We start from the raw sequence: 69,398 nt of genomic DNA, 5'->3' as shown, positions 1-69,398 counted from the left end.
CCTCCTTCTGTCTCCTGGGTCAGCTGGCTCTACTGCCCTTGGGTGAAGGGATTGCAGTTTGCAGACTTGCTTTCTAACAACTATTGCAAATAGCCAAGGAGCACCACACACATGTGGCCCCACTGCATCCTGGCCTTGGAAAGGCCAGTATCTCCTTCCTCTGGGTCATGATCACAATGCCAAAGAGTAGGCATCCAGAGGCAGAGTTATAGCCCAGGGAGTGGAGACACCCATGCTAATGGCATACTACTTGAGTGAGAAGGAAATCAATGAGAAGCAGCAACACTCACAAAAGACAATTCCATTGGAGAGGAATAGAATACTGTGGGTGAAACATGAGTCAGGGTTCTAATCCTAGCTTACCCTTAAATTGCTCCACCTCTCTGAATCTCAATGTGTTTATCAGTAAAATAGGAATAATAATGCTTACTTTACTGGTTTGTTTTAAAGCTTAACTAGGCTGGGTATGGTGGCTCATATGTGTAATCCCAGCATTTTGGGAGTTCAAAGCAGGAGGATTTGCTTGAGGCCAGGAGTTCAAGATCAGCCTGGGCAACATAGAGAGACCACTTCTCTATAAAAAATAAAATAAAAAATTGGCTGGCCATGGTGGCACAAGCCTGTAGACCAAGGTACTCGGGAGGCTGAGGCAGGAGGATCGCTTGAGACAAGGAGTTTGAGACTTCAGTGAGCCACGATCACACCACTGCACTCCAGCCTGGGTGACAGAGTGAGACCCTGTCATAAACAAATAAATCAATAAATCATCTTAACTAACACTATCGTAGCAGAGATTGCTAACCCTCCCATGTCCACTCTACACTTCTTCTGTAATATTAGAATTTTTATTGGGCACATGGGCCACCCATTCAAAGACCTAATTTCTCGGCCAGGCATGGTGCTTCCTGCCTGTAATCCCAGCACTTTGGGAGGACTAGATGGGCAGATCACCTGAGGTCAGGAGTTCAAGACCAGCCTGACCAACATGGTGAAAGCCCATCTCTACCAAAAATACAAGTATTAGCCAGTCATGGTGGGCACCTGAAATCCCAGCTACTCAGGAGGCTGAGTCAGGAGAATGACTTGAATCCAGGAGGCAGAGGTTGCAGTGAGCTGAGTTCACGCCACCACACTCCAACCTGGGCGACAGAGAGACTCTGTCTCAAAAAAATAAAATATAAAATAAAATAACAACCTCATTTCCCAGCCTCCCTTCCAACTAAGATGGCTGCATGGGCCGGGCGCGGTGGCTCAAGCCTGTAATCCCAGCACTTTGGGAGGCCGAGGCGGGTGGATCACGAGGTCTAGAGATCGAGACCATCCTGGTCAACAAGGTGAAACCCCGTCTCTACTAAAAATACAAAAAGTTAGCTGGGCATGGTGGCGCGTGCCTGTAATCCCAGCTACTCAGGAGGCTGAGGCAGGAGAATTGCCTGAGCCCAGGAGGCGGAGGTTGCGGTGAGCCGAGATCGCGCCATTGCACTCCAGCCTGGGTAACAAGAGTGAAACTCCGTCTCAAAAAAAAAAAAAAAAAAAAAAAAAAAAAAAAAAAAAAAAAGATGGCTGCATGATTAGGTTTTTGCAAATGTGATGTGAGTAGAAGAAATGCATGTAAGTTCTTGGTTATGCCCTTAAAAGCAAAGGGGCCTAGCTTGTGTGCTAATACAACCACAAATCCAAGTTGTCAATAAACAGTAACCTTAATGTAGGCATTAGCTCCATTTTATAGACGCAGGGCAGACTGTATAAGTGGCTAAGCAGTGTCGTCTTGACGTGGATTCAAATCATGACAATCACTAAGCCACTCCTACCTCTTTGGGACATTGGACAACTCACTCTACCTCTCTCAGCCTAGTTCCCTCATCTGTTAATAGGAGCAATAATTCTAACTTCATAGGTTCGTTTCTGTATTGCTTTCCAAAACCTACTTCTTCTTTCAAGGTCCATCTCAAATCATGCCTCCATTTCCTGACTTTCTAAAGGTCACTTCAAAAATAGTGCAAATCCGAAAATGCATCATTAAGAACTTGGACTGAGATGCAGATAGGCTTGACCAAGTTCTAAACAATGGAATTTAGACAAAAGTGCAACATCTGCAAATGTCCTTATAAAGGAAGTAGAGGAGACATGTCCTTCTCCTTCAGTTGTTCCTTTAAGCTGCTGGAATGAAATCTCATAGTTGGAGCTCAGCAGCCGTTTGGGCCATTAAATATTGTTGGAAATGTAGGTCACATATGGCAGAACACAAAGACAGAAGGAGCCTGGATCCCTGACACTGTGCAGCCACGATATCAGCTCTGAGCTGCCAACCTCCGGACTTATTCTATGAGAGAAAAAATAAACTTCATTTGCATAAGTTACCATTATTCTAGAATTTTCTTTTTCTTTTTCTTTTTTCTTTTCTTTTTTTCTTGAGACAGAGTCTTGCTCTGTCACCAGGCTTGAGTGCAGTGGTACAATCTCAACTCACTGCAATCTCCACCTCCTGGGTTCAAGTGATTCTCCTGCCTCAGCCTCCCAAGTAGCTGGGACTACAAGTGTGCACCACCATGCCCAGCTTATTTTTATATATATTTTTTTCTTTTTTGGAGATGGAGTTTCGCTCTTATTATCCAGGCTGGAGTGCAATGGCGCGATCTCGGCTCACCGCAACCTCCGCCTCCTGGGTTCAGGCAATTCTCCTGCCTCAGCCTCCTGAGTAGCTGGGATTACAGGCATGTGCCACCATGCCCAGCTAATTTTTTGCATTTTTAGTAGAGACGGGGTTTCACCATGTTGACCAGGATGGTCTCAATCTCTTGACCTCGTCATCAACCTGCCTCGGCCTCCCAAAGTGCTGGGATTACAGGCTTGAGCCACCGCGTTATTTTTGTATTTTTAGTAGAGACAGGGTTTCACCATGTTGGCCAGGATAATGTTGATCTCTTGACCTTGTGATCCTCCTGCCTTGGCCTCCTGAAGTGCTGGGATTACAGGTGTGAGCCACCATGCCCAGCTTAGTCTAGAATTTTCTATTATTTAGTTATTCCCAACTAGCATTTGTGCGTTTCTTTTATTTTTATTTTATTTATTTATTTTAGACAGAGTTTCGCTTTTGTTCCCCAGGCTGGAGTGCAATGGGCAATCTCAGCTCACCGCAACATTCCCCTCCCGGGTTCAAGGGATTCTCCTGTCTCAGCCTCCCGAGTAGCTGGGATTACAGGCATGTGCCACCATGCCTGGCTAATTTTGTATTGTTAGTAGAGACAGGGTTTCTCCATGTTGGTCAGGCTGGTCTCAAACTCCTGACGTCAGGTTATCCACCCACTCAGCCTCCCAAAGTGCTAGGATTACAGGGGTGAGCCACTGCAGCTGACCTGTAAGTTTCTTTTCTAAGACAGGGTTTCTCTCAATCTGTTGCCCAGGCTAGAGTGCAGTGTAGTGATCCTAGCTCACTGCACTCACTGCAGCCTCAACCTCCTGGGCTCCAGCAATCCTCCCACCTCAGCCTCTCTAATAGTTGGGACTAAAGGTGGTGGCCCATCATGGCTGGTCAATTGTTTTGTTCTTTTTGGTATAGATGGAGGGGTTTCACCATGTTGCCCAGGCTGGTCTACAAACTCCCAGACTCAAGTGATCTGCCTGCCTCAGCATCTCAAAATGCTAAGATAACAGGCATGAGCCACCATGCTGAGCCAAGCTTCTTAACAATTCAAAAATCAAAAATCAGCTGCCGTTTGCTAAGTGCTTATAGAGCACTGAGCAATTGTGTTGCCTTTTACTTTTTTTTTTTTTTTTTTTTTTTTTAACAGGGTCTCACTCTGTTACCCATGCTGGAGTATAATGGCGGGATCACAGCTCACTGCAGCCTCAACCTCCCAGGCTCAAGTGATCCTCCCACCTCAGCCTCCAAAGTAGCAGGGACTATAGGTGTATGCCACCATACCTGGCTAATTTTTTAAAATTTTCTGTAGAGATGAAGTCTTACTATGTTACCCAGGATGGTCTCAAACTCATGGGCTTAAGCGATCCTCCCTCCTTGGCATCCCAAAGTGCTGGGCTTAATAGCATGAGTCACTTCACTTGGCCAATTGCGCGTTGTCTTCATAGCAATCGTCTGTGAAGACAGAGAGTAATACATGGCCCACTTATCAAAGACCTCATAGATGCTTCTGAGACAAATCCCTTCACCTCTCTGAGCCTCAGTTACCTCCTTTGTAAAGTGAGGATAATTGTGCCTAAGCCAAAGATGGCAAACTGGTTGGCCAGGCCCATTCTGCACACATTTGTCTGTCCTGTTATTTTTAACTGGAATGAGCCAAGCATATATATATTTTAGATGGTGTCTTGCTCTGTTGCCAGGCTGGAGTACACTGGTGCAATCTCGGCTCATTGCAATCTCCACCTCTTGGGTTAAAGCGATTCCCCTGAGTACCTGGGACTACAGGAGTGCACCACCATGCCTGGCTGATTTTTTGTATTTTAGTAGAGACGAGGTTTCACTATATTGGCCAGGATGGTCTCCGTCTCCTAACCTCATGATCTGCCCCCCTCAGCCTCCCAAAGTGCTGGGATGCTGCGCCCAAGCCAGGCATGTTCTAAGCAGTTTACACGATAGTGACTTGGAGAACAGGTAAAAGTGGTCAGATTGGGGATATATTTTGGAAGAACTGCCATCAGGATTTGCCAAAAGAGTGGATGTCAGGTTTGAGGGAAGAAAAGGAGATAGAAATGCTAAAGAGGAATACAGGTGGAAGCCAGTACACTAAAGACAGAAGAACATAAAGAGAGAAGAGGCCTCACAAAAGACACTCCGGACCCTCACATCTAGAGCTCAGTGAGCCACTGAGCTCAGGCCTTATTCCAGGCAGCCAAACGCTGGATTTCCAATCTTTCTTAGAAGAGCAGACATCTGGCAACGCTGGGCCTGTGTCTCTCTTGACAATAATCTGCCAGAAATGAATAAAGCCTGCCCTCTTCACATGGCCTCAGTGCCCATCTGGACTGCTTTCCTTGTAGGGTACATGCCTGGCTCCTGTAGCTCCTGATTTAATAATCTCTGCAAAATTTGACCTGGAAAAGATGAAACTGATTGAAAGGATCCCCCTACACATACCAGCGAAATCTTACAATAGAAGATACAATTAGTAAAATTGGCCATGGAGCCAAAACCTAATCCACAAGTCAAACCTTTTCAAAATACAAACAGATGCCTTTAAAGTCAGACACAAAACAAAAATGCTCAAAATACGTTGATTATTTGAGAGTTCCTGATAAGTGCAGTAAGACAAGAAAACGTGTAAGATCTGAAAAAAGAGACAACACCTTCATTATTCACAGACAACATATGACTGGCGACATAAAAAAGTAAAGAGATTCCAAAAACTACTGAAAATTTTTTAAAGCTTCAGCTTTGTTGCTAGATATGGGGTCAGTACACAAAATCCAATCATGTTCCCTCTAAACAACACCCACAAACAATACGTAACTTCTAATTTACAATAATTGCATTTATAACAGCAGTCAAACCATGGGGTAACTTGGAATAAATCCCCAAAAGTATGTCAGACCTTTATGGAGAAAACTGTAATATTCTACTAAAATTAATAAAATAAGACCTAAATAAGTGAGAAATCAAGTGGAGTCACTGATGGAAAGATTCGGTGTTATAAAGTGGTAATTCTGCACAAATGCAATGCAACTCCAATTAAGATTTCATGGTTTCATGGAACTTAGTAGGCAGGTTGTGAAATTTATATGGAGGATCCAAATATAGCTGAGACTATCTTAAGATGAAAAAGAGAAGAATGTTTCCATAAAAAAAAGAAACTGGCCAGCCGCAGTGGCTTATGCCTGTAATCCCAGCACTTTGGGAGGCTGAGGCGGGTGGATCACCTGAGGTCGGGAGTTGGAGATGAGCCTGACCAACATGGAGAAACCCCATCTCTACTTAAAAAAAAAAAAAGAAAGAAAGAAAGAAAGAAAAAATATTAGCCGGGAGTGGTGGTGCATGCCTGTAATCCCAGCTACTAGGGAGGCTGCGGCAAAAGAATCGCTTGAACCCAAGAGGCAGAGGTTGCAGTGAACCGAGATCATGCCACTGTACTCCAGCTTGGGCAACAAGAGTAAAACTCTGTCTCAAAAATAAATAAATAAATAATAAAAAGGAGAGAGAGAGAGAGACAAATTGGAGTTCGGGTTTCTCGCTGGAAATGGGAAAATCCGCCCACAGTCCGTTCTGGGGAAAGGGAAAGCTAAGTTTTAATTTGTTATTGTGTTTGCTTTTTCAACATAAACGGTACAAAGAGGAAAACAACAAAATGGGAGAGATGTCCCTCACTTCTGGAGAGGAATAATCAGCTATAGTTGACTAGCAGTTGCCCCTTCAGACAGAATATTCAATCTCCAGCTCACCCAATATATCTTCTGCTTAAGGTACCTGCCTGACCCTTGCAGATATTTGATTATGTGATAGTTACCCTGGAGTGAGGGCTTAAGGTAAGAGGAATGGAAGAGATTGTTTAACATACATACATTGTTTGGTTTTGTAAATATTCACCTCATGGTGAAACTAGACCAGACAAGCAGAAAGAATAATAGAGAGAAATATGTGAATCTAAGACTTTGATGCTTCTGGTAATGGCAAGGTTCCCAGTATGATCATGGGAATGCGTGGCTGAGAAGGGATGAAGGAAGGGGTGTCTGTCTGAGGATATAAAGTGAGAGGACTGGAAGGTGCAAATGGCACAAGAGTCAGGGATGATGGCTCCCCTGAGACCAATACCAGGAGTTGGGGTGAAGGGAATCTGCCTGCTAACAAGGTTTCCTAGAGTCCGATGCACTGTTCTTGATCCACAGAGTCAGAAATAAAGTGGTTAAAGAAATATAAGCTACCAGGCCGGGTATGGTGGCTCATGCCTGTAATCCCAGCACTTTGGGAGACCAAGGCGGGCAGATCAGGAGGTCAAGAAATCGAGACCATCCTGGCCAACATAGTGCAACCCCGTCTCTACTAAAAATGCAAAAATTAGCTGGGCGTGGTGGCACGCGCCTGTAGTCCCAGCTACTGGAAAGGCTGAGGCAGGAGAATCATTTGAACCTGAGGCGGAGGTTGCAGTGAGCTGCGATGGCGCCATTGCACACCAGTCTGGTGACAGAGCGAGACTCCATCTCAAGAAAAAAGAAAAATAAAGAAAGAAATATAAGCTACCTATACTTGTTAACTCCGCCAAGTGATTTAATTCCTGCCTCCTTACCTGTAAAATGGGCATAATAACAGCATCGTTTTTGGAAGATTCCATGTAATAAAGTCTAAAATGTGCTTAACACAGTACTGGGAACTTAAGAAGCACTCACACTCCATCCTAAGCACGACGGGAGGGCTTCTCAAAATAAAAATAAAAATAATGCAATATGACTTAGTTGGAAATGTATTAAAAAATAAAGACCGATGAAGGGATCAAGGTGCAGTGTGACAGAGCAAAATTTTAATGATAAAAAGTTAATGGTAAAATGTTCACTGCTAAACTTTCAACTTCTCTGCTTGAAAATGTTCATAATCCGACGTCAAAAAAAAAAAAAAAAAAAATGCATGGCAGTCCGTTCTGGGGAAAGGGAAAGCTAAGTTTTAATTTGTTATTGTGTTTGCTTTTTCAACATAAACGGTGCAAAGAGGAAAACAGGAAAATGGGAGCGATGTCCCTGAACTCCGTCCCGCCTGCGGGCTGCGGGCCGTTGGTAAAGCTGCTCGCATGAAATCATCGAGCACCACTTGCGAAATGCCAAATCCTCGAGAGCGAGGCCGAGGCTGCCAAACTCGCGCCGCGGAAGGGGAAGCCTCCGGGCTCCCCGTCCCGCCGCGGGCGGGGGTGGGGCTGGAGCGAGCGCTGGCGGAGGAGGGTCAGCCGTTACCAGGGGGCGCAGAGCCCGCGCTGGCCAATGTGAGCAGCAAGTGAATACCTTTGAGGGGGTGGCGGGGAAGAGGAGCGTCGAATTTCAAAAAAAAAAAAAGGAAGGAAGAAAAAGAAAGGCCAAACCCCCACAGCCCCGGCGGGCGGGCGCGCGCGATGGGCGCCCTTTGGCTGCGGGAGCGAGTGGAGAATGCTGGGAAGGAGGTAAAATGGCCACCGGCGGCGGCGCGGAGGAAGAGAGGAAACGGGGGCGGCCGCAACTCCTGCCCCCCGCGCGGCCCGCGGCCCGGGGTGAGGAGGCCGACGGCGGCCGCGAGAAGATGGGCTGGGCCCAGGTGGTGAAGAATCTAGCCGAGAAGAAAGGCGAGTTCCGCGAGCCGCGGCCACCGCGGCGGGAGGAGGAAAGCGGCGGCAGCGGGGGCGGCGGGCTCGGCGGCAACGCGGGCCTGGCGACGCCGGACCTCGGCGACTTCCCCCCGGCCGGCCGCGGGGACCCAAAGGGCCGCCGGAGAGATCCGGCCGGCGAGGCGGCGGACCCCCGCAAGAAGAAGGGCGCTGCGGAGGCGGGCAGGAGGAAGAAGGCGGAGGCGGTGGCGGCGGCGGCGGCGGCGGCCATGGCGACCCCAGCCAGGCCCGGCGAGGCCGAGGACGCCGTCGAGCGGCCCCTCCAGGACGAGCCGGCGGCGGCGGGCCCGGGCAAGGGTCGCTTCCTCGTCCGCATCTGTTTCCAGGGAGACGAGGGTGCCTGCCCGACCCGGGACTTCGTGGTGGGAGCGCTTATCCTGCGCTCCATCGGCATGGACCCGAGCGACATCTACGCGGTCATCCAGATCCCGGGCAGCCGCGAATTCGACGTGAGTTTCCGCTCAGCGGAGAAGTTGGCCCTGTTCCTACGCATCTACGAGGAGAAGCGCGAGCAGGAGGACTGCTGGGAGAACTTTGTGGTGCTGGGGCGGAGTAAGTCCAGCTTGAAAACGCTCTTCATTCTTTTCCGGAACGAGACTGTGGACGTGGAGGACATTGTGACCTGGCTTAAGCGCCACTGCGACGTTCTGGCCGTGCCGGTGAAAGTGACCGACAGGTTTGGCATCTGGACCGGGGAGTACAAGTGCGAGATCGAGCTGCGCCAGGGGGAGGGCGGGGTCAGGCACCTGCCAGGGGCCTTCTTCCTGGGGGCAGAGAGGGGCTACAGCTGGTACAAGGGGCAGCCCAAGACATGCTTTAAATGTGGTTCCCGGACCCACATGAGCGGCAACTGCACGCAGGACAGGTGTTTCAGGTGCGGGGAGGAGGGGCACCTGAGCCCTTACTGCCGGAAGGGCATCGTGTGCAACCTCTGTGGCAAGCGAGGACACGCCTTTGCCCAGTGTCCCAAAGCAGTTCACAATTCCATGGCAGCTCAGCTAACCGGCGTGGCCGGGCACTAAGCACTCTCCTGCCTGCCAGGGTGAACACACAGCCAGCTTACCCCTCTTAAGTGCCAAAACTTTTTTTTAAACCATTTTTTATCGTTTTTGAAGGAGACCTTTTTAAAACCTACAAGAGACATCTCTCTATGCCTTCTTAAACCGAGTTTACTCCATTTCGGCCTGTTCTGAATTGGTGACTCTGTCATCAATAACGACTGCGGAGAACTGTAGCGTGCAGATGTGTTGCCCCTCCCTTTTTAAAATTTTATTTTCGTTTTGGTTTTGTTTCTCGTACTTTTTCTCCCTGCCTCCCCCCTCCCCCATAACTTGTCTTCCCCTGGATTTTTCACCTTTTGGGCTGCCTTGCTCATCTTTATGCCCCAGCACTAGGTACGGGGCCCACCACGTGGTAGGCACTCCATCAGTGTTGAATTGAAAACATTGTTGACTGTGGCTTCTATCAGAGTGTCTACCTTTTGCAGCTCTTCCCCTCCCTCATTTAATTTGCTGCTTTTAATCTACGTGGTCTGAGAATTTGTGAAACCAGTGTTGTTAGAAGTGTATATAATATGAATCAATAAGCTCTGAATGGTGGCCAAGGGCCTCTCTTATGGCATAAATATGCATGGACTTCAAGACAGCTCTTTTGGTGGCTGAAGCCTTTTTTCATAGAACATGGAATCTAGAATATTCCTGCTGGAAAGAACCTGAGAGTTGGTGTAGACCAGTTCCCTGGTTTTCCAGAGGATGAAACAGGCCCAAACAGGTTAAATGACTGGGTCAAAATCACCTAGCTGTCTGGTGCCAGAGCCAGCCTATAATAGAGTCCCCTGACCCCAAGCCCGGTGCTCATTCCACTACCTCTCACACTTCACAACAATTTCCTCAACACTTGAGGGCCCAGAAAGTCTGATCTCTCCAGAAGGATGAGCCCAGAGGAATGCTGAGAAATCATCTGGAGGAGGGAGCAGAAAGAAGGTTTTAAGGAGGGGCTGTTGAATACTTGGGATATACAGAATGGACCAAGGAACAAACTCCAGGGTACATTCGTTGCTCTCTGGGGCACCACTTCTGGATTAAAGTGTGCCAGGTCCTTTGGAGGCCCTCCCCTTCCCCATTCATTGCCACCAGTGAGAAATGGGGGCTGCCCCTGTGTAAAGAAACCTACCAAAGGTTTACATTTGCACCTTAGCCTCAATAGCTAGGAACCCTAGAGAAGCAGCTAGCTGGAGCTCATCCGCAACTCCTGACCCTCAGGAGAAAGATGGATTTGAACCCAAAATTCTGAGTGAGCTGTTAACTCTAAAATGTACTTGGGAGATCGGCCAAGCGAGAGGTCAACTAAGTGTTATCAAGTAGAAAAGACAGTACACTGCTTTTCTTTTGGTGTTTGCTTTTCCTTTGCTATATGTTTTGCTATATCCTCGTGGCTTAGAATGTAAAATTGATTGTTAAAAGTTTTGTTCTGAATAAATATTTATCTTTTGTATTGCTAACACTGGTGCGCTATATCCTTTCAAAGTGTTAGATGCAGAGGTACCCAGATCCAGGCCGTAGTTCAGTCCCACTTCCCTACACTCCATTTGTTTACCCTGCTAATTACTTTTCCCACCCCTGCAGGCAACACTTAGCACCTACACTGTTGAGCCAGTCCCTTTGCATCACAATCACTTAGCACACTGTCAAAACGGGCTTAAAGTCCTAATGGTGCTCCAAGAAATCAGAATCACTGTTAGAGGAAGTGAAACATTTTAGTTAATTATCCTCAAGCAATTTTGATGGGCAACCAGGTTTGAGACCACCGTTTAAAGGAGTCTAAGATGTCCAAGCTGAACTCTGCCCTCAGGGAGATTACAGACCTGTGGGAAAGAGGGAGGTGGTATGCTGGCCTCCTCTTGTTTCTGTTATTGTAAGCGCCTTGGATGGGATGCAGTGTTCTTGGGTTCTAGAAAAATGCCATTTCTTTCAGCTGTTGAGGAAGAGAGAAAGGGTTAGGGGGGCGGTCCAGGGAGCTGACTTATTTCTCCAAGCTAGCCCCATGGAGACTGGGCCTGCAGGCAGAATAGGGTCAAGGTCTCGACTTTGGGTCCAGTAACCTGCAGACCCCAGACTCAACCCTCTGAAGGATTTTCCAGCTGGAGATGTTAGAATGATCTGATCCTAAGAGTTAACGTTCCCGGAATACTGACTCTCTGACTCAGTGATTTGAGAATATTTCCAGAGCCGATCTGCAGTTGGCACCTGGTAGGCTGTTGGGAATCCTGTCTTTCAGAGCCAGTTCAGCCCCTCGCCTTGACTCCCAAAGCAAGCAGACCCTCTCCTTTCCCTCCCCGCCATCCCTCTTTCTCTTCTTTGCTAGCAGTTTCCCTCCCTCTCACAGAGCTGGAGGCCAGGGGCCAGGAGAAAGCCTGCATTCACCATGTTCTCCACCCGTTCCTCAAAGCAGGCACTGTGCCAAGGAGCCTCGTGGAAAGAACCTTCCCTCTCCTGGCCCCATCCCCGGACTCTCCAGGAGAGAGCAGAGGAAGAAACTGTTTCCCTGCCCAGCCCCCACAGGATCTGCTTCAAGGCCTCCTGCCTGGCGGTTCAGGGACAGCCAAGGGTTGGAGCTGAACAAACCTCCCACAGCTTCCTTTCCTGATCAAGCAGCCCTCAAATTACAATTCTTCACTGTTTATGGGCTCCTGGAAAGTGTGCAGAGATGCCCAGGCTGAGGATGGTTGACTAGAGGACACTGATTCATTTAACTTCAACAAATACTGAGGGCATCAGAGCTGGGCCCCATGCAAGGCCCTCTGCGTAGACTGCCTTGAACAAAACAGTGCACTTGCAATGGAAGGTACAGATAAGTAACAGCAGACAACGTTTACAATCTATTTAACTATATATATATATATATATATATTTTTTTTTTTTTTTTTTGAGACAGTCTCATTCTGTTGTTGGAGTGCAGTAGTGTGATCCCAGGTTCAAGTGATTCTCTTGCCTCAGCCTCCCGAGTAGCTGTGATTACAGGCACCTGCCACCGTACCCAGCTAATTTTTGTATTTTTTTTTTTTTTTTAGCAGAGACAGGGTTTCGCCATTTTGGCTAGGCTGGTCTTGAACTCCTGACCTCAGGTGATCCACTCGCCTCAACCTCTCAAAGTGCTGGGATTACAGGCTTGAGCCACCATGCCCAGCCAACATTTGTCCTGTATAGAATTGTCTGAAGTCAAGATTTCCCTAGAAGAGAAAATTCTGATGGGCAGCATCAGTCAACTAAAACTTCCAAGATGAGTAAGAACCAGGCTAAGAGCAAAGAGACACCCCAGCAGCAGAAATAACAAATGTAGAGACTCGGAGGCCAGAGAGCACACAGCGTGTGTTCGGGCTGGCCGAAAGTCAGGGGAAGATGTGGTTGGGGGGAAACGCCAAGAAAAGGCGTCACAGGCTTACCAACCATATTTAAGAACGTGGATTTTGTCTTCAGAGCCTCCAATTTGGCCTCCTCCATTCCATTCATTCAACACCTGCCTGTTAAGCACCTCTTTAGGGGCCTTTTCTAAGCAATGGAACACAGCATTGAGCAAGATAATCAGGTCCCTGGGGCTCAGATTCTAGAGCTACACAAGTACGTAATTACAGACAGTGCTGATGCATCAGAAGAAACATACGGGTGAGATCCCTGTTTAACAAGGAAGGCTGATCCAGTCTTAAGGGTCAGGGATGACTTCCCAGAGAAAATGTCTGAACTGAGATGGAAAGGGCCTATAAGGGAGTTCATCTAGAGATATGGGGCTGGGGGTTAAGGGATGGCAAGTAAGACAACCCTATAGTGGGAGGAGGCATGGCCACGTCGAAAGACTAAATGAGATCCAGCCTATCAGTCTGAGTTTAGAAACAGAAACGATTCTGGCTATTGAAGAAAATGGTGGTCCCTAGGCTGAGTATTAGGAATGACTCCCAGAACACCATAGAACTGACCTGCCAGGGGACTTACTACCTCTCACAGTCAGAAAGACAGAAGCCAGGAGGCCACCACTGGAAAGGCTGAGCACGAGGACACAGTGGAGAAGCTACCACCCAAAGACAGGATCCTGGAATCAGAAAGTCATTGCCAATGCCACTGGCAAGACAGTGAAACGCCAAGTCCTTTCCCTGCCTTTCACAGCCAGGGAGTGTGCGCTACTGTGTCCGCAACCATGTTTACAAGTTAAAACAGCCCAAACCATCTGGCTTACTGACTGCTGCCTCCCTTCTGTCTTTTATGCAAATACACCTAAGTGCTAGAGCCCTAGCTGCAAGGGAGTTAGGAGATGTTTTAGCTTTCTAGCATCTGTAGCATAGGAAGGCACATAGAATGAGGACGGGTATTGTTTTTCAAAAGACTCTCCAGCACAACAAATGTGACTGCTATGCAGAGAATGGGAGGAGATGATGTGATAAGATATGGCTAGAGATCTTGGGGGCATCTGGTAGGCCATACTAAAATGTAGATCTAAGAACGATAAGCCATTGAAGGACTTGTAAGCAAGAGCGTAACATGTTTAGGGTGATGTTTTACAAATATCATTCAGGATAGTTGGTGGGGACTGGGTTAGAGGAGAGCCCAAGTGGAAATACAGTATAGTTGACCCAGGTGAGAGATGAGGACATCTTAGGCACGGGAGGCGGAGACAGACGGAAAGAAACAGCAGGGTAAAGAGATCTTTTGGGGTTTAAGTCAACAAGATTTGGAACGATATTTGACATGGGCTGGGAGAAGGTTAAGTACCAAGGATGATGCCCAGGTTTCTAGCTTCTGCAATTGGATGGATCAGGCGTCCCCAAACTACGGGCCCGCGCCACATGCGGCCCCCTGAGGCCATGTATCCGGCCCCCCGCCGCACTTCAGGAAGGGGCACCTCTTTCATTGGTGGTCAGTGAGAGGAGCACAGTATGTGGCGGTCCTCCAACGGTCTGAGGGACAGTGAACTGGCCCCTGTGTAAAAAGTCTGGGGACGCCTGGGATGGATGGTGGGGCTTTCCCCTGAGCTGCGAAACAGAGGGGAAAATCCAAGTTTAGGCTGAAGGACTTGAATTTGATTTTTGGATGTACTGAGTTTAAGGTCTCCATAGAGAATATCTAAGAGGAGATGTGGAGTAGGCGGTTGGATACACACAGATCTTACATCCCTAGGAGAATTCTGGCCTTGAGAAATAAACAGAGGACTTGTATAGCAGTGGCTTTCAAACTGTTTCACCACATCCCACAGTAAGATATATATTTTACATTGCAGCCATCATACATATACATGTGTGTATTTATATCTAAATCTGAAACAAGCTTCCTCAAACAATATTTGCCCTGTGCAATGATGTACCTTGACATTTTCTATTCTATTGCTTCATCCTTGTGTCAATGCTTATATGACCCATTAAACTGATTTCACGCTCTCCTAATGCATCAAGAGAGAAAGCAGAAGGAAAGATTAGACCAATTGAGATTGTGCCTTGAGCAACGCTGACATAGAAAAGGAGATGGTGAAAAACTAATAAGGGAGAGCCAGAAGGGGAAAAGCAAAACAAAAACGTGTGGAGACATAAACCGAGGGAGGACATTTCAGGTGGGAGGGGTTTACAACTGTGTTGAGGGCTGCAAGGGATCAAGTAAAATCGGCTCTAAGAAATGTCAATTGAGGCCAGGTACGGTGGCTCACGTCTGTAATCCCAGCACTTTGGGAGGCCAAGGCAGGCAGATCACAAGGTCAGAGTTCGAGACCAGCCTGGCTAATATGGTGAAACCCCGCCTCTACTAAAAATAGAAAAGTGAGCTGTGTATGGTGGTGGGTGCCTGTAGTCCCAGCTACTCGGGAGGCTGAGGCAGAAGAATCGCTTGAACCGGGGAGGCGGAGGTTGCAGTGAGCCGAGATTGCGCCACTGCACTCCAGCCTGGGTGACAAGAGTGAGACTCTGCCTCAAAAAGAAAAAAAGAAAAAGAAAGAAAGAAAGAAATGTCAGTTGAGATTGGAACTGTGCCCATGGGATTGAGTAGTGTGGAGGTTATCATTAAGGGCCTTTTAGAGGAAAGTGATGGGGCAGATTAAGGAGCAAATGTTCTTTCTAAGATGTCAATCTGGCACGCTGACCATTTTATTTCCGTGTCACATCCTCTGGGACTCTCTCATGCCCTTGGAACTCAGCCTGGTACTCAATCCCTTTCACAAGAGGCTCCTGGACTCCTTTCCAACCTTACTCTCAGCCCGATTGCCCATTACATCCCTTTATGTCAACTTTAGTTCCGGCTGACAAAGAGCAACCAGAAAGACTTCTGAATGGCTGGGAGTATGGAGTGGTACAAGACCAAGCTAAGGGGCCGGCAGTAATGCTTCACGCCTATAATTCTAGCACTTTGGGAGGCCAAGGCGAGTGGATCGCTTGAGGTCTGGAGTTCGAGACCAGTCTGGCTAACATGGTGGATCCCTGTCTCTACTAAAATAAAAAACAAAAGAAAAAAAAATTAGCCAGGCGTGGTGGCATGCGCCTGTAGTCCCAGCTACTCAGGAGGCTAAAGCAGAATTGCTTGAACCTGGTGATACAGGAAGGGAAGTGCTGGGAAGGGAATGGCGTGGTCCCTTTAAATTATACGGAAGAGGGGGGAAGGGCATGATCCCTGGCTAGGGCTCCACCCTAGCCTGTGCCAAAGGACCTAGGTGAGGACAGGCATTTTTGTTTTCCTGCCCAAGTGTTGCATTTCCCAAGACCACCCTGGCCTGCCAGGCCCCCATCTCTGTGCCTATGAAAAACCCCGAGACCCTAGCAGGCAGACACACAGGCAGCTGGGTGTCTAGAAGAGCACATCAGCGGAGGAACACAGAAGCGGCTGGACGTCCAGAGGAATGCACCGACAGGCTCCGGCAGGCCAGCAGGCTGCAGGCCACGGACCAGCAGAACTAGGCAGAGTTTGGCTGGGGCAGTCGGAGGAGAGCCCGGGACACTGAGCAGTTCGACGCCAGGTGAAAACCTCCCCTTCTGGCTTCCCCCACCTGCTGAGAGCTACCTCCACTCAATAAAACCTTGCACTCATTCTCCAAGCCCAGGTGTGATCCGATTCTTCTGGTACACCAAGGCAAGTACCTGGAATACGGAAAGCCCCCTGTCCTTGCAACAAGGTAGAGGGTCTAACTGAGCTGGTTAACACAAAGACGGCAAAACTAAAAGCTTAGGTAGCACAGGCCCACTGGGGTTCAGGAGCTGTGATCATCCACCACAGGCCACTGCTGTGGGATCCGAGCCCCACAACCTGCCCATCTGTGTGCTCCCCTAGAGGTTTGAACAGGAGGGCACTGGAGAAGCAAGCCACTCCCCCTGTCACACACCCTGCGACGGAGACAAGGGAACTTTTCCCGGTTCACTGGGAGGCAGAGGTTGCAGCGAGCCGAGATTTCACCACACTGTACTCCAGCCTGGGCAACAGAGTGAGACTCCATCTCAAAATAAATAAATAAAAGGACCAAGCTAAGAGTGAGGACGGGTCAGATCATACTGAGTTGAGGGTGGGGGGTTCCATGGGCGTGTACCAAACATGTACAAAGGCACCGATAGATACAGCCCCATTTGCTGGCTTGTCAGTGTGGCTAAGATTGGGGGTAGGACATAGCACAAGAAAATAAACACAGATATATTATGGAACAGAATGTAAACTTTGCAGTTTTAAATAAAACAAACTTTGTTTTTGAGACAAGGTCTCACTCTCTTACCCAGGCTGGAGTGCAGTGGTGGTTCACTGCATGGCTCACTGCAGCCTCCAACTCCGGGGCTCAAGCAATCCTTCTGCCCCAGCCTCCCTAGTAACTGAGACTACAGGCACACACCACCACACCCAGCTAATTTTTTCTTTTTCTTTTCTTTTTTTCTCTCTCTCTTTTTTTTTTTTTTATTTCAATATGTTGCCCAGGCTGGTCTTGAATTCCTGGCCTCAGTGATGCTCCTGCCTTGGCTTCTCAGAATGTTAGGATTACAGGTGTAAGCCACAGCACCCAGCCCAATAACTATTTATTTTTATTTTTTTTATAGACAGGGTCTTGCTATGTTGCCCAGGCTGGACTCAAAAACTCCTGGGCAACATAGCAATCTATCTGCCTCAGCCTCCCTAGTAGCTGGGACTATGGTGTGCACAGAACAATTTATATATATTAATATGGAATAATCTCTAAGACACATTATAAAGTGAAAAAAAGCAAGATATGACATCCTAAGGTTTATATTTTTAATGTTGGACTAAATACATACGTATGCTCAGCACCATTGTAAAGATTTAAAAAAAGAAAAAAAATATATATACATATATATATGCTTATTTATGTACAGAATAACTCTGGAAAGATATTAATGAAATTGTAGCTCTGGAGGATTGGATATTTGGGGTTTGGAATAAAAGGGAAGTTTAGTTTCCACTGTATATGCCGGCTTTTAAAGAAAACATTTCAGGCCAGGCACAGTGGTTCACGCCTGTAATCCCAGCACTTTGGGAAGCCAAGGCGGGTGGATCACAAGGTCAGGAAATCTAGACCATCCTGGCTAATGCAGTAAAACTCTGTCTCTACTAAAACTACAAAAAATTAGCGGGGCATGGTGACACTCGAATTTAGTCCCAGCAACTCGGGGGGCTGAGGCAGGAGAATCGCTTGAACCCAGGAGGCGGAGGTTGCAGTGATCCAAGATCATGCCACTGCACTCTAGCCTGGGCTACAGAGCAAGACTCCATCTCAAAAAAAAAAAAAAAAATCTCTAACAACAACAGAAACAACTTGTTTTTTTCTAGATGGAGTTTCACTGTTGTTGCCCAGGCTGGAGCTCAATGGCACGATCTCAGCTCATGGCAACCCCGCCTCCTGAGTTCAAGTCATTCTCCTGCCTCAGCCTCTCGAGTAGCTGGGATTACAGGCATGTGCCACTGTGCCCAGCTAATTTTGTATTTTTAGTAGAGATGGAGTTTCTCCATGTTGGCCAGGCTGGTCTCGAACTCCCACCTCAGTTGATCCACACGCCTTGGCCTCCCAAAGTGCTGGGATTACAGGCATGAGCCACCATGCCCGGCCCAGAAATAACTTTTAACAACAAAAATAAATGCAAATCATAAGACTTCAATGAAATTCCCATACACTTTGCAGAGACAGGAGTCCATTTCCTCTATCTTTAAAAAAATAAAGGCCAGGCGTAGTGGCTCACACCTGTAACCCCAACACTTTGGGAAGCCAAGACAGGAGGATTGCTTGAGCCCAGGAGTTTGAGGCCAGCCCGGACAACATAGGTAGGAAACCCTGTCTCTCAGAAAAAAAAAAAAAAAAAAAAAAATTGCAGCTCCTTGGGAGGCTGAAACAGGAGAATCACTTGAGGTTGAAGCCACAGTGAGCCGTGATGGCACTACTGCACTCCAGTCTGGGCCACAGAGTGAGACCTGTCTCTAAAAATAAAATAAAATAAAAATAAAAAATAAGAACTTTGATGGAAGAGTTTAAGAAATTCTATAGCAGACAACACATTGCTCTCCCTCCTTCCAGGCTCCTCCTCCTTCCAACCATGGACTCCACCCCAAAACAAAATTTGATCACATTACTCCCCTGCTTAAAGACCTTCAAAGATTTTGTGTCATTCCTGGCACTCACCAGGGCCTGCCTCACCAGCCCTGCCTCCTCTGGGCCTCCTCTCTGGTCGGGCTTCTCCCCCCTTACCCTGGCTTGGCTTCCCCTTCTGCTCAGCTGGTCATTCCTGAAAGCAGACATCTTCCTCCCCTACCCATGGTTAACCCTTACCTGCCTGGGGCACTCAGCTCTAATGCTGCTTCCTAACTAGAGCCTACCCTAATGTCCTGTATCAGATCCTCTTACACCATCCCCTACCTCCCTGGCCTCTCCTTCCAGCAGTTACTCCAGTGCAGTGATATGCTTATGTGTGCCATGGATTGATTGGTATCTGCCTCTACCTCTCAACTTTGAGCTCCCTGAGGGCAGGAACCAGTCTCTTTTGCTCATGGTTATAGCTTCAACAGTTAGCACTGTGCCTGGCACAGAGTAGAGCCTACTAAATATTGATTGCATGCATGCTCTAGAAGTACTTGGCTCAGGTTACAGATGAGGACACGTGTCTACTTGTCCTTCTTTAATATACTTAACATACCTTAGCACCCTGTCATTGACTGTATACCGCAGGACTTATTCATTAATCTTTTAAAAGCTAACTCACTCTGGCCGGGTGTGGTGGCTCACGCCTGTAATCCCAGCACTTTGGGAGGCTGAAGTGGGTGGATCACTTGAGGTCAGGAGTTCGAGACCAGTCTGGCCAACAAGGTGAAACCCCTGTCTCTACTGAAAATATGAAAATTAGCCGGGTGTGGTAGCACATGTGTGTAATATCAGCCACTCAGGAGGCTGAGACAGGGGAATCCCTTGAACCCAGGAGGCGGAGGTTGCAGTGAGCAAAGATTGCACCATTGCACTCCAGCCTGGGCAACAAGAGCGAGACTCTATCTTAAAATAAATAAATAAATAGCTAACTCACTCTTTCTGTTTACCCACCTTTGACAAGGGAGGATACGGGCCTAGGAAGTCAGGCCCTCAGTTTACTAACTCATCCTTCTCTATTTCTCTGAGAGCATAAAATCACTGAAAGCCAGCATGCCCCATGGCACTGTGAGGCACAGAGGAGAAGCACCAGGCTCTTGGATTCTGAACGTCTGGGTTTGAAGCCTGGCAAGCATGGCTCCTTCCTTGAGTCCCCCACCACCCTTCCCCATGGGGTGAGGCACGAGAAGTGCCCACCCAGAGTCTGTGCCCATGCCTTCTAGAACACGCTCCGATAGCCCATAATTCCCTTGCAAAATGTCACTGTGTTCATTCACAGGGCCCTTCATGGGCTTCATCCCTGGCTTCATCTCACCTGAGGGCAAATGATACTGTCTGAATGCACATCTTATAGACCTGAGCCTTAGGCCTCAAGGTCTCTGTTTGCAGGTGACAGCTAGTGTTCACCCAAGCATGCTAGCTCCATCACCGATGGGATGAGAGGTAGCTGGATAAAGGGCAGACACAGGATCCAGGGAACAGGTCTCCTTGGGTCAACATATTCTGGCACATAACTCCAAGGGTCTTAGAATTCTAATTTGAACATGGCCTTCCAGGTCGTTAGAGGATATATCCATCAAGGAAGAAAATAGAACATATTTCATTTGACACTTGCTGGGCTGTTGTATAACTTCTAACTATGTAGAGATGTGATATATGGACCTCCAACTCTACTCTTGTTCTGAGCCCCACAAATACCCATTTGACAAGAGTGCCAAGCCCTCAGTACATAGTCGCTAGCATTGTTATTTTATCCTTTATTTGATGCCCTCTGGCTGTCATCTCCTATGACTTCCTATATGATATCCAAACCGGTCTGTTTTGCACGGTTTCCACACTGCTGCTCCCTCCTCCCTCCTTACTCACAGCCAATAACCTCCCCATTCTCTCCACCTAGTCAAATCCCACCCTGTCTTCAACTGTGATAATACCTACTGTTGATTGCACGTACATTTCAGACATTGTATTGAGAACTTTCCATGCATTATCTCAACTCAGTTCTGACACCAACTCAATGAAGTAGGCAGTATTTATTATTTCCCAAACACAAAGGCACAGGGATCCGGAGACTGGAAGCACTGGAGGCTGCAAGTGGCAGGGCTGGCGGAATGTGAAGCCAGGGAGGAGTCTTTCTGCAGTCAGGCCTCCCAAACCCCAGAACGGAGTCAAGGAGCCTTTGGCTGTCCCATCCTCTTTCAGTGCCCCGGCGACCCTCCTCTTCCACGCCCCCAGATCCAAATCTGTTATATCCCGTCAGCCCTACGGGTCTGCCTGTGACTTTCAGCCCGAGGGGGCGGGCACTTCGTGTCACGCCACGTTGTCCACATCATCGATCCTCCCTCCCTCTCTCCCCTTCCTTCCTTTCCTCCCTTTCTTCCTCCCACTGAGTGCCAGTTCTGTACCAGGCTTTGCTGTTCAAACTGTTACGAGTGGAGAAGTCAGAGGAGGATGGAGTTTTGTAGGTTTTTTTTTTTTCGTCATACCTTTCTGTTTGGCTGATTTTTATCAAATGAGCACGCAGGCCCGGTTCGTCAAACTCACTTCAAATGTGGCATTGCTGAGTTGATTTGGTCCAAGGAAGGCCCTGTCTCCTTAACTCCCAGCCCCCACGCCTCCTTCCCCGGCCCTCAAATCCAGGCCGCCCTGCCCACTCCGGAAAGGGGAGTTGGGGGCGAGCGCCGAAATCTGAGTCGCTCTCTCAAGCCTCCGTTGCCATAGAAACCAGCCGCACAGGCCTCGCCTGTCCATTACACCATCCTCCGGCCACGCAGCCAATGGACTCCGAGTTCTGTTGCCAGAGACCCCGCCCCCCCAGCTCCCACCAATCAGCAGGTCCCGTGGCTTAGAGCCCTGCCCTCGGCCCAGAGACACCACCAATGCGCTTCAACCCTGCCCTCCCTCTCTTCAGTGTAACAAAAAGACTCGATTTTTTTTTTTTTTTTTTTTTTTTTTTAAAGGAATTCTCCAGATTAGAAGGAACTGGCAGTAAGGCCTCTGTCAGCTGCACCCTGAATAATCTTTGGCTGCTATTTTATTTAAGAAGAGCAAAACTGATTCAATTACGCAACAATATATACCATTCTCTACTAAAACAATTTTAGGCAATGAAAATTTAGGCAATGGGATGATGTATTCTGTTCTATGTGATTTTCTTTCGTTATAGGTATTTTCATTTAACTTAAAATGATCAAGGAACTAGTCATCTTTTCTTTGTTTGTATTTGAATACATACAAAATTAAAGATCCTGAGTTTTTTTTTTATGCAGCGTTCATGAGATACTGACTTAATTAGTTGGTTGACAACTTTTATTTAAAAACCTAATTCCTGGTTCAGAACATTGCAACTGTAGGATAAATAAACATTTCTCTTAATCCATGGAAGAAATTCTGTTTTTGAGGCGGGCTGCTTGATGGCTCTGACACTCTGGAGTCTAAATAAACCAAATGTGTTTTTAAAACCTGTGTCATTACAAACAAAGCAAAAAACAAAACCAAAAAACCCCCCAAAACTTCACTTTTTAGAACACTTTTAGATTTACAGAAAAATTATGAATATAAAGTTTCCATATACCCCATCCTGTATCTTCTATTATTATAAATGTACGTGCAATCAACAGGGTCTCACTCTTTCACCCAGGCTGGAGTGTAGTGGTGTGATCTCAGCTCACTGCAACCCCCGCCTCCCAGGCTCAAGCGATCCTCCCACCCCAGCCTCCCAAGTAGCTGAGACTACAGGGGCGTGCCACCATGCCCAGTAGCTGGGACCACAAGTGTGCACCACCACAACTGGTAAATTCTTAATTTATTGTAGAAATGGGGGTCTCAATAATTTGGCCAGGCTGGTCTCAAACTCCTGAGCTTAAGCTAGCCTCCCAAAGTGCTGGGATTATAGGTGTGAGCGACTGATTGTTTTTAAATCAAGAAATTTAGATGAATCAAGAAACAAATTACTTTGTCCCTATTCTTTTTTTATTACCAATATCTTTGAGGACCACGCCAGTTGGCAAATAGGTGTTCTGGAGCTAGACATAGGGTGAGTGGAGTTACATGATGGTTCCTAGAACAGCCACGCCCACACCTGAATTGGCGTCATCCTGCCTTCAGGTATTATGAAGAGCAGGTATTATTAACAGCCTACATCGTGTCAGGCTCTGCTAGGTGCTGGGGATACAATGGTAAGAGTCAAAACCAGGTGGGTCTTCTGACCTCATGAAGCTTCCAGTTTACACAATTGGAGGGTTAATTACAAAGCTGCCCGGCACTCTGCTATCATATACCAAGTGGGCTGTGTAGGCAATAAGGGGGGTCGTTATCTGCAGATAATTTAAAAACAATAATAAAACTGAAAATCAATGTGTTTTTTTTTGTTTGTTTCTGTGTTTTTAAGATAGGATCTTACTCTGTTACCCAGGCCAGGATAGAGAGCAGTGGCATGATCACAGCTCACTGCAGCCTCGACCTCCTGGACTTAATTGATCCTCCCATCTCAGCCTCCCAAGTAGCTGGGACTACCAGAGCATGCCACCATACCCGGTTAATTTTTATATTGTTTGTAGAGATGGGGTTTCACCATGTTGCCCAGGCTGGTCTCTAACTGCTGGGCTCAAGTGATCCTCCCACCTCGGCCTCCCAAGGTGCTGGAATTATAGGCATGAGCCACCAAGCCCGATTTTGAGTTTGAATAACATATTTGTAAGCTTCAAATCAGCACATTTTAATTACTTATAAGTAATTTATACGTAAATTATTAGCTTTTTGAGCTAATAAAAGTATCTTCTAAGGGAAAGTTAATTCGAAACACTCCCAGTTATGCAGTCAACCCTAATACACATGGAGCAAAACTCAGCTACATGCCTTAGTTCTGAGAATAAGTTCATAACAGTTTGGAATTGTTCAAGCTTGTTTCTGCACAGTCCTGTCTGCAGCCCCTTTGGTACTAAATATGCCTGGGTTTAAACAGTAGATTCAAAATAAACAATGATAGCACAGTGATTTGAAGCTTAAGAACCAGACTTGAATTGCTTCAATCCTGTCATTTTATGTGACCACTTAAAGCTTTTCTATTTAACTTTTTTTTTTTTTTTTTTGAGGCTGGAGTGTGGTGGTGGGATTTTGGCACACTGCAACCTCCACCTTCTGGGTCCAAGCAATTATTCTGCCTCAGCCTCCCCAGTAGCTGGGATTACAGATGCCTGCCACCACACCTGGCTAATTTTTGCATTTTTAGTAGAAATGGGGTTTTACCATGTTGACCAAGCTGGTCTCAAACTCCTGACCTCAAATGATCCGCACCCCCCTCAGGCTCCCCATAGTGGTGGAATTGCAGGCGTGAGCCACTGCGCCTGGCCTTGTATTTAAAATTTTAAAAGAGTGAAACGAAATAAGCTGAAAAGTGTGGTAACAGCAAATTTTAGAATTTAGTAAAATTATATTATTAGTGTTTAGTGGTGTTATGTTTTACCAAATTTAAATATGTTTAATCAATCTTTAATATTGGAATTGGCTCTTATATTTAAAGAGTTGTTTTCTTGTTTTTAAACTATAATTAACATAATTATTATTGCAACAGACCACCAAGTAGGTATGCTTTATATTTTCTTTTTCAAAGAAATATATTAATGTAATTGAAAAGTATCAATCCAATGCCCTGTTCCCTTTTTGTACCATAACATATACTTTTACTGACATGATTACACAAAGTTAAATAAAAGAATATTTCCACTATCTGTATTTTTTTTCTTTTTCTCTTTTTAATTCTTTTTTTGAGATGGAGTCTTACTCTGTCACCCCAGGCTGGAGTGCAATGGCACGGTCTCAGCTCACTACCACCTTCAAGTGATTCACCTGTCTCAGCCTCCTGACTGGCTGGGATTACAGGCATCCGCCACCACATCCAGCTAATTTTTGTATTTTTAGTAGAGATGGGGTTTCACCATGTTGGCCAGGCTGGTCTTGAACTCCTGACCTCATGATCCGTCCACCTCAGCCTCCCAAAGTGCTGGGATTACAGGCGTGAGCCACTGCGCCTGGCCTCTCTTTTTAATTTTTTATAGAGATGAGATGAGGTCTTGCTCTGTTGGCCAGGCTGGTTTGGAACTCCTGGGCTCAAGCAATCCGCTCCCCTCAATCTCCGAAAATGCTGAGATTGCAGACATGAGCCACCACACCTGGCAGGCCCTGCATTTCTTTTCTGGCCATTATCGTTAACATTATTCACTGTGTTTCATGACTGGTACTGGAATGACGTCATTTAGAAGAGGTGGGTGTTTATCTGCTCTGTGTGTCAAATAAGCACAGAACACTGAGGAAAAGAAACATGGAGGTTGGTAGGCCAGCTCAGTGGCTCTCGCCTGTAATCTCAGCACTTTGGGAGACCGAGGTGGGCAGATCATTTGAGGTCAGGAGTTCGAGACCAGCCTGGCCAACACGGTGAAACCCTGTCTTTACTAAAATACAAAAATTAGCCAGGCGTGGTGGCACATGCCTGTAATCCCAGCTACTCAAGAAGCTGAAGAGGGAGAATTGTTTGAACCTGGGAAGAGGAGGCTCCAGGGAGCCAAGATCGTGCCACTGCATTCCAGCCTGGTGACAGAGCAAGACTCCTCCAAAAATAAATAAATAAATAAATAAATAAAAGAAACATGGAGTTAGGAGAGCAAGCATCAAGGCAAAGAGAGGCAGGAGTGTTGGAAAGAGCAAGCAAAGGGACTGCAGCACCGCCCTGTGTGGGGAGGCCTGGCGCATCAAACAAACTGAAAAGGGGCTGGTGTGGCTGGAAACTAGCAAAAGACCGAGAAAGTGGGAGAGGAGGTTGGATAGGTGAGCAGGGGCCAGACCAAGCCAGGCCTAATGGGCTAGGTGGAAGTTTGGTGCTTATCATTGAGAGTAATGAGAAACCACTGAAGGGTTGTTTTTTTTTTTTCCTTCTTTGGGTGGGGTGGCGGAGGGGAGTTTTTTTTTTTTTTTTTTTTTTTTTTTAGATGGAGTTTCACTCTTGTTTCCAGGCTGGAGTGCAATCACATGATCTCAGCTCGCCGCAAGCTCCACCTTCCAGGTTCAGGTGATTCTCCTGCCTCAGCCTCCAGAGTAGCTGGGACTACAGGCATGTGCCACCACAGCATGCGCCACCACGCCCAGCTAATTTTGTATTTTTAGTAGAGATGGGGTTTCTCCATGTTGGTCAGGCTGGTCTTGAACACTCAACCTCAGGTGATCCGCCTGCCTCAGCCTCCCAAAGTGCTGGGATTACAGGCGTGAGCCACCACGCCCATCAAGAAACCACTGAAGGGTTTTAAGAAAAGAGGAGACACAAGATTTGTGACTCAAAAATATCATCGCTCTGGCTTTAAGGAGGATAATGGGGTGGGAAGAGGTCTGGTAGGCCCAGGGAGACCCATAAAGATGCTGGGCAGGAGCCCAGATGAGAAATGATGGTGGCCTGGCAAATGGGAATTTGGGGTTTTGTTTTTCAACATTTTACTTCCTTCTCTTGGCTCCTGTAGAGTTTGAGTACACGCATAATTTTTTTTTTTTTTTTTTTTTTTTTTTTTTTTTTTTTTTTTTTTGAGATGGAGGTTCGCTCTTATTGCCCAGGCTGGAGTGCAATGGTGCAATCTCAGCTCAGCCTTCTGGGTTCAAGCGATTATTCAATTATTCTCCTGCCTCAGCCTCCCGAGTAGCTTGGATTACAGGCATGCGCCACCATGCCCAGCTAATTTTGTATTTTTAGTAGACACGGGGTTTCTCCATGTTAGTCAGGCTGGTCTTGAATTCCTGACCTCAGGTGATCCACCTACCTTGGCCTCGCAAAGTGCTGGGATTATAGGCGTGAACCACTGCGCCCGGCCTCACTCATGATATTTATTGAAATGAATCAAAGTCACTGCTGTATCCTGACGTATTCAGGACTGCCAATTGCAGCACTTGTTCATGAAAGCCAAATTTGGCAATAATCCAAATGTCCACAAACAGATAGGAAAATCCTAGGATATTCCTGCAGTGGTAAATGAACAAGTTCTTCATATGTATAAGCATTTGGATAAAGTTCTACCTGGAACTCCTGGCATTTTGTGATGGGAGGGAGGGAGAGAATGGGAATCTTCAGTGGAAGCCATGGGAAGAATTGGAAGTTACATGCTGTATATGCAATGTCCAGCAGTCTAATAAACTGATAATTCTTAATCAAGATTTTTTTCCTGGCGGAAAGGGACTTTTATTTTCTTTTAAAGGGGGGAAAGTGTGAGCTCTTCCCTTAATCCTAATGGCTATTTTTGAAGCAAAGAAGGCTGGCAACATTGGTACATTCCACCTGGCAAAAGACCCTTGAGTAAGTGAAGGTCTCCTAGAACTGGGATTAAGAAACTTTGCTTTTCTCGGGCCGGGCGTGGTGGCTCAAGCCTGTAATTCTAGCACTTTGGGAGGCCGAGGCGAGTGGATCACGAGGTCAAGAGATCGAGACCATCCTGGTCAATATGGTGAAACCCCGTCTCTACTAAAAAATACAAAAAAATTAGCTGGGCATGGTGGCGCGTGCCTGTAATCCCAACTACTCAGGAGGCTGAGGCAGGAGAATTGCCTGAACCCAGGAGGCGGAGGTTGCGGTGAGCCGAGATCGCGCCATTGCACTCCAGCCTGGGTAACAAGAGCGAAACTCCATCTCAAAAAAAAAAAAAAAAAAAAAAAAAGAAACTTTGCTTTTCTCATCTCCAAGGCAGGGACCTCAAGAACCTACAAACTCCATCTCTTCTGGAAGCCTCATGCCAACCCTGGGCTATTGCTGCTGCCCCTTAACAGACGCTGTCTTTAACCTACCTCTCCTGCCCTGTGATATGTCTGCTGAGTTGGCCTGGCCATTTCCAAGAGGCTGTAGAAAGTCGAGAATGTCAAGGAAGACTTTTGGTTCAGAAGGAGCAGAAAGATGTGTTTTGGGGAAGAAGAAGACCTCCAGGAAGAGCTAGTAGGAATGGACATGAAGCGATTAGCCTGAAACTGGCAGGAAGCTTCAAAGTTGGCTTCCCCCTCCCCTGTTTCTCCTTTTCCTATCCTTATAGGCCTGTCCCTTGCCTCTGCCCTGGATCGGTTGGCAAACTAAAGGACCTGATGTACCTAACTCTTGTTCCTTTTACCCATACAAGGTGGGGATTGCCCCTGGCTTTCCCTCTTCTTTGTGCCTTCGGCCTGGGGTGCATCCCCTCCTGCCCTTCCACGTGCCTTTCTTTGCCTCTGCAGTCTCATTTGTCATAATTTTGCAAATTATATTTTGTTGCTTTCTTACCTACTATGGGCCCTAAATAGCAGAAAGAAGATAAGTGACCTAGAGAACGTAAGATTCTCCACTGGGGATTGGTGTAGCCATGATTTCAGTCATAGCAAAGTTTTGCTCAACAGCATTAGGGGGTGGGCTTTTGTAAAATTCCTATTCTGATGAATCTCAGAGTAAGGTTGGTGAGAAAAGTGAGTGATGTGACTCTTACTCTTTAGGTGCCCAGAATTTACCACCATTGCTGAAGGAGTTATAGGGAACTGATCTCTCACCAATTCTCCTCTCCCTCCAGTATTGCCCCCTCTCACTTTAGCATATATTAAATAGCAGGTTGGGCTAGAGAAATCAGCTGCTAGGCAGGTTATTATTGTTTTTTAAATCCTTTTCCTTATTTGCCTTCTCCCTTTAATCTAATCTAAAAGCTCTGTTCCATGCAACGAGCTCTTTATTCCTCTCTTCCCCTTCCTTTATATATTGAGGCTATGGGGTAGGAGAAAAGTGCACAACCCACCACGCCCTTTACTTGTGCATTCAAATTCCTTATTTACCTTTTCCCCCCTTCCTATTTCCTCCCACTTTCATCTACCTTTTCTGGCAAAAAGAAGCCTTTTGCTCTCTGTGACCTTAAGAGCATATTGCACAGGGGAAATTGCTCCATCCAAACATATGACTCCACTCTTTAAAAAAAAAAAAAAAAAAAAAATATATATATATATATATATATATATATATATATAATTGCACTTTAGGTTCTGGGGTACATGTGCAGAGCATGTAGGATTGTTGCATAGGTACATACATGGCAATGCGGTTTGCTGCCTCCCTCCTCCCATCACCTATATCTGGCATTTCTCCCTGTGATATCCCTCCCCAACCACCCTACTCCCTGCTGTCCCTCCCGTATTCCCCCCCAACTGACCCCAGTGTGTGATGCTCCCCACCTTGTGTCCATGTGTTCTCATTGTTCAAGACCTGCCTATGAGTGAGAACATGCAGTGTTTCATTTTCTCTTCTTGTCTCAGTTTGCTGAGAATGATGGTTTCCAGATTCATCCATGACCCTACAAAGGACACGAACTCATCTTTTTTTTATGGCTGCATAGTATTCCATGGTGTATATGTGCCACATTTTCCTTGTCTAGTCTATTGTTGATGGGCATTTGGGTTGGTTCCAGGTCTTTGCTATTGTAAACAGTGCCTCGATGAACATACGTGTGCATGTGTCTTTATAATAGAATGATTTATAGTTCTTTGGATATATACCCAGTAATGGGATTGCTGGGTCAAATGGAATTGCTATTTCTAGGTCCTTGAGGAATCGCCACACTGTCTTCCACAGTGGTTGAACTAATTTACACTCCCACCAACAGTGTAAAGGTGTTCCTATTTTCCCACATCCTCTCCAGCATCTGTTGTCTCCAGAGTTTTTAATGATTGCCAGTCTAACTGGCTTGAGATGGTATCTCAATGTGGTTTTCATTTGCATTTCTCTAATGACCAGTGATCATGAGCATTTCTTCATATGTTTGTTGGCCTCATATATGTCTTCTTTTGAAGAGTGTCTGTTCATGTCCTTCACCCACTTTTGAATGGGTTTGTTTTTTTCTTGTAAATCTGTTTTAGTTCTTTGTAGATTCTGGATATTAGCCCTTTGTCAGATGGTGGGATTGCAAAATTTTTTTCCTATTCTGTTGGTTGCCAGTTCACTCTAATGATTGTTTCTTTTGCTGTACAGAAGTTCTGGAGTTTAATTAGATCCCATTTGTCTATTTCGGCTTTTGTTGCCAATGCTCTTGGTGTTTTAGTCATGAAGTCCTTGCCTATGCCTATGTCCTGAATGGTTTTGCCTAGGTTTTCTTCTAGGGTTTTTATGGTGTTAGGTCTTATGTTTAAGTCTTTAATCCATCTGGAGTTAATTTTAGTGTAAGGTGTCAGGAAGGGGTCCAGTTTCTGCTTTCTGTACATGGCTAGCCAGTTTTCCCAACACCATTTATTAAATAGGGAATCCTTTCCCCATTGCTTGTTTTTGTCAGATTTGTCAAAGATCAGATGGCTGTGTATGTGTGGCATTGCTTCTGAGGCCTCTGTTCTGTTCCATTGATCTATATCTCTGTTTTGGTACCAGTACCATGCTGTTTTGATAACTGTAGCCTTGTAGTATACTTTGAAGTCAAGTAGCGTGATGCCTGCAGCTTTGTTCTTTTTGCTTAGGATTGTCTTGGCTATGCAGGCTCTCTTTTGGTTCCATATGAAGTTTAAGGTGGTTTTTTCCTGTTCTGTGAAGAGGGTCATAGGTAGCTTGGCTCCACTCTTGATTTCTCTTGTCCTCTTCTGCTCTTTTCCTGGTGCTCTTTTTTTGTGGTGGGATGTGGGTAATAGAACAGCCATGGGTTTTTGGGGACCTTTAACTTTTTTTCCCTCCTTTGTTTATAAAAACGCTAAACATTCAATTCCAGAGAATCAAAAATCCCACCTTCCCACCTAACACTACTAAGGGGCTTGTGTTCTGCTCCATAGCTTTTCTCTTTTATTTTTCTCTTGTTAATGCTTTTAAAAACAAACAAGTTTCTTATATAAATAAAGTTTTTAAAGTGTCAAAAAAATTTGATGAATCTTAGCCCTATAACATTGAGAAAGTGCGTATCAGACAATTATATACACAGCATATTATTTTAATAAAGTTAAAGACAACACAATATATATTTAAGACAATGTATATTGTTTAAAGTAAGAAAAAGGAGACATGAGAGCCTTCAGACACTGCTGCCTTAAATGTAAAATAGTAGCCAGGTGAGGTGGCTCACACCTGTAGACCCACCACTTTGGGAGGCCAAGGTGGGCGGATCACCTGAGGTTGGGAACTCGAGACCAGCCTGACCAACACGGAGAAACCATGTTGCTACTAAAAATACAAAATTAGCTGGGCATGGTGGCACATGCCTGTAGTTCCAGCTATTCAGGAGGCTGAGGCAGGAGAATCCCTTGAACCCAGGAGGCAGAGGTTGCAGTGAGCTGAGACTGTGCCATTGCACTTCAGCCTGGGCAACAAGAGGGAAACTCTGTCTCAAAAAGAAAAGAAAAGAAGAGAAAAGAAAAATAGTGCAGCCACTTTGGAAAACAGCTGGCAGTTCCTCAAAAGGTGAATCAGAGTTACCATATGACTTAGCAATCGCACATCTGGATATATACCCAAGACTAATGAAAATATGTATCACACAAAAATGTGTGCAAAAATATTGATAGCAGCATTATTCATAATAGCCTAAAAATGGAAATAACTAAAATATCCATCAACTCAATAATGAATTAAAAATATATGGTATTACCATGCAATGGAATATTTTGTTTGTTTTTTTTGAGACAATTTCACTCTGTCACTCAGGCTGGAGTGCAGTGGCGTGATCATGGCTCACTGCAACCTGGAACTCGTGGGCTCAAGAGATCCTCCTGCTTCAGTCTCCCAAGTAGCTAGGACTATAGGCACACACCACTAGGCCCAATTATTATTTTTTTATTTTTAGAGGTTGGGTCTCACTATGCTGCCTAGACTAGTCTCAAATTCCTGGGATCAAGCAATCCTCCCACCTCTGCATCCCAAAGAATTGGGATTATAGGCATGAGACACCACATCTGGTTTATAATGGAATATTATTTGACAATAAAAAGGAAGTTCTGATACATGCTACAACATAGATGAATCTAGAAATCATGATGCTAAGTGAAAGAAGTCAGTCACAAAAGGCCACATGTTTTATGATTCTCTTTACATGAACTGTCCAGAATAGGTAAATCCATGGATACAGAAGCAGATTAATGGTTGCCTAGGGCTGAGGATTAGACGGGAGGCAGAGCAGATGGGAGAGCGACTGCTATCAAGTACTGATGCTAATGGTTTCTTTTGGGGATGATGAAAATATTCTAAAATCCATTGTGGCAACAGTTGCACAACTCTGTGGATACACGGAAAGCCACTGAATTGTACACTATAAATGAGTGAATAGAATGGTATGTTAATTACATCTCAATAAAGCTTTTTTTTTTTTTTCCAGAAAAATCAGGGTAAACGTTATCTCAGGTGAAGGAAGGCAGGAGATGGGATGGTAAAGAAGTTCACAGGGGAAAACAGGTTATTATCAATGTTCCAGTTCTTGTGTCAGATTGCTGACTCCACATATTTTTATTGTTATATAAAAATAAATACACACAGGGCCAGGCATGGTGGCTCACACCTGTTATCCCAGCACTTTGGGAGGCTGAAGTGGGAAGATCACTTCAGCCCAGGAGTTCGAGACCAGCCTAGGCAACATAGTGAGACCCCTCTCTACAAAAAATATTTTTCAAAATTAGCCACCCACGTGTCATGCATCTGTAGTCTTAGCTACTTGGGAGACTGAGGCAGGAGGATTACTTGGGCCCAGAAGTTTCAGGATGCAGTAAGCTATGATCACACCACTGCACTCCAGCCTGGGCAATGGAGCAAGACCAAGTCTCTTAAAAAAAAAAAAAAAAAAAACCCACACAAACATAAAGCAAGGTAATCATGGACAACAATAAGAATGTGTCACAGATGAAGCGATTCTGTGCACCTGAGATGGGGCAGGATGAACGGCTAACTGCAGAGAGTGGTCAGGACAGTCCTCTCTGGGGAGCCTGTTTGAGCTGAGGCTAGGATGAGGAGGTGCTCCAGCCCCTGTTGGGATGGGGGTGAAAAGTGTTCCAGGCAGAGGAGATAGCATGAATGAGGGCCCTGAGGTACGCCCAAGCCTGTTGTGTTTGGGGGACAGCCAGTTTAAATGCCTGTTCTGTGGCTGGGCACAGTAGCTCACGCCTGTGATCCCAGCACTTTGGGAGGCCAAGGCAGGTGGATTGCTTGAGGCCAGGAGTTTGAGACCAGCTTGGCCAACATGGGCAAAACCCTGACGCTACTAAAAATAAAAAAATAAGCTCGGCGTGGTGGTGGGTGCCTGTAATCCCATCTATTTAGGAGGCTGAGGCAGGAGAATATATGAATATATTATTCCCACACTTTAGAGGCTTAACAAAGCCAACAGCTACTATGTCATAGTTTCTGTCGGTCATGAATCCAGGCAGTTTAGTTGCATGGTTCTGGCTCAGGGTCATCTGTGAGGTTGCAGTTAAGACACTGGCTAGGGCTGCAGTCATCTGAAGACCTGACTGGGGCTAGAGGATCTGATTCCACAATGGGTTACTCAGATGGTTTTTGGAAGTAGGTCTCAGTTCCTTGGTGGTGTTGGCAGGAGGCTTCAGTTCCTCACCACATAGACCTTTCCATAGGCTGCTTGAGTGCCCTCACATGAAAGCTGACTTCTCCCAGAATAAATGATACAAAATAAGACAGCCAGGAGGAAAACATAGAGCCTTTTATGTCCAGTCTTAGATGTCACATACCAGCATTTCTTCTGTCATATTCTATTAGTTAGAGGCAAGTTCACACTTAACTGGGGAAGGGGAAGAGGAATTAGGCTCTTCCTGTTGAAGGAAGGAACATTAAATAATTTATGACCTTTTTTTTTTTTTTTTGAGATGGAGTTTCGCGCTTGTTGCAGGCTGAGTGGAATGGCGAGATCTTGGCTCACTGCAATCTCCACCTCCCAGGTTCAAGCGATTTTCCTCCCTCAGCCTCCTGAATAGCTGGGATTACAGGCATGTGCCACCACGCCCAGCTAATGTTTTGTATTTTTTCTCACTGCTGAGAATAAAGAGTGAAGCCCTGGTCAAAATCAGTCTGGCAGTGAGAAGCGTAGGTACTCTTCAGATACACTGGAATAATAATAGCAGCAGCAGCTGCAGGATCAGAGACACATCTTTGAGAGGCCAAGAGCACTGAAAAGATGATGGTGCCTATCATACATCATTTAAAATAAAATAAATATTAAATGAGAAAATTTTTAAGGTGTTGATAATTCCAAGAAGACTTTTATTTGTCTCATGATCGTTACTTTGATTCCTTTTCTGAAATGTTAGAGCCGTCCCCACCCTGTCCTTTTTTTTTTTTTTCATTAAGTGGATTTATCTGGGTTGCTGGTGACCTTCGTAGTGTAATAACTATCGGGAAATCTAGTTTCTCGTAGCTTTTTTTTTTTTTTTTTCTGAGACTGGGTCTCACTCTGTCACCCAAGCTGGGCTGCAGTGCCTCCTGGGTTCAAGTGATTCTCCTGCCTCAGCCTCCCCAGTAGCTGGGATTACAGGCACAGGCCACGACGCCCGGTTCATTTTTTAGTAGCCAGGTGGGGTGGTCTGTGTCTTTTTAGTAGAGACAAGGTTTCACCATGTTGGCCAGGCTGATCTTACTTCTGACCTCAAATGATCCACGCGCCTTTGCCTCCCAAAGTGCTGGGAATTACAGGTATGAGTCACCGCGCCCGGTCAATCATAAGTTTTATTGAACATTCACTAGGTATTAGGATGTGTTTACACGCATTAATCCATTTAATCTGTAAAACCACCATGTGAGGGAGAAACTGCATTTTCTCCATTTTCAGGATAAGCAAAAGGAGGCACTGAGATGTGAAACACAGGAAGTGTGACTCCATCGGGTAGACTACCCAGAATGCAGATGTAGAGGTTTCACACGTAGGAATTTCCAGATCTCAGCTTCTAATAAGGCAGAGGGACCGTTTAGGCGGGAGCAGAGCCTTCTCTTTCCGAGAGCCCTGTGCCTTTAAGAGTTGCCCCCTCCTTTCACGGATGCTCCAATTACTTTCTCCCACCACCCCCACCCCGAGCCCCGCCACCCAGAGCATCACCCCGCCCCCCGTGCCGCGGAGCCGCACCTCGGTCCTTCCTCCCCGCCCCACACCCACAGGCTCGGCTCCTGGCCTTCGCTCGTCCAGAAGTGGGTGAGCTGTACCGCCAGAGGCGCATTCTCCCGGCCCCAAACCGTGCCCGCTACGCCCCAGCGGAATGCCACCTTGGAGACCCTAATCCGGACACCTCCCAGCTCCTGCTTCCCGAGGGCGAGGCCTCAGCACCCCCTCCCATCGCCCAAGCTCAGGACGCCGTGAAGGTGACCTCCCCCAGGGGCGGCACACACCCGGTGGTGCCCGAACGGGCTCACACGTGGTGAGCCGGGAGCGCGCGGCCCCTCCCCGCCACGCGCCTAGTGCCTGCCACCAGGCCACGCCCCCAGGACTGGCTCCGCCCGTGCCCCTGCACGCTTCTCTAGGCTTGGGAGGAGCGACGCGCCCAAGTCAGGCACCGCGCAGGCTACGGGGTGGGGTAGGACCTGGGAATGGCGCACCCTGGCATCCTCGAATGTTGCCCGCGGTTTGTGAAAAGCGGGAAGTCCGCCCAGCTCAGAACCTTTGGCTGGCAGGCGAGGTGCCCTGGCCGTGCTGAGCAAGGGAGGGAAAGCTGGGACCGCGAGCCTAGGAATCCGGTCCTAGTCTGTGTCTCCTCGGTGTTTCCTGTTTAGAAAGTGGGCATCATATTATATTCCCTTCTTCCTGGGGATTATTGTGGAGCCTCAAACGGCATTAAATATACATACATACATATATATATATATATATATATATATATATATATGAGAAAGGGATTCTTTCATTGGGTCCATAATCATTTGCTGGTCCCATATGTGGTTGGATCCTGTGTGTAGTAGGCAGGAACAACATCTAAGACAACCTGAGTCCGTCTTCTAAGAAGCTTTCCTAGTCTTGGTTCCCGCAAATTCTCTTCTGGGACGGTCGGAAAAGACGTCCCTGAAAGAGGAAAGGGCGGAAATCCTACCTGGCAGCAGGTGTCTCGGAATGAGCTAAAATGTAAAAGGCAACGCGGAGCAGGGACAAGCGTCCAGAACCAGATGGGAGGCAGGCTCGGCGTCCCCTACCCTTCCTCCAACCCCGAACCTAAGAAAAGAAACCGATCTCGCCGGTGTCCCCCAATCCCAGCCGCGAGACCGCCCAGCCCCGCAGCCCGAGCCCCGCCCCGCTCCGGCGGCCAGCGATTGGGAGATGCAAATACCGGCTTCTCTGCCCAGCAACGGGTGACGCGACGCCCGAGCGCGAGGCGTGGCCCGGCCGCAGCCCAAGCGGGCACCTCGGTGTTTACACGGGGCGGCCCCGCGCGCGCCGCAGCGGCCCGCAGACGGCGAGGGGGAGGGGTGGCGCGCGCGCCGGCGGGGCCGCGCGGGGAGAAAGACACTGAAAGGCGTCGGCGGCGGGGCGGGGAGCGGCGCGCGCGGGCCGCGGCGGAGCCCGAGGCTGCAAGAAGAGCCCGCGGGGGCCCGAAGGGTGCAATTCCTTCGCCCCCGCAAAACAATGTGTGTTGTGCGCCGGGACGCAACTTGCCGGAGGCGGCGGGGGCGCGCCGAGCCCGCCTGAGACCGCGCTGACCTTCTCCCCCCGCCGTCCGTTGGGCCCAAGCGCCCAGCTCCTCTCTCCCCAGCTCGCGGGGGCCGGGCCGAGCCGCGGGGCGGGGCCGCCCCTCCGTCGCCGCTGCCTCCTCCCCCACCCCCAGCCGCGGAGGATGCGGACGGCCCCCGGCGGCGTCTAGCGGCCCCGGGCCCAGGCGCGATGGTGCAGCAGCGGGGCGCGAGGGCCAAGCGGGACGGCGGGCCGCCGCCCCCGGGGCCCGGGCAGGCCGAGGAGGGGGCGCGCGAGCCCGGCTGGTGCAAGACCCCGAGCGGCCACATCAAGAGGCCGATGAACGCGTTCATGGTGTGGTCGCAGCACGAACGGCGGAAGATCATGGACCAGTGGCCCGACATGCACAACGCCGAGATCTCCAAGCGCCTGGGCCGCCGCTGGCAGCTGCTGCAGGACTCGGAGAAGATCCCGTTCGTGCGGGAGGCGGAGCGGCTGCGCCTCAAGCACATGGCGGATTACCCGGACTACAAGTACCGGCCGCGCAAAAAGAGCAAGGGGGCGCCCGCCAAGGCGCGGCCCCGCCCCCCCGGTGGCGGCGGTGGCGGCGGTGGCGGCAGCCGGCTCAAGCCCGGGCCGCAGCTGGCCGGCCGCGGGGGCCGCCGAGCGGCTGGAGGGCCTTTGGGGGGCGGGGCGGCAGCGCCCGAGGACGACGATGAAGACGACGACGAGGAGCTGCTGGAAGTGCGCCTGGTGGAGACCCCGGGGCGCGAGCTGTGGAGGATGGTCCCGGCGGGACGGGCCGCCCGAGGACAAGCGGAGCGCGCCCAAGGGCCGTCGGGCGAGGGGGCGGCCGCCACCGCCGCTTCCCCGACACCGTCGGAGGATGAGGAGCCGGAGGAAGAGGAGGAGGAGGCGGCAGCGGCTGAGGAAGGCGAAGAGGAGACGGTGGCGTCGGGGGAGGAGCCGCTGGGCTTTCTGTCCAGGATGCCCCCTGGCCCGGCCGGCCTAGACTGCAGCGCCCTGGATCGCGACCCGGACCTGCCGCCTCCCTCGGGCACGTCGCACTTCGAGTTCCCGGACTACTGCACCCCCGAGGTTACTGAGATGATCGCGGGGGACTGGCGCCCGTCTAGCATCGCCGACCTGGTTTTCACCTACTGAGCCCACCGTCAGCGGGGCGCGCACGCCCCCAAACCAGCTGTTTACATACAGGAATCAGGTATTGGGGCCCCTCGGAGGCCGAGGCTGGCACCCCATCTCCCGCGCAGCCTCCCCCTTCCTGGACGTGCCCATCCCCCCTCAGATCCAGACATGCCCCTCCCCCGCAGACACACCCCAAGGCAGCCCAACCCCCACCCCTTCCCTGACATCCAAGCCCCTCCCCATGTTGCCCCCTCCCGCACAGCCACCAGCAGCCAGCCCCCTCCGATACACCTCCCGTCCTCTCCTACAGACCTGCACCCCTCCCCCCCTTTGCACACGCCCCTCCTCGTGGCCGGAGGACCCGCCCCCTCTCCTGCTCCGGATCCCTCCTCCCTCGCCCAGCCTGCCCGCTCCGGGTTAGGGGGGTGATGCGGCTGGGTGGCAACGCGCGCTCCTCCTGTGCCCCTCCCTTCCCTGGGGGGAGGGGCGCGCTCCTTTTATCCCCGGAGCGCTAGGGCCCGCCCCTCCGCTGGGACCCACCCCCTTCTTGCGCATGCTTAATGCTTCTTGGGAGGAGGGGGCTGGTCCCAGTCTAGCCGCCCTCGTCGCCTGCTTCGGGCAGAAGCGGGGGCGAGTGTAGAGCGATCCTGGGAAATCCTTTGATCCCGGAGCCCTGGGTTTCCTCTCCACCCAACGGGGCGTCGCTGCCTTAATGGGAGGAGCACTCGGAAGGGTTGGTTTGGGCCTGAAACTCTCCCAAGTGGCATAGCCCCTTTTCCCGTATGGGGTCTCCTACACCCACGCGGACCACCTCTCCGACCGCGTGGCTGCCTCTACAGTCTAACCTATATGTCCCTTTCTTTCCCCAACTGGGAATTGGGCGGTAAGGTCTTGCTCTGGAAATCCAACATTAGAGGAAGGGACCACCCAAGAAAACTCAAAACCAAGACACCTAACAGTCTGTTTGGGGACAGGATCCCTGCTGCTTCTCCCCCACCCCCTCCTGGGAAGTGCCCTCTCACCTCAGGGCACCCGAAACCTGGGCTCCTCCCTAAGCCCACCGACCCTTCCTGTCACCCAGGTCCACCCTCAGTACCCACAGCTGCAGTATTCAGCGGGAAAAACTGAGGCACTTTGGTGCTAGCGATTTGGGACGGAGGCGTGGATAGCAGACATGATGGCAGGAAGAGTTCCACTTTTAGACATCTGGCTTGAAAGAGACGATCGACTTGGCCAGTGAGACTGAGAATGGATTGCGAGTAGAGATGGGCCGTTTGCGCCTCTGTTTTTCCACGTGAGAAATGGGGAAAACGCTCTTGTTAGGAGGAAGTTGTGTCCAGTTCAGGGAGCCCTCGGGAGCCCTGTCCCTGATGCTGTGACCCCTCTCACGCTGCCATCTCTCCGCTCAGCCCCGCCCCGACCCTCCGGTCTCCCCACACCCCCCTTGCCCTCACTACCTGTATCTCACCGGCGTGTGTTCACCCTCCGGGTGGCTCACACACTCTCATTCACACACACAAATCTCAGGAACAAACGGTCCCAGAGTCCTCCGGGACCCCTGCCCAGGGTCTCTACAGGTCTCTGCCCCACGCGTTCCCGTCGCTGACAAAGCCACCAGCTGCCTCCTTCAAGCTTGGTGCTCCGGCTCTGGGCCTTTCTTGCGCTCTTTCTCTCTCTCTCTCTCTCTCTCTCTCTCTCTCTCTCTCTCTCTCTCTTTTTTAAGAAAAACTACAACAAAAAAAGACAATGAAAAAAAGACGTCATGTGAGTGAAGAGATGTCACTGTCTGTGGTCTTGGAGAACTAGTCTCGTAGCTGAGGGGTGGGGTCCCTCCGTCTGGGGCACTGGCACCCACAGCAGGACTCCGCCAGTCTGATGCCAGGACTGAATAAAGTGTATTTGCCCCGACCTTGCCCTGTGGTTCTGCATGTCTATGCTTTTCCTCAACCCTCCCGAAACAGTTTGCCAGATTCAAGTCCCTGTGATTTGAGCCCCAGCTGGGTGTCCTACGGCAAGCCACCTGGCCTCCCTTGCCTTCTTGAAGGATAGCAAACTCACCCCTGAAGGGACCAGGCAGGAAACATAAACGAGTGACTCTGGGTGGACACTGGTGTCACGACCCACTTCAAGGGGCCCACCTCCTGCCAGTTGTGACCTTGTGGGGATGCAGTCCACAGTGGCCAGGTGGCCAGACTTAAAGAGAAGCTGGATGGATGTTTCTGAGTCATCTTAATTTCAAAAGGAAAGCTGATTCATACTTTTAAATCTCTTGTGAGCCAAATGAAACAAGTATGCAGGCAGGTCTGGTCAGAGGGGGCTGGCTTGACCATGCCTTTCCGTGCCTTTAATGAGGATTAAGCAGCAAGCTTGGGCCACACTGTCTGGACTCAAAGCCCAGCTCCACCACTGAGCACCCGTGTGACTTTTAATTGAGCAAATTAACTAAATCCCAACTCTTCTTTCCATATGTGTAACATGGAGCTAATAATAGTAGCTGCTTCCCAGGGTGAGATGAAATTTGAGGTGAGAAGCATTCAACATGGTGGCCACAAATTGTGTTACTCCATTGTCAGAGGAGACAGGGTCAGGTGGGGAAGCAACTCACAGGAGGGGCTGCAAGCAGCCAGGGTCAGAAACGGGGCTTGGTTCTGCCTCCTGGTGAAGCACGGCTTCGGGGTGCTGCCTCTCCCACCTCGTTTGAATCTACAGATGGTGTTAAGCCCCCAGCTCAGGGCCTGGAGTGGTGGGATTGGTCCCAGTGCCTGGCACACATTGGTCTGCAGAGTAGATTTACTGAAAGACCAAAGAGCACCAGAAGCACAGCGATTCCTGTCTTTGAGGCTCTGACCAATGTTTTACATCTGAGACCAAGGTTTTTCCCTCCTTTGTCCCTCTGACACCCCACCCCCCACCATTCTTCATCTGTCACATCCAGTGCATTCCTAAGCTGGGACAAAGCCTCTGTTTTCCCAGTAAGCCAGGGCTGAGTGTGGAAATTACAGTGACTGCTTCCTCTCAGCCTTTTGGGTTGAAAGCAAGCTAGCAAAAAAAGAAGAAGAAAAAAAAATCCTATGAGAGGAGGTAAAGTTGAGAAGGTGTGGAAGATAGGGCTACCTGTCCCCAGAACTCTCTTCAAAGGAAGACTTCCCCAGCTATGGGAAGTGCCATCACTGGGCGTGGTGGCCATCAGGGTAGGCCCCAGCTGCAGAGAGCCACTTCACCTGAGATCACGCCCTTCCTGCGGCAGCCTGTATCTGGTGTCTGAGTGAGGCATGGTGTGAACACCTGGTCATTTCAGTCCAACATGGGACAGACGCTGACAGGAGGTACTTCCATCAGGCCCACAACAGCCAGGGGTTCATCAGGCCTGCAGCACACTTTGACTTTCTATGCCAGTCCTGCTCCCTCTTCTTTTCACAGGTACTTACTCCTAATAAACATCTTGCAACCCAAACTCAGTCTCAGCGTCTGCTTCTAGAGAAACCCAGTCTTCAACAGAGGGTTCAAGGGACTGGACAAAGGGAATTGGGTCAGTGGCCCAGCAACTGCAGCAAAGCCCCTCGGATGTATCCCAGTCTTGAGAGTCTCTTCACCAATGCCCTCAGCACCACCCTCAGGGCTGGACCCTTTCCTAGTTCTATACACCAGTCACGTCAATTACAGACTCCAGCCTCAGCCCACAGACCCTCCTGGGCCTGCTGCCGATGCCATTCTTGCTCCCAGTCCCTTCCCTGGTAAAAACAGGTTGGAGGCAGGTCATAGTCTGAGTTTGTCTTTCAGAATAGCCTGGAATTGGGGGCACAGTAAAATGTCCGATTGGAGGTAATGTTAGAGCTGTGGGGCCTTGGGCAAGTTTATTCCCCTCTGCAGACCTCATGGGGAGTGGGTATTAGGACTAGAAGAGGGACCATCTCATTTTTGTTCCTTCCATTTCAGATGCTGACCTGAAAGTTGGGGAGACACCTCCTTATGGGGTCTCTGGGGCCACCTAGTGGCTAAGAGGAGTATAACCAAGGTTCTGTGCAGTTGGGAGGTGGGAGTCAGGGTGTGTCCCACGCCAAGGAGCTGATTCCCACGGCAATCTCCCTCCGTTCATACAGTCATTGACTCATCGCTGGGTCATGCCCCTTGCCTAGGTGATGTGAGCCACCCTGGTTCCGAGGCTTTAAAAACACCATACACAGATAAATTGGTTCTGGTCTATCGCTGCGTAACGAATTGCCGAAAGCTTTGCAGGGTAAAACAACATGCATTTGTTATTTCGTGGGTCAGGAGTCCAGGCATGCCTTAGCTGGGTCTCTGCTCAGGATCTCACAAGGCAGCAACTGGGATGTTGGCCTGCATTCCTTCCTGGAGCTCAGCAGCCTTTTCCAAACTCTCATGGTAGTGGGCAGAATTTGGTTCCTTGTGCTTATAGGACAGAGGTCCCTCTTCTCTTGCTGCCTGTCAGTTAGTGCCACTCATGATTACTAAGAGCTTCTCACAGTTTCTTGACACATGGCCCCCCTGGGGCCTCCCCAGCCCTCTCACAATATTGCAACTTATTTTGTCAAGGCTAGCGGAGAATTTTTCTGCTGCTTGGAGTCACTTGGCTCAGGGAAGGTTTACGTTCTTTCTTAAAAGCCTCCCCTGCCCGGGCATAGTGTGTTCACGCCTGTAATCCCAGCACGTGGGGATGCCAAGGTGGATGGATCACCTGAAGTTAGCAGTTTGACACCAGCCTGGCCAACATGGGGAAATCATGCCTCTTTCTCATGACCTCTGCAGTATATTGTAGCCTTATAAGAGTGACAGCCATCATACTAGATTTGCCCACACTCAAAGGGAGGAGGCTGACTAGCACAGCTACACCAGAGACTGGGAATCTTGGGGGCCATCTTAGAATTCTGCTTATATCACACACCTGTAATTCCAGCACCTCCCAGAAGTGGAGGTGGGAGGATTTCTTGAGTCCAGTTTGAGACTAGCCTGGGCAACATAGCAAGACCTCATCGCTACTAATTTTTCTTTTAATTAGCCAGAAATGGTGGTGCATGCCTGCAGTCTCAGCTACGTGGGAGGCTGAAGTATCGTAGCTGAGGATCCTCAAGTCTACAGCTCCATCTCGGACGTGGCTAGATTCCCCGGTCTTCCTGAAGAATAGCAAACTCACCGCTGTAGGGACCAGGCAGATAACATAAATGAATAACTCTGGGTGACAAGAAGATGCCTTCTTGTCATCTCCACTGGGATATCTAATTGGCACCTCAAACTTGGCATGCCAAAAAATGAAGTCTTGTTTCCGCAGCGCTCCCAAGCCTGCTTCTGCAAACCACATCTTCACAGCTGAGGTGAGATGAAAGGCTAAAGCCTCTCATTCATCCTCAATACCTCTTTTCCTCCCAGCGCAATCTCCCTTAGAACCTGTTGGCTCCACCTTCAACATATGCCATGTGTCTTGTCACTTCTCACGTCTTCATGGCCCCCCTCTGGGTCCAGGATCTATCACACCTCGCCTGGCATCCTGTCCCAGCCTCCCTGAAGGGCTCCTTGAATTTTCCTTTGTCCCACTCATCGTCTTCTTGTCCACACAGCAGAGTGGTCCTGCTGGACTATAAATCACATACACCCTGCCTCTGTTCAAACTTCGCCAGTGGCTCTCCTCTCACTCAGTAGAAGCCAGAGTCCTCAGCATGGCCTACAGAGTCCCATGAGAAGTGACCTGTGGCCAAGCCTGGGCCTCACCTCCTACTACTTTTTCCTTCTCTCATGCCCAGTCACGCTGGGCTCTGTCCTGTTCCTCAAAAGTGCCAAGCACACTCCCACTTGAAGGCCTTTGCACATGCTCTTCCCTCTGCTTAAAATACCCTTCCTCTGGCCAGGTGTGGTGGCTCACACTTGTAATCCCAGCACTTTTGGGAGGTCCAGGTGGGTGGATCACCTGAGGTCAGGAGTTGGAGACCAGCCTGGCCAACATGGTGAAACCATGCCTCTACTACATAATACGAAATTAGCTGGGCATGGTGGCATATGCCTATAGTCCCAGTTACTCAGGAGGCTGAGACAGGAGAATCACTTGCACCTGGGAGGCGGAGGCTGCAGTGAGCCGAGATCATGTCACTGCACTCCAGCCTGGACAAGACAAAGTGAGACTCTGTCTAAACAAGCAAACAAACAAACAATACGCTTCCTCCAGATAGCCACGTGTCTTCCTTCCTTCAGGTCTCAGCTCCCAGCCCACTACCTCAAAGTGCCCCGGAGTGGGCACAGTGTCCTCCCTGACCATTCACATAAAGTAACATCTTCCAGAAACCATCCTGTTCCTTTGCTTTATTTTTCTTAATAGCATTTATCACTGTATGGCATTTATCACATGTAGTTTTTATTTTTTGTCTCTCTCCAATTTATATGTAAGCTTCATGAGGAAGGAATCGGTGAGGGAATGCCTTAGCATATACATTCACCCATTCAACAAACATTATTAAGGGTCTGGGCTAGGCATGGTGGCTCATGCCTGTAATCCCAGCACTATGGGAGGCCGAGATGGGAGGATCACTTGAAGCCAGGAGTTCGAGACCAGCCTGGGCCAGAAAACAAGACCCTGCTACTACAAAATATAATTTAAAAAATTAGCCAGCCTGTAGTCCCAGCTACTCAGGAGGCTGAACCGGGAAGATCCTTTGTGTCCAGGAGTTCAAGGCTGCAGTGAGCCATGGTCACACCACTACACTCCAGCCTGGGTGACAGAATTAGACCCTGCCTGTTAAAAAAAAAGAAAAAGAAAAAGAAAAGAAAAAAAAGGATTGGAGGAAATCTGCCTTGACCTGGCCGTGTGCTAGGTGCTGGGCATACAAAAGTGAAAAACGCAGACATAATTTGTCCTCACTGAGCTCACAGGTCTGAGGAGACGCATAACCCGGGAACAGAGATGCTTTGCTGGAGATGGACAGTGAATCTTGGGGAACCCCAAGGAGATGCTTAGTCCAGACATGGAGCGGGGTGTGGTCAGTTCATTCCCTGGAGGAGGTAATGTTTAAGCTGTGGCCTGAAAACTCAGTAGGAGGTGATGATCTCAGAACGTGCTACAAGTTCTTTGGCATTTCTCCTTTAAATTACCTTCCCTGTGAATCTGGACTGGCCTTCATGATTCACTCATAACTAACAGGACACAGCAGACATGATGCTGCAGGATTTCTAAGGTTAAATTGTGCTGAGCCGCCATATTGAAAGGCCGACAGCCAAGACTGCCATATGGTGAGGAAGCCCAGGCCACGTGGGAAGACCATGTGTAGGTAGGTGTTCCAGTTGACAGCTGAGCCTGGGGATCAGACTCATGAGTGGAGAAGCCTCCAGGTGATTCCAGGCCCTCGTCATTCATGTCACTCCCAGCTGTTGGAGGGTCTTCCCAGCAGAGGCCCAGCTATCATAGAGCAGAGACAAGCTATCCTTTCCAAGTCCTCTAAACTCCCGACCCACGGAATCCAGGAGCATAAGGAGATGGCAGTTGTCCACACTATTAGGTTTTGGGGCAATTTGTTACGAAGCAATACGGGAACAATAGGATAAGGCAGAGTGAGGCAAAGGAAAGGACTTTACAGATGCCAACAAGAGCACATGAGAAGGCCCAGCAAGGGCAGCTGACTCAAAAGCTAACCAGCTTGCAGGGACGGTGTAGAGAAAGGAGGGTGACAGACAAGAGTGAGAAGGACCTTGAAGGTATTTGGAATTTATCCCAAGTCTCCACATTGCAGCCTAAGGGGTCAAGGAGTATGTGTGTGTGTGTGTGTGTGTGTGTGTGTGTGTGTGTGTGGTACACATGGGGTTTTGCTATGTTGCCCAGGCTGGTCACAAACTCCTGGCCTCCGGAGATCCTCCTACCTTGGCCTCCTAAAATGCTGGGATTACAGGTGTGAGCCACTGTGCCCAGCTTCCAAGGGGTCTTTTTTTTTTGAGACTGAGTCTCGCTCTATTGCCCAGGCTGGAGTGCAGTGGTATCATTTCAGCTCACTGCAAGCTCCGCCTCCCAGGTTCAAGTGATTCTTCTGCTTCAGCCTCCTGAGTAGTTGGGATTACAGGCACATGCTACCATACCTGGCTAATTTTTGTATTTTTAGTAAAGGAGGGATTTTACCATGTTGGTCAGGCTGCTCTCAAACGCCTGACCTCAAATGATCAGCCCACCTTAGCCTCCCAAAGTGCTGGATTTATAGGCATGAGCCACTATGCCCAGCCAGGGTCTTTTGAAAACACGAACCTGACCGTTGCTGCAAACCTTTCAATGGCCCCTTACTATCCTCAAGATAAACTCTCAAGTTCTTGACTTGAAATCCAAGGCATTCTGCAGTCGACTCCCTCACTCTTTTATAGATTTCTTTTCAGTCACTTTCCGTTTTATAGATTTAGCCTCAAACTGCCTCAGCCATGCCAGGCCACTCTCCAGTGACAGTGCTTCCTGCCTCCCCCATGCTACTTATCTTTGTTCATGTAGAGGAATTAGAGGGACTTTGGGCTAATCACCCGGCCTTTCAGGCCTCAGTTTCCCCATTGTATGATTAGGTGGTTGGACTAGTAGTCTCTTTTTGTTTTGTTTTGTTTTTGAGATGGAGTTTCACTCTGTTGCCCAGGCTGGAGTGCAGTGCCATGATCTCAGCTCACTGCAACCTCTGCCTCCTGGATTCAAGTGATTCTTCTGCCTCAGGCTCCCAAGCAGCTGGGATTACAGGTGCATGCCACCATCCCAGGTAATTTTTTGTATTTTTAGCAGAGATGGGGTTTTACCATGTTGGCCAGACTGGTCTTGAACTCCTGACCTCAAGTGATCTACCTGCCTCGGCCTCCCAGAGTGCTGGAAGTATAGGCGTGCGCTACCGTGCCTGGCCTTAGATGTATCTTAAGAGCATATCCAGCCTGGCATTCTAGGAGTCTATGAAAAGGAGGGAGAAAGGTGTCTGTAGCCAAACCTGCCTGCCTAGCTTCTTCTACGTTGCCTAGCAATGGATGCCAACCCTCTCCCCCACCCTTGGGGGTTTCTTAGCAACCCAGTTTCTCACCCTTAGCTGTTTTCAGGGTTTCCTTTTAACTAAATGTCAAGTTCTGCTCCTTCTCCTCCAGAAAACCTGAGGCCAAAGGTCTCTGTGGAGACCTGGATACAACCCAGAATAGAGAGAGACCGGGGTTTGAGGTCAGTGGAGGATTTGCTGTGTGGCTTGGAGACGCTCTTTGACCTCTCTGGCTTTTATTTCAGTCTGTGTTGACCTGTCATATGAGTTTTCCCTCTTCTTTTTAAAATATTTTATTTGTGGATACATAGCAGGCATATACATTTATGTGGTACTTGAGATATTTTGATATAGGCATACAATGTGTAATAATCACATCAGGGTAAATGGGATATCCATCACCTTAAGCATTTATTCTTTCTTTGTGTTATAAACAATCCAGTTATACTCCTTTTCCCTTTTCCTTTTTTTTTCTTTTCTTTTCTTTCTTTCTTTTTTTTTTTTTTTTTTTTTTTTTTTTTTTTTTTTTTTTTTTTTAAGATGGAGTCTCCCTCTATTGCCCAGGGCATGATCTTGGCTCACTGCAACTTCTACCTCCTGGGTTCAAGCAATTCTCATGCCTCAGCCACCCAAATCTCTGGGATTATGTGTACACCACCACACCCAGCTAATTTTTGTATTTTTAGTAGAGATGGGGTTTCACCATGTTGGCCACAGTGTCTCCAGACCGTGTCTCATTTTGTCACCCAGGCTAGAGTGCAGCGGCCTGATCCCAGCTCACTGCAACCTCTGCCTCCCAGGTTCAAGCGATTCTCTTGTCTCAGCCTCTCAAGTAGCTGAGATTACAAGCACGTGCCACCACGCCCAGCTAATTTTGTATATTTAGTACAGATGGGGTTTCACGATATTGGCCAGGCTGATCTTGAACTCCTGACCTCTAGTGATCCACCACCTCAGCCTCCCAAAATGCTAGGATAACAGGCGTGAACCACCGTGACCAGCCTGTTCTTTTTTTTTTTTTCTTTCTGAGATGGAGTCTCACTCTGTCACCCAGGCTGGAGTACAGGGCACAATCTCAGCTCACTGCAATCTCCACCTCCCAGGTTCAAGTGATTCTCCTGTCTCTGCCAGCAAAGTAGCTGGGATTACAGGCAAACACCACCACGCCAGGCTAATATTTGTATTTTTTGGTAGAGACGGGGTTTCACCATGTTGACCAGGCTGGTCTCAGACTCCTGACCTCAAGTGATCCGTCTGCCTCCACCTTCCAAATTGCTGGGATTACAGGCATGAGCCACTGCACCCAGCCCTCTATATTGTTCTGATTTTAGTATATGTGCTGCTGAAACGAGCACTTCTCTCTTCTCTTGTCTGTGTTTCGTTTGACTGCAAAATTTATTCACTGTTGCAATAAGCCTTTATTGAGCACCTACTGTGTTCCAGGCACTGTTGTAAGGACTGGGGATTCATCAGTGAATAAAACAGACATAGTGCCTTCCCTCCTGTAGTAGATGGAAACATGTAATGAATAACCAGATAAATGTTGATAATGATGTCAAGAGGATAAAGTGGAAGGAGGAGGGGCTACTATTTTACATGAGGTTGCATCAGTCAAGATGGGCTAGGGAAGTCAGAGAAGGTTGGGAAGAAAAAGCCTGGCTCCTTCCTTTCTTCTTCCAACTTCCTGTGGATGCTTCACCTTGGGTGACCTCAGCTAGAGGCCAGCTGACAAAGGAGGCTGAGTAGCTTCCAGGGGTCAGCTCTGCAGAGCAGGAAGACCAGGAAATCCACCGGAAGCCAAGAAAGCCCAGAAGTACCTTGGGAGATATGCAGCTTTTTCAGCTCACTCACTGCCTGTAAACTGTCGGGGACCCTAGGATCATTAAAAATTATTTTGATGATTTTTAAATATTGTGGTAAAATACAGGTAGCATAACATTTACAATCTTAATCACATTTCGGTGTACAACTTATTGACATTAAGTATAGTCACACTGTTGTGGAACCATCACCATCACCATCATCCATCTTGAGAACACTTCATCTTGCAAAACTGAAGTTCTGGACCCACTATGCACTAACACTTCATTTCCACACACCCCCCACCCCACTGCCCAGCTCCTAGCAACCACCATTGGGCTTTTTATGTGTATGAATTTGACTATTGTAGATGTCTCATATAAGCAGAATCATACAGTGTTTGTCTTTTTGTGACTGGTCTATTTCACTTTGCATAATGTCCTCAAGGTTTATCCATGTTGTGGCATGTATCAGAATTTCCTTCCTTTTTAATAAACTGAGTAATATTCTGTTGTATGTGTATATCACATCTTGCTTATCCATTCATCTGTTGATAGACAGTTGGGTTGCTTCCAACTTTCAGCTGTTGGAAATAATGTTGCTATGAAAATGGGTTTCAAGATACACTGCTTTCAGTTCTTTTTTTTTTTTTTTTTTTTAGACTGAGTCTCACTCTGTCGCCCAGGCTGGAGTGCAGTGGTACGAGGTCACTGCAACCTCTGTCTCCTGGGTTCAAGCAATTCTTCTGCCTCAGCCTCCCAAGTAGCTGGGACTACAGATGCGTGTCACCATGCCCAGCTAATTTTTGTATTTTTAGTAGACAAGGGGTTTCGCTATATGTTGACCAGGCTAGTCTTAAACTCCGACCTCATGATCCTCCCACCTCAGCCTCCCAAAGTGCTGGGATTACAGGTGTGAGCCACCATCCCCAACCTTTTTTTTTCCTTTGAGGCAGTCTCACTCTTTCGCCCAGGCTGGAGTGCAGTGGCACCATCTCCTCTCACTACAACCTCTGCCTCCCAGGTTCAAGTGATTCTCCTGCTTCAGCCTCCTGAGTGGCTAGGATTACAGGCACACGCCACCAAACCTGGCTAATTTTTTTGTTTTGTTTTGTATTTTTAGTAGAGACGGGGTTTGCCATTTTTGTTAGGCTGATGTCAAACTCCTGACCTCAAGTGATTCACCTGCCTCTGCCTCCCAAAGTGCTGAGATTACAGGAATGACCCACCGCACCTGGCCTCAGTTCTTTAGGGTATGTACCCAGAAGTAAAATTGCCAGAATCTGTGGTAATTCTATTTTTACCTTTTCAAGGGATCCCTATACTGTTTTCCCTAGCATCTGCAGCATTCTTCATTGTTATCAACAATTTACAGAGTTCCAGTTCCCCCACATCCTTCCAAAACCTGTTGTTCTGTTTTGTTTTATGGTAGCCGTCCTAATGGGTATGAAGTGACTAGGATCATTTTCAGACCCAAACAGTCACTGGCTTTTTTGTTGTTGTTGCCCAGGCTGGAGTGCAGTGGTGCAATCATGGTTCACTGCAGCCCCCACCTCTTTGGGCTCAGATGAACCTCCCATCTCAGCCTCCCAAGTAGCTGGGACTACAGGCACACACCACCATACCCAGCTAATTTTTGTATATTTTGCAGAGACAGGGTTTTGCCATGTTGGTCAGGCTAGTCTTAAATTCCTCAGCTCAACGAATGCACCCACCCCCAGCCTCCTAAAGTGCTAGGATTACAGGCACCCGGCCTCACAGGCTCTATTCCCCAGGCTTGTGATTTTTTTGACAGTACAATTCTCTTAAAACTTTGGTTTTTGGATGGGAACGGTGGCTCACACCTGTAATCCCAGCACTTTTGGAAGCCAAGGTAGGCGGATCACCTGAGGGTCAGGAGTTCAAGATCAGCCTGACCAACATGGTGAAAACCCCATCTCTACTAAATACAAAAAACTAGCCGGGTATGGTGGCGTATGCCTGCAATCCCAGCTACTTGGGTGGCTGAAGCAGGAGAATCACTTGAACCTAGGAGGTGGAGGTTGCAGTGAGCCGAAATTGTGCCATTGCACCCTAGCCTGGGCAACAAGAGAGAAACTCTGTCTCAAAAACAAAACAAAACAAAACTTAGGTTTCTTATCCATTTGACTGTAGTTAATGGTACTCAAACCATACCTACAATACTTTTCAGTAGATTGTCCTTAAGCCTGCTTTTTCCCTTTGCTTTGCTATCTCAAAGCTATCACTCTCAATGCAATGGCAATTAGCAAGAATAACAGGTGGCTGAGCGGCACCTCTAATGTGATCGTGGCTGCAAGAGGTTTTACAGGACATTTTTCACTCAAAGCGTTTTAAAATCCAATCTCGTACTTTAGTTAATTTTAGCCTTGAAGTATTTTAATAGATTAAAAAAATAAATTTTAAAAAATTGGTGTGAAGGCTACACTCTTCACTTAATCTTTGCCCTGAAGCATTTTAATAACTTGCTGGTTTTCGTATGCTTAGCACATTTTTATTTTTTTGAGAGGTAGTTTCACTCTTGTTACCCAGGCTGGAGTGCAATGGTGCGATCTCGGCTCACCGCAACCTCCCTCTACCGGGTTCAAGCTATTCTCCTGCCTCAGCCTCCCAAGTAGCTGGAATTACAGGCATGTGCCACCATGCCCGGCTAATTTTTTGTATTTAGTAGAGACGGGGGTTTGGTTACTAGGAAGTAAGGGAAGCGAGAGGAATTGAGACAGGGCGAGAGAGGGTCGAGGCTGACTGGTATGCCTGTAGGTTAGGTGAGTGATGCTCCCATTAGCAGAGATGGAAAATAGACCAGGGAAGCCAAGCTGTGGAGAAGCTGATGTCCTTAGCTTTTGGCAGAGCTGAATGGCACTGTACAGACATACTGGCCTAGAGTCAGGGGCAAGGTCTTGGCCTTAGATACAGTGTAGGGAAGTGTTCTCACTGCAAGTGGCAGTTTTAAGCTTGAACTGGCTTTGAACAAAGGGAATATAAAGGCTCACATAATTGAGAAATCAAGGGACACTGGCTTCAGGCATGGCTGGCTCCAGATGCTCAGTATCTATCTCTTTATCACTTGGCTCTTCCCTCATCTACGTTGGCTTCAGTGTCAGGCAGATTTTTCCCTATATGGTAGCAAAATGGCCACAGACTTCAAATATAACTGCTGGGAAAAGAATCTCTCCCTGAAGTCCCAGGAAAAGCCCTTATGTTGATTCCCCTCCCCCCAGTTGGGTAATACGTCATTTATTGAATCCATCAGAGTGGCTCTGATTGGCTGGTTACTTGCTCACCCTTTGGGTGGCTTGCAGTGAGTAACCCAGAGAAACCTCTTGGACTGAGAGCCTGCTCGAAGAGGTTCCCTAACGGGAAATGGAAATACTGTCACTGTAAGAAAGGACAGTGGATGTGGAGTTGGAAAAAACAAAGACCATAGGGTCCGAAAACAGATCAGTGGTTGCCAGGGTCTGAGGGAAGGGAGGAATGAGGAGATCTTACTTAATGAGTTTCCTTTTTTGGGTGATGAAATTATTCCGGAATAGACAGTGGTGATGATGGTACAACACTGTGAATGTAACACATGTCACTAACAGTAAATTTTGTTATGTGTATTCTACAATTTTAAAAAAGGAATAGTGAAGATTTGGCACAACCAACAATAATATGATGTTAGCCAGGCATGGTGGCACCTGCCGGTAGTCCCAGCTACTCAGGAGGCTGAGGCGGGAGGATCGTTGGAGCCCAGGAGGTCAAGACTGCAGTGAGCTGTAATTGTAGCCCTACACTCTAGCCTGGGCAAAAGAGCAGGAGGCTGTCTCAAAAAATAAGTAAATAAATAATATGGTGATGATGATGGGTATCATTTATTAAGCATTTATTATATGCCAGGATAATTAATCTTCCCAATGACCTTATGTGATAGAAACTATGATAATTCTCATTTTACAGATGATAAACACTGGGTCTAGGGAGGGTAAGTTACTTTCAGGAGGTCACTCAGTCATGATGCAGAGAATCTGAATTTGCTCCGATGGCTCCGAGGTCATGACCTATGGAGACAACCGTCTACATAGATGTGATTTTCTTTGGCAATATCCGAAGTGGGAGTGAAGAAGAAGGCTGCTGGTATCCCAGCCCCTGGGTTGGAATTTCCCTGGACAGATAGGGCAGAAAGAGGAGGTGAAGGGGGATGCAGAGAGAAGTGGGGAGAGCAGATCCCACAGTGAACCTCAGGATGGATCCCAGCTCAGCGGGGAAGGATGCCAGGGCTGCTAGGAAGGGAGCAGATGGATCTGGAAAAGATGCAGAAACTCCAGCATGAGGAGCTCAATGAAGTCCAAGAATGAAAGGGAAGGAAGTCTCTAGTCAGAGTGTGGGACCTTGTAGTTAAAGATTTCAGATGTGGGGCCCAGTGCAGTGGCTCACTCCTATAATCCCAGCACTTTGGGGGTGGGTGGATCATCTGAGGTCCAGAGTTCGAGACCAGTCTGGCCAACATGGCGAAACGCTGTCTCTACTAAAAACACAACAATTAGCTGGGTGTGGTGGCATGTGCCTGTAATCCCAGCTACTCAGGAGGCTGAGGCAAGAGAATTGCTTGAACCCGGGAGGTGAAGGTTGCAGTGAGCCAAGAGCACACCACTGCACTCCAGCTTTGGAGACAGAGTGAGACTTTGTCTAAAAAAAAAAATTTTTTTTAGATATGGGTCCAGCTCAGTGGCTCAAGCTTATAATCCCAGAACTTTGGGAGATAAAGGTGGGAGGATACCTTGCACCCAAGAATTTGAGACCAGCCTGGACAACACAGTGAGATCCTATCTCTACAAAAGATGCCACCATGCCCTGCTATTTTTGTATTTTTAGTAGAGGTAGGGTTTCACCATGTTGGCCAGGCTGATCTGAAACTCCTGACCTCAGGTGATCCACCCGCCTTGGTCTCCCAAAGTGTTAGGATTACAGGTGTGAGCCACCATGCCCAGCCTCATCTGGATCTTCTTCACTTACCTGTCTTAAGCTTGAACTGGGATGACTCAAGGCTAAGCTTAGCTGGGACTGGTGCCTTCATGTGGCCTCTCCCAGCGGTCTTGGCATCCTCACAGCATGGCAGCCTCTAGGTAGACAAACTTCTCGCATGGTGCCTCAGGGCTCCAAGAGCTAGAGTTCTAGCAGAAGCTGCACATACTTTTGTGTCCTGGCCTTAGAAGTCAGAGCATTACTTCCACCATTGCTTGAAGCAGTCATCAGCTCACCCAAGATTCAGAGAGGGTACAAGGATCCCACCTCTCTATAGAGGAGTGCTGAAGAATTGATAGCCATATTTAATTTAATTTATTTATTTATTTATTTATTTATTTATTTATTTATTTATTTATTTTTTTGAGACGGAGTTTCGCTCTTGTTACCCAGGCTGGAGTGCAATGGCGCGATCTCGGCTCACCGCAACCTCCGCCTCCTGGGCTCAGGCAATTCTCCTGCCTCAGCCTCCTAAGTAGCTGGGATTACAGGCACGCACCACCATGCCCAGCTAACTTTTTGTATTTTTAGTAGAGACGGGGTTTCACCTTGTTGACCAGGATGGTCTCGATCTCTCGACCTCGTGATCCACCCGCCTCGGCCTCCCAAAGTGTGATAGCCATATTTTAAAACCACCACAGGTTGTTTCCAATCTGTTGCTGTTCCTGTAGTTCATTTTACATTCGAATATATCTTGAATCTCTTCATTTCTCTGCACCAGGCCAGGACGCCGTCATCTCTGATCTCACTGATCTCTTGCTGTCACTCTTGTGCTCCACATGCTGTTCTCCTGACAGCAGCCAGATGTCTTTTCAGAGTGGAAATTAGATCACATCCCACTCCTCTTTATAACTTTCCATGGCTCCCCACTACCCTTGGGTTGAAGCTCAAACTCCTCACCTTGGCTTATGAGGCCTCACAGGGTCTTATTTCTGCCTGCCTCTCCAATGCTACCTCCTGTCACAATTTGGGGACTTTAGTTTTGAGTTGCAAGAGTTCCTCCCACCGCACATGCGCATGCACACACACACACACACACACACACACACACACACACACACACTTAAATGAGTATTAAATGGTACATATAAAGCACTTAAACACTTTGCACATAATGAGCATAATATGTTTGCTACTATTAATAGACTGTGTTCAGTAAATATTTACTGGGCTGCCTACTCAGAGCCACGCACTATGGGAGGTGCACAGATACAACATGAACAAGAAATATGTGGCTGCCCTTGGCCAGACGTGGTGGCTCACGCCTATAATCCTAGCACTTTGGGAGGTTGAGGCAGGTGGATCACTTGAGTTCAGGAGTTCAAGACCAGCCTGGGCATCATGGCAAAACTCTACTAAAAATCCAAAAGATTAGCCGGGCATGGTGGTGCGTGCCCGTAGTCCCAGCTCCTCAGGTGACTGAGGTGGAAGGATCACCTGAGCCTTGGGAGATCGAGGCTGCAGTGAGCTGTGATCATGCCAGTGCACTCTAGCCTGGGCAACAGAGTGAGAGCCTGTCTCAAAAAATTAAAATTAAAATTAAAAATAGAAAGACGTGGCCCCATCTTACGAAGCTCCTTCATTCATGTGTCCCCAGCCTCTAGCACAGGGAGAAAGAGCATGGACGCTCAAGACACGAAGGCATGTTCATGCAAGCGTGCCTGATGAAGGCTGGAGGGGCACAGTGACTTTCCCGAGGTCACACGGCAAATGTGGGACAGAACCAAAGCTGACAACTCATAGCAGGGTGTGAAGTAGACGCAGGTGGCTGGCAGCAGCTGGCTCTCCAGGGAGACGGGCAGTGGGCACACACTGCCCAGGGCAGAACTGGGGCTAGGGGAGGAGAGGACAAGGGAGGCCGTGTCATTGCTCCTTCCAAAGTGGAAGTCATTTCTCTCCCAACCCACTGCCCCGCCCAAACTCCCTTCTCAAGGTAGGAGGGCTGATCCTGTACCAGGGAGGGATAGGGACTCAAAGAGGTAAAGAGGATGAAAAGACGATGGGGACTGAGTGAGAAGGGGGGGGCGCTTCAGAGAGACTAGGGGCTCTCAAGGCGAGTGGGAGGGGACTCACCGGTAGGAGCCTGGAGATGGGAATCCGTGAAGCGGCGGGGGCTTAGCGAGGAGATGCGGGTTTCTATACCTGGGCGTGGACTTCAGGAGGGGGAAGAAAACCCAGAGAAGGGACTGAGGGTACGGCGAGGAGATGAAGGCTCAGTGAGGGGATGGGTCTTCCATGAGAGGGATGGGGAACTGCGGGGGTGATGGGAGCTTCGGTGAGGAGTTTTGAGGGGTTGGGGCCCAGGGAGTCCGAGGGGTCTCTATGAGGGATCTGGGGTCTCAGAGAGAGCAGGGAACTCTGGAAGGGGACAGGAGCTGGGGGAGCTGCAGGGGCCGCTGTCTGCAGAGCCAGCACCTGCGGCGGGCCGACACCCCCCCCCGGCAGCCCCCCTCCGTCCCCCTCCGTCCCCCTCCGTCCCCGTGTCACCAGCGCCCCCAACTGCGGCGCAGGCGCGAACTGAGCCCGCTTTTCTAGGCTCCCGCGCCGGCTCCCGCTAGTTCGGCGGAGACTGCAGGCAGAGGTGAGCTTAGCCCCGCTCCACGCGCGGCCCGACCCCAGCCCCATCCCCTGGAGAGTCCCCGCGCTCTGCCTGCAGCCCCAGTCCGGGCCGTGTCCCGCCTGGGACTGGACGGCTGCGCCTGAGCCTCGGGTTTGGGAGGTGGGGGTCCCAGGGAAGTAGCAGGGAGGAGAAATAGCACCAGCCCCATCGCCCCTAGATACCTCAGGGTTCACAGGGTGTGTAGAGGCTTCGAAGAACAACCTTCCCACCCCGCGCCAATTCTTCAAACCCCAAACCCACTCCTACCCCTCTCTGCCTCAGTTTCTCTCTAGGGGAAAGGACGCAGTTAGTGTGGACCAGGGGATCTGTGGTCCTGTGAGAAAGAGCGGTGCGGGTGTGGGTGGGGGAAGGGAGGGGGACGTGGCCTGCTTTCCCCGGTCTACACCCCTCGGCAAGGGCGCCCCTTCTCCCCGCCTGGGCAGCGCTGGGCGCTGTAGTGGGCGGGTCTGAGGGCCTGGGAAGGACTGAATGAGGCCGCGCAGAGGCGACAGATTCCATCCGTCTTTGGGCCCTGGCGCCTGTCACCTTCATCTACGCCTCCTGCCCCTCGCCTCCTCCGCCGCAGTCTCCCCCGTCGGACAACGCAGCCCCCTCCTCTTCCCGCTCCCTTCCCACCAAGCTCCTCCCGGCTCTCGGCTAGGGACATCACCCTGGCGGTTCCCATGGCAACCCTCGTCCCGGGTACCTGCGCCAGGTTCTCAGCATCCCCTCCTTTCCTCCCTGCCCAGTCTCCGGCCAGCTAGACCTACTCCCTGCAACCCTAAAACGGGAGAGGGAGGGGCCCGGCCGAGGGGGAGACACTGTCAAGGTCACCTTCCTCCTCCAGTACCGGTGGGACTGAGTGATTACATCTATTTGGAGTGGGGGAAGCCGTGAATTGGAGGGGAGAAGCTGATCCAGGCCAACAGTTCCGAAGCCCCCTCCACGCCTCCTCACCTGAGGTCTTTAATAAGACCGCACTGAGGCTCCTACCGCCACCCCCGGCCCCATTTATTCTCTCCACCCGGGCCTCCCCAGCGTCTCGCCGGGGCTGGTACGGCGCTGGCCGCACCCTCCGCAGAGCCCGCCCCGCCCACCTCCTCCGGAGAGCCCTGCCCTCCAGACCTCTGGCCCTCTTCCTCCGAGGGTCCTTCGCTTTTAGTCTCTGCCTTATTCCGTTCTCTGTCCTGGCTTTTGTTGCTGTTATTTTTCTTCCTTTTTTCCCTCCCGCTCTTCTTTTCCCTGAATTGTAAGTGAGGAGGGTGTAGAGCCACGATTTACGTGCAGGCTTTCTTGACAGCGATCTTGTGCGCCTTGCAGTCCAAGCAGAACCTCCAACCGTGTGTGTGTGTGTGTGTGTGTGTGTGTGTGTGTGTGTGTGTGTGTGTGTGTTGTACCTATCTGGGTACCTCCCTGTGTGCTTTGTGAGCATGTGTCTGTGCGTTTCTCTGTGGTGTTTTGGCGAGTTCTCTATTCAGGGATTTGAGAACCACATCCGATTGGAAGTGATTGGAAGTGAGAGGGAGCTGGCAGGACCTTTATCTTACCCTTTGGAACAAGCACATTGTTTCATTTTGTAGGAGCTGCTACTGAAGGCTGAGGGTCATCATGGAGACGAGGGTAAAAGCCCAGTCCTCCCCCGGCACCTCCTGGCTTTGGTTTGGGCCAAACCTGTATGTGGATACACAAGTACCTTCCACTCCCAAGACCTGTGTCCACTTTTGTGGGGAAAAAAGGGGGTTCTTTGATAGATTTCTCTGGAAATCTAACAGCCCTTGAGCCTAAGAGCTTCTAATCCTGAGGGTCCCTGACTTTCACTTCCTGTGGAGTCAAAATTTATTGGAATCTAGAGGCTTTCAGTCCTGGGGAGGACCTTTTATAGCCTTGCAGCTTGGGAACTCCGGCCCAACTGGATAAGTGTTGGCCATGACAATTATCCCCAGAAGGGTGTCTGAAGGAGAGCAGAGGATGAGCCTCTGTCACTCCAGACATGGAGCCTAAAAAGTTCAAGATGGAAGTAATAACAAAAAAATTAGGACCAGGCTCGGTGGCTCACGCCAGTAATCTCAGCAATCTGGGAAGCCAATGTGGGCAGATAATAAGGTCAAGAGATTGAGACCATCCTGGCCACCATGGTGAAACCCCATCTCTACTAAAAATACAAAAATTAGCTGGGTGTGGTGCCATGCACCTGTAGTCCCAGCTACTCAGGAGGCTGAGGCAGGAGAATCACTTGAACCCAAGAGGCAGAGCTTGCAATGAGCCAAGCAAGACTCTGTCTCAAAAAAAAAAAAAAAATAGTGTACTAATCACAGCAGCTACCATTTCACAGCACCAGACACAATAACTGTATGAAACAAGTATGATTATTAGGTCTGTTTTACAGATGAGGAAACTGAGACCCCGAAAAGTGGAAGCACTTGTCTAAGGTCACGAATCCAGGACGCAGTGTATCCACGACTCCAGTCCAGGTGGTCAGGCTCCAGAGCCCACAGTCCCAGGTACTGGGTGGCCTCCAGAGTAAACATGCACATTTACTGACACCTCCAATTGCTGAGCACTGGGCCAAACCCTTCAGGGCATTGGCTCATTCACAGTGTGCTTCAGGAAGGACAGGCTGGGATTCCAAAAGGCCAGACTGTGCTGAGTGTGGGGTGTCTCTAGTGGGAGGAGAGGCAGGTGGGACACAAAGATATGGGGGCTTATGAAGGTCATCATGAGCAGCTCCCGCTAATCCCTCCCTCTGCCAGCTGCACCTTACCTGCTCCACAGGGATCCATGATGCCGAGCTTCGATCATTCCTGCGGCTGCAGCCGTGGCCCCAACGTGGAGGATGGCAAGTGGTATGGGGTCCGCTCCTACCTGCACCTCTTCTATGAGGACTGTGCAGGCACCGCTCTCAGCGACGACCCAGAGGGACCTCCGGTCCTGTGCCCACGCCAGCCCTGGCCCTCACTGTGTTGGAAGGTAAGGCCAGATGAGCAACTCCTGTGATTCCTCTGCCTTGATGGAGGAAATGAGTCTGAATTTGAGGCTCAGAGGAAAAAAAGAGATAATGTAATAGTTAGGAGTCTTGCACATTGAAACAACCCAACTCCAATGGGTTTAAATAAAGAAGGGAGCCTTCACTGTATTTGTATTTACATACAAATTATTTACATAATTAGTTATATATTTGTTGTATGTAAATAATTATAGGTGCGGTGGCTCACGCTTGTAATCCCAGCACTGGGAGGCTTGAGGTGGGCATATCACCTGAGGTCTGGAGTTCAAGATCAGCCCAGTCCACATGGCGAAACCCTATCTCTACTAAAAATACAAAAATGGGCCAGGCACGGTGGCTCTTGCCTGTAATCCTAGCACTTTGGGAGTCTGAGGCAGGCGGATCATGAGGTCAGGAGTTTGAGACCAGCCTGGCCAACATAGTGAAACACCATCTCTACTAAAAATACAAAAATTAGCCGGATGTGGTGTCAGGCGCCTGTAATCCCAGCTACTTGGGAGGCTGAGACAGGAGAATCACTTGAAACCAGAAGGCAGAGATTACAGTGAGCTGAGATTGCGCCACTGCACTCCAGCCTGGGTGAAAGAGCAACATTCCATCTCAAAATAAATAAATAATAATGAAGAGACGAGATTGCTCATTTTTTAGAAGAGACCAAAGGTTGCATACATCCAGGCAGTTTGATCTGGCAGTTCAAACCTTTACACCAAGGACTTTGCAAGGTTTCCTAGTCTTTGGGCTCCTCATGGCGCCCCCACCCTAGTAGCCTGTAAGCTTCAGACTCTCCCACATATTCCCCAAATAGCCACTACTGTGCAGACCCTCAGATCTTAACCCTACACCAATCCAAGGGAAGTCAACATTTTCAGTGGTATTTCCTTCAGAAAAAAATAATAGCCTGTAATCCCAGCACTTTGGGAGGCCAAGGCGGGTGGATCATTTGAGGTCAGGAGTTCAAGATCAGCCTGACCAGCAGGGTGAAACCTTGTCTCTACTAAAAGTAGAAAATTCACCGGGCATGGTGGTGCATACCCGTAAGTAGCCTCAGCTACTTGGGAGGCTGAGGCAGGAGAATCACTTGAACCCGGGAGATGGCAGTTGCAGTTAGCAGAGATCATGACATTGCACTCCAGCCTAGGCAACCAGAGTAAAATTGTGTCTCAAAAAAATAAATAAATAAATAAATAAATAAATAAATAAAAATAAAAAGGCCGAGGTAGTGGCTCACACCTGTAGTTCCAGCACTTTGAGAGGCTGAGACAGGAGGATTGCTTAAGCCCGGGAATTCGAAATCAGCCTGGGCAACAAAGTGAGACCTCATCTCTACTAAAAATAAAAAATTAGCTGGATGTGGTGGCGTGGGCCTGTGATGCCAACTACTTAAGAGGCTGGGGCAGGAGGATCGTTTGAGCCAGGGAGGTTGAAGCTGCAGTGAGCCATGATCGTGCCACCAGCCTGAGCAACAGAGCAAGACTCTGTCAAAAAGAAAAAAAAAGAAAGAAAGAAAAAGAAGAGAGAAAAAAATAGCAAGAAATTAAAAACATATTACCATTTACCTTAGCACCAAAAAAGAAAGAAATATTTGCAATATGAGAAGAACTACAAAACTTGAAAGATAGCCAAGAACTAAATAAATGAAAAAATAGTTCATGTTCATGGATTGGAAGACCCGATATTGTCAAGATGTTAGTTCTTCCCAACCTGATCATTGATTCAGTGCAATCCCAGTCAAAACCCCAGCAAGTTATTTTGTGGACATCAACAAACTGACTCTATCATTTATATGAAGAGGTAAAAGATTCAGGATAGCCAGACATTTAAAACACCATTTACAAGAGACGTGAAAAGAAATAATGCTTTTCATTTCCGGAAGTCCTGACAAGCATTGCATTGGCTCTCACTGGGTCACGACGTGCCAGCCTTGAACGAATCACTATGGTTAAGAAATGGAATATGCTGACTGGCAGGAAGTGAGGTTCATTTCACTTAAATCTTACTGTGGCTTCCCAATGATAGATGGGGGTACCTTGCCAGGGCAGTGAAAAAACGTGAAGAATTGATTTCCAGAACAGCCAAGGAGACCAGTCAGCCAGGGTGCACCAATGGGTCAAGGTGCAGAGTTGGCAATGAGCTGAGTCTCTTCGATGAGCATAGCTCTTTGCTAAATACTCTCGGCAGACTGAGGCAGAGCTTCCCTCCTGCTTTCAAAGGACTTCACTCTAGTGAGGAGATAAGGTGCCAACCTGGGCAGAGAGGCCAACTTACATAACTTCAGGTCAGGTCTGCAGAGAACACCAGGAGAGGAAATGATCAAGGGAGACATCCAAGGAAAGGTTAGTGTGTATTTAAATTTCTTAAGCATCTTCTTATTGCCAAGCACTGTGCTAGACTCGTGGGAACGCAGAATTTAAGACATGGTCCAGCCGGGCATGGTGGCTCAGGCCTGTAATCCCAGCACTTTGGGAGGCAGAGGAGGACAGATCGCAAGGTCAGGAGTTTGAGACCAGCCTGAACAATACAGTGAAATCCTGTCTCTACTGAAAATACAAAAATTAGCAGGGCGTGGTGGCATGTGGCTGTAGTCCCAGTTACTCGGGAGGCTGAGGCAGGAGACTCTCTTGAACCCGGGAGCACAGGTTGCAGTGAGCCAAGATCACACCACTGCACTCCACCCTGGGTGACAGAACGAAACTCCATTTCAAAAAAATAAAAATAAAAATAAAAAAGTCATGGTCCCTGACTTTGAGGAACTCTCTTAGCTGTGGTTCATTTAGTCATTCAGCGAACATTTATTCAGCCTTTGCTCTGCGCTAGCACATGCTAGGCACAGAAGACTCCTAGTGAGCCAAAACAGGCACAGTCTCTGCTCTCATAGGGCTCTCAGTACTGTGGGAGAGGCAGACATCACTTACATCACAACCAAAATACATGTGCAAATGTGCACAACGGTAAATGTATTGAAGAATGAATGGGTACAGTTTGCCCAGAGTAAAGCAAGGGATCTGAGTCAGTCCTGGGCTCTTCTCCCTGAGGAGGTGAGGTTTGAGATGAGATCTGATGGTGCATAGGAGTTAACCCAATAGAGACAGAGAAGGTAGAAAGGACAAGGAGATGAGTTGTGACCCAAATCATGACAGAGGGAAACACAGGGTTGGCTGGAGAAACCCAGTGCTAAGTGGGAGCTGAGAAGGAAATTAAGAGGCCTCAGGATTCCAAATAGAACTTGACAGTTTCTGCCTCCTGTCAGTTAGACCCCAGCAAGTATGTTCTGTGATTCCCATCTCCTAAGGTTGCATCAAGGGGTTACCCTTAAGTATGGTGAAGATCCAACATGATCCCTTGGCCAGGGGCCCCTGGCTGACCCTGACTGCCTCCTGGTCTGTCTGCTTCCCCTCAGATCAGCCTGTCCTCGGGGATCCTGCTTATGCTGCTGGGCGTGGCGGCTCTGACCACTGGCTATGCGGTGCCCCCCAAGCTAGAGGGCATCGGTGAAGGTGAGTTCCTGGTGTTGGATCAGCGGGCAGCTGACTACAACCAGGCCCTGGGCACCTGCCGCCTGGCAGGCATGGCACTCTGTGGGGCGGCTGGAGTTCTGCTTGCCATCTGCCTCTTCTGGGTCATGATGGGCTGGCTGAGCCAGGACACCAAGGCAGAACCCTTGGACCCTGAAGCTGACAGCCACATGGAGGTCTTCGGGGATGAGCCAGACCAGCAGCTTTCCCCCATCTTCCGTGATGCCTGTGGCCACTCATGGTTCTCGCCACCCGCCAGCCCCTTTGGGCAGTCTTCTGTGCAGACCATCCAGCCCAAGAGGGACTCCTGAGCTACCCAAATGGCCTAAGGAGGAGACAGATCTGGGTTCTGGAAGCTTCCCTCTTCTCACCACAACCCCCTCTCGGTGTTTCCCCAACTTCTCCCTTTCAGCACGGTCCCTTTATAGCCCAACCCCAGGTCCAGTCTGGAGCTCAAATCCCAGTGCTCCTTCCCCAGGGGTGGGGCTCCAACTCATCCGAGATGCCAGCCTTCCTCAAGAGCTCCCCAAACTTCCCACCCACACCCTCTTCCCAAGGCCCTCAGGGGCAGAAAACATCTCCTTCAACCCGTCCCCACGCTTTCCTCTGAATGACCTTGGGCAAGCCTGTTGCCTTTTGAAGCCGTCAGCTCCTGCCTCTCTACCATGAGTCCTTTGGACTAGACTCCTCTTCTCCACAGGCTTGAGGGCACACACTGCCCTCCGTAGACACAGATGAAGGGGTGGGGGTCAGTCAGCATCAATGTGTCCCAGATGCTCACTTGGACTTCCCCTGCAGGATGTGTGAAGACGTTTGCCTCTCACACTGTGTCTTCTACCTGCCTCTTGGAATCGGAGCCCCCCAGCCCACCCACCATTGGCAATTGCTAGCCCCAGCTGATAGGTGAGGTGGGTGAAGGAGGCACACAACAAAGTAGCATGCAGGAACTAGAAACACATCTTCATCCTCCTCCTGGGCCAGCTCTTGTGCTGTACAGGTGGGGCAGAGCCAGTCCCGCACCTTCCTGGTTCCCCGAGGGTCCACAGGGTGGGGGACAGATTTGGCTCAGAAAGACTAGCTGGAGGCCTGATGTTCCCAGGTGGCTCCGGATTTACTTTAGATATGGATTTAAATGGTCTCTAAGAGCCGGGGATGGGGGTCAGGAGAAGTGGGTTGTCTTTGCCTTTGAAAGTCTACCCACCTAGAAACCTAGCCCACAAGTCTTGACCGTGACCCTGATAATAAATGTGCCCTCTCGGAGGCACCAGCCCCTCCCTACCGGAGGCGTCGTCTCTCTTTTGTACCACTAGAGAGAGCTCCGATACAGCCGGAGAGCAGCGCTCAAAGCTCCCCTGCCCTCCCTAACCCTCACCCTCAGTCTCCACCAGCCTGAAGGGCCTCCTGGGGGCTCCTCAGGCCGCCCCCACCAGGGAACACCCTACTGTTCTCGTGCCTCACGCCCCCTTCCTCATCCTGCACCCCTCTCATCCCACCTTCCCTTTCAATAAACAACTGGGATGGATACTGACTTTGTTTCCTTTCTCCCTGGCCACTGGGGCTTGGGGAGGAGAGACACAGACTGTTAGGGGCACCTACTGTGTGCTGGGCACGACCCATTATTTCTCATTTGCTCCTCAGGATCACTTGTTAAGAAAGAAATTATTGTCTTTGTCTCTTTTTCTTTTCGACGTTGTCTCGCTCTGTTGCCCAAGCTGGAATGCAGTGGGGAGATTTCGGCTCACTGCAACCTCCACCCTCTGGGTCCAAGCGATTCTCCTGCCTCAGCCGCCCAAGTAGCTGGAACTACAGGCGCGCTCCATCACACTCGGCGAATCTTTGTATTTTTAGTAGAGATGGAGTGTCACCGTGTTAGCCAAGATGGTCTCAATCTCCTGACCTCGTGATCCACCCCCCACGCCTCCCAAAGTGCTGGAATTACAGGCGTGAGCTACCACTCCCGGCCTTACCATCTTCATTTTACAGATGCAGTAACTGATGATCAGAGAGGTGAGTCCTTTGCCTAAGGCTTCCCCGTGGTGGATTTTATTTATTTATTTATTTATTTATTTATTTATTTATTTATTTAACTTATTTTTGAGATGGAGTCTTGTTCTGTTGCCAGGCTAGAGTGCAGTGGCGCCATCCAGGCTCACTGCAACCTCCACCTCCTGGGTTCAAGCGAATCTCCTGTCTTAGCCTCCAGATTAGCTGGGACTACAGGCACATGGCACCGCACCCAGCTTATTTTTGTATTTTTAGTAGAGACGGGGTTTCACCATGTTGCCAGGATGGTCTTCATCTTTTGACCTCCTGATCCTCCCACCTCGGCCTCCCAAAGTGTTGGGATTACAGGAATGAGCCGCTGCACCAGACTGCTTTATGTTCACTTACATAGAGTAGGTGCTCAGTAAATGTAGCTGCGAAAAAATTCAGAAGCAGAGTGAGTGCAAATGCAGTGTGCCAGTGCCTATAGGCCTCACCAGCATAATTCACATGCCCGTTGGTGTGCATCCAGGCGTGTAACGTGCTATTCAAGAACTCCGGTGGGTCCCTCAATTTACACTTGAATGCCTGTGTCTGTGAGGTCTTAGGAGCGGACTTTTTTTTTTTTTTTTTTTCTCAACAATGCACATCATTCCTGGTGTGGTGTTGTGGAGGATTTTCTGAGCGCTTGGTATAGACAGCAACTGGTGTGTATCCGGATAGACATGTGTGTGCTTTCCTGTGACCTCAAGTGATCTGCCCACCTCGGCCTCCCAAAGCGTTGGATTACAGGAATGAGGCAGATGTGGGCAGATCACTTGAGGTCACGAGTTGGAGACCAGCCTGGCCAACATGGTGAAACCCCATCTCTAGTAAAAATACAAAAATTAGCCAGACATGGTGATGCATGCCTGTGGTCCCAGCTATTCGGGAGGTTGAGGCAGGAGAATCACTTGAATCTGGGAGGCGGAGGTTTCAGTGAGCCAAGATCTCGACACGTACTCCAGCCTGGTAACAGAGTGAGACTCTGTCTAAACAATATATACAAAAATTAGCTGGGCATGGTGGTACACCTGTAATCCCAGCTACTCAGGAGGCCGAGGCAGGAGAATCGCTTGAACCTGAGAGGCGGAGGTTGCATTGAGCCGAGATTGTGCCACTGCACTCCAGTCTAAGTGACAGAGTGAGAGTCTATCTCATATATATATATATACATAAAGAAAGAAAAAAAGATAAAGCTCAGAGAAGTAAAATGGCTTGCCCAAAGTCAAATGGCTTGGACTCAAACCCTGGCCCTGTAATATTAGGCAATGGTGTCTAACTCCACCTCTGTGCAGAGGTATCCATGAGTGAACAGATGTGCCATGGCTGAGTTCCCTCACTGACATTCCCTGTGACCTTGGACATGGCGTGGCCTTGTCTGGGCCACATTGTCATGTGAGTCCATTCACAGATGTGCCCATGGATGTGCACGGATGGGACCAGCAACCCTGGCCCTGCTCTGAATCTCAGCCTGGCTTGGTCTCACCCGGGCCGTGAGCTTCCAATCCCAGCCTTGCCATGTCCCAGAGCACATGACTCAAAACCAAACTCTGGGCATCAGGCCAGCAGGGACCTGGTGATGGAATAACTCAGAGGATTTCATAAGCATCCGGCCCGGGACATGTGGTCAGGGCAGGGAGAAGGGTGAAAAACAGGATGTCCACTAGGGTGTGTCCTGGGGCAGGGTCGATGGACCAGGTGTGGCAGGGGAAGAGCTGTCAGGGCTTGGCATCTGATGGGCTCTCAGCAGATAGAGGCTGGGCGGGGGAGGAGATGGTGGGGAGGCAGGATTGCAGCTTTGTTTCGTCGTGGAGGCCAGGAATGAGGGAGTAAGTGAGTGACTGACTCAATTAATGAGCGAGTGAGTGAGGGAAGGAAGGAAGAGGTAAGTCAATAAGTTAATAATGGAATGAGGAAAGGAGTGAATATATTTATTTGTTTGTTTTGAGACAAAGTCTTGCTCTGTCACCCAGGCTAGAGTGCAGCCTCGGCTCACTGCAACCTCTGCCTCTCAGGTTCGAGTGATTCTCCCACCTCAGCTTCCTAAGTAGCTGGGACTACAGGCGTGTGCCACTACATCCAGCTGGTTTTTGTATTTTCTGTAGAGATGGGTTTCGCTATGTTGGCCAGCCTGGTCTCAAACTCCTGGGTTCAAGCGATCCACCTGCCTCAGCCTCCGCAGTGCTGAGATTACAGGCATGAGCCACCGTGCTATGCTGTAAATTTATTTGCTCCACAAATCTAAGTGCCCACTCTGCGCTGCCCCGGGCAGGGCTCTGTGGAGGTCTAGTGAGCAGGAGGGACACAGCCCTGTCATTGCAACACTAAAAGCTTGAGAGACATCAGTCAGGCTGGGGACCTGGAAAGGCCCTTGACACGCAGAGTGACTCAGCCGGTGTGAGCAAGGGCTGTCAGTGTGCCTGGGGGAGCAAGAGGCTGTGAGGGATGTGTGTGTACACTTGTGTGCCTGTATGTGTCCGTGTGTATGCACGTGTGCACCGGCACAGCGAGCCATCGGCCGATGCAGGTGTCCCCATGAGCACAAGCACATCCTCATTCTTCACCCCGCCCCCGTTGTGTGCCAGCTAGGCCTGCCTCATGTCATGCCTGACATCCATGCAAGAGTGCCTTCTTCCAGTCACAGGACAAAGGCCACCTGAGCCCAGACCCTGGAGCTCAGGGGTAAAGACCTCTCAGACCCCTAGTGAGAAACACACACAGCCAAAGCTCACCACCCTGTGCCCATGGGCATGGAGTGTGCCCCGGTATACACAAGTGCTGGAGATGCCCCAGAGAGATCCAGACAGATGTGCCGATGACACATTGGCCACTCAGTCTCCACACTGAGCTAAGTGCTTTGGAGACATACCGGGTGACCTTAGGCATGTCACCCTCTCTGAGCCTCAGTTTCTAATCTAAAAGTAGAGTAGGGCTAGACATGGTGCCTCATGCCTATAATCCAAGCACTTTGGAAGGCCGAAGCAGGTGGATCACAAGGTCAGGAGTTCGAGACCAGCCTGGCCAATATGGCGCAACCCCATCTCTACCAAAAATACAAAAATTAGCCGGGTGTGGTGGCAGGCGCCTGTAATCCCAGCTGCTTGGGAGGCTGAAGCAGGAAATTCTCTTGAACCCAGGGGGCAGAGATTGCAGTGAGCCCATGTTGTGCCATTGCACTCCAGACTGGGCAACAAGAGCAAGAATCCATTTGAAGACAAAAAAAAAAAAGGAGGGGAAGGGTAATTATACTCACTTCCAGTCTTGTTAGAATAACTCAATGCATCATGAGCTCAACACATCATGATTGTTTTTGCTGAGTTCCTGTCTTCCCAGCTTATTGTCTATTCCTCAACAGTATCCACTAAGTCTCATATCCCTGTTTCTCCTATGACACTCCATTATACAGGACTCAAATAACCACCTGATCTAAGAACTGTTGAGTGGCGTGTAGTCCTCAAAAATAGCAATAATAGTCACTAACACTTATGTAACCGCAAGAGCCAGCAATTTTGATTTTTTTATTATGTCAGGCATTGTGCTGAGCATTTTACATTCCTTCAGTCATTCGACAAACGTTCACTGAACACCTGGTAGGTGCTGGGCTCTGTGCTAGACCTAGGGATGCAGCATCCCTGCCTTCAAGGTTCTTACATTCTAATGGGACAGAAGGGATGGACAAAAGACAATTTGGTCAGGCACCGTGGCTCATGCCTATAATCCCAAGACTGAGACGGGAGTTTAAGATCCGCCTGATCAACATGGTAAAATCCCTGTCTCTACTTTAAAAATACAAAAATTTGCTGGGTGTGGAGGTGGACACTTGTAATCCTAGCTACTCAGGAGACTGAGACACAAGAATCGCTTGAACCTGGGAAGTGGAGGTTGTAGTGAGCAGAGATTGCACACTGCACACCAGCCTGGGTGACAGAGTGATACTCTGTCTCAAAATAAAGACAATTTAATACATAAATGGGATCATTTGAAACCTTGACAAGTGCTATGAATAAAATAAGGCAGAGTTGCTGGGCGTGGTGGCTCACGCCTGTAATCCCAGCACTTTGGGAGGCTAAGGCAGGCAGATCATGAGGTCAGAAGATCAAGACCATCCTGGCTAACATGGTGAAACCCCATCTCTAATAAATATACAAAAAATTAGCTGGGTATGGTGACACACACCTGTAGTCCCAGCTACTCAGGAGGCTGAGGCAGTAGAATCACTTTAACCCAGGAGGTGGAGGTTGTAGTGAGCCGAGATTGCGCTACTGCACTCCAGCCTGGGTGACAGAGCGAGACTGTCTCAAAAAAGAAAAAAAAGCAGTTATGGATTAGAAACAAATTACAGGGTTGGTGTGGGGCATGATGCTTGACGAGTGGTCGGGGAGGGTCTCTCTGAGGACCAGATATTTGATCTGAGACCTGAAGAAGAAGGAAGAGCCTGGAAAGACGTAGGAAACGTTCCAGGCAGATGGAGCAGCAAGGGCAAAGGCCCTGGAGCAGGAAGAACTTGGTAGGGTCAAGGACTAGGAGAAAGGGAGCATAGCTGTAGGATGATTCAGCAAGCCTAGCAGGTCTGTCCTGGATGATTCAGCAAGTCTGTTCTGGATGACTCAGCAAGCCTGGCTGGTCTGTTCTCGTTTCAGAACCCAGGCACTTTTTCTTTTGCTCCAGGCTGCCTCAGAGACATGCATCCCTGCCATACACAACAATGTGTGTACATTATCACACATGCACACGCATGCACATGCTGCATGCTGACCCAGAACTAAGGACTGGACCAGCCATGGCAGCCTAAAACACTAACATTTTTCTCTAGTGTCTTGTGGGGCCAAGCAGGAGGGCCTGACATC

At 48.9% G+C, this 69,398-nt stretch overlaps 3 protein-coding genes across 7 annotated transcripts; all 3 read left to right on the top strand.

Moving 5' to 3' along the window:
* Positions 1–7,831: 7,831 nt before the first annotated feature.
* On the top strand, positions 7,832–10,794 carry ZCCHC3 (zinc finger CCHC-type containing 3). The gene has a single exon (XM_039479615.2). It carries the CDS (start codon positions 8,099–8,101, stop codon positions 9,314–9,316), a length of 1,218 nt encoding a protein of 405 aa, XP_039335549.1. The 5' UTR covers positions 7,832–8,098; the 3' UTR covers positions 9,317–10,794.
* A 25,379-nt stretch (positions 10,795–36,173) lies between these two features.
* SOX12 (SRY-box transcription factor 12) lies at positions 36,174–39,521 on the top strand. The gene has a single exon (XM_074406373.1). It carries the CDS (start codon positions 36,677–36,679, stop codon positions 37,628–37,630), a length of 954 nt encoding a protein of 317 aa, XP_074262474.1. The 5' UTR covers positions 36,174–36,676; the 3' UTR covers positions 37,631–39,521.
* Positions 39,522–55,929: 16,408 nt separating this feature from the next.
* On the top strand, positions 55,930–63,415 carry NRSN2 (neurensin 2). 5 transcript variants are annotated; one of them, XM_039479572.2, is made up of 4 exons: positions 55,930–55,992; positions 58,397–58,511; positions 58,783–58,977; positions 62,412–63,415. In XM_039479572.2, the coding sequence occupies exons 3-4, from the start codon at positions 58,789–58,791 to the stop codon at positions 62,835–62,837; spliced, it is 615 nt and encodes a 204-aa protein (XP_039335506.2). In that variant the 5' UTR covers positions 55,930–55,992; positions 58,397–58,511; positions 58,783–58,788; the 3' UTR covers positions 62,838–63,415. The 5 variants fall into 5 exon arrangements, with proteins under 5 accessions (XP_039335506.2, XP_010350051.3, XP_010350050.3 ...); XM_010351749.3 differs by having other exon boundaries at positions 58,761–58,977; XM_074406371.1 differs by lacking the exon at positions 55,930–55,992 and adding an exon at positions 57,478–57,630.
* Positions 63,416–69,398: the final 5,983 nt, after the last annotated feature.

This window comes from Saimiri boliviensis, chromosome 9 (genome assembly GCF_048565385.1).
Source record: "Saimiri boliviensis isolate mSaiBol1 chromosome 9, mSaiBol1.pri, whole genome shotgun sequence".
NCBI lineage: Eukaryota > Metazoa > Chordata > Mammalia > Primates > Cebidae > Saimiri > Saimiri boliviensis.
The sequence above is the reverse complement of the archived record's forward strand: the minus strand, read 5'-3'. Positions and strand labels throughout refer to the sequence as shown.

Bases quoted from the DNA above. Each gene is read 5' to 3' on its own strand.
- ZCCHC3 (XM_039479615.2), top strand. From the start codon at position 8,099: ATGGCCACCGGCGGCGGCGCGGAGGAAGAGAGGAAACGGGGGCGGCCG.
- NRSN2 (XM_010351748.3), top strand. From the start codon at position 58,789: ATGATGCCGAGCTTCGATCATTCCTGCGGCTGCAGCCGTGGCCCCAAC. The intron at 58,978-62,411 runs GTAAGGCCAGAT...GCTTCCCCTCAG, and splicing joins GGCCCTCACTGTGTTGGAAG to ATCAGCCTGTCCTCGGGGAT.
- SOX12 (XM_074406373.1), top strand. From the start codon at position 36,677: ATGGTGCAGCAGCGGGGCGCGAGGGCCAAGCGGGACGGCGGGCCGCCG.